The 57,791-nt window shown below is 34.2% G+C and overlaps 1 protein-coding gene across 2 annotated transcripts; it reads right to left on the bottom strand.

Moving 5' to 3' along the window:
- Positions 1-5,748: 5,748 nt before the first annotated feature.
- On the bottom strand, positions 5,749-39,607 carry LOC123559885 (monocarboxylate transporter 3-like). 2 transcript variants are annotated; one of them, XM_045352008.2, is made up of 7 exons: positions 39,473-39,607; positions 26,882-27,602; positions 26,428-26,571; positions 12,605-13,048; positions 11,451-11,720; positions 7,693-7,818; positions 5,749-6,674 (listed from the first exon to the last, which is right to left on the bottom strand). In XM_045352008.2, exons 2-7 carry the CDS (start codon positions 27,519-27,521, stop codon positions 6,484-6,486), a joined length of 1,815 nt encoding a protein of 604 aa, XP_045207943.2. In that variant the 5' UTR covers positions 27,522-27,602; positions 39,473-39,607; the 3' UTR covers positions 5,749-6,483. The 2 variants fall into 2 exon arrangements, with proteins under 2 accessions (XP_045207943.2, XP_045207944.2); XM_045352009.2 differs by lacking the exon at positions 39,473-39,607 and adding an exon at positions 32,957-33,090.
- Positions 39,608-57,791: the final 18,184 nt, after the last annotated feature.

The raw sequence follows: 57,791 nt of genomic DNA, 5'->3' as shown, positions 1-57,791 counted from the left end.
AAAAGATACATAACGTCTGACAAACATATAACATACTCATTTAAAAAACTCGAGAGTGTCTTGTATTAATTAAATCCCGTTTAATGTTACAATTTCGAAAGCATGGGAAGCAACCACAAAGAGAGAAATGAACATCGATAGCCTTGAAACGCAGCCCAGTAGTTCCGCACAACAATCTCCGATAACCTTATATAAATTGATGTGATTGTACATATTTTCCCAACTTTAAAAATAACTGGGACATAAATGCAATAAAAAGTAAAACCAGATTGTTTGCCAAAAATGTAGTTGTACATTTGGCTACATTCACATCCAACAGAGGTTCGACATAATCTCTACCTTGGTAGACATCGGCAACACGAGAATGACCGGCCCCGAAACTATACAAAATGATCTCCATGCTCCAGAACAGTCTGAATAAAACGATCTATGACATTCAACCCTTGTAAGTGTGAGGTGTTGCCGACAACTCGACTTTTTATATTTTTCCCATACGCTCTACACAGCACCCCATGAAGTAGATTGGGGTGATAACATCTCGGGCAAATATTTTCATTGTGAAATATGATGATGACTTTTTACTGGCAAGCCTAGGAATAACGCCACCTCACTTATTGTCTTTTTCAAATGTAATAAAGCCACTCACCTCACTCCAACCAGAAATCTAAAATGCCTATTCGGACATTCGTCATTTGCTAAAACAACTTTGAATATTTCTTTCTGCATTTCAAATTAGCTGAACGATTCAGTGATTTACGCTGACTGGACTGTGGGGCACCTCCTCGGAACGGTCAGTGGCAAAATTACAGTTTAAATAAAACTTATCCCCGCAAGATGATTTCAAGTCGGCTATTCTACAAACTGCTTGCGTATGTTAATGAGCAAGGCAACAGTCCAGGGCTGCAGCAACCAATCATCAACTACTTGCGTAGGATGATAAGCAAGCAAACAGATCGAGACAATCGCCAAGACACTTGTGGATCGCTCTTGAATACTAGTATAACAAGAGGGCCAAGATGGCCCTAGGTCGCTCACCTAAGAAACACACCATAACAGTGTAAAACATGTTTGACCTTGTGATTTCATGGAAACAAATATTCTGACCAATTTTCATTAAGATTGAACCAAAAAATTGGTCTCTTGTGATGAAACAAGCATTTTCTTAGATATGACCTAGTTTTTGACCCTAGATAACCCATGTTCAAACTCGACCTAGATTTTATCAAGCGATCATTCTGACCAAAATTCATGAAGATCAATTGAAAAATACAGCCTCTATCACATAAACAAGTTTTTTCTTTGATTTGACCAAGTGACCTGTTTTTGACCTCAGATGACCCATATTCAAATTCGACCTAGATTTCATTAAGGCAATCATCCTGACCAAATTTCATAAAAATCAATTGAAAAAAAAAGTCTCTATCGCATACACAAGATTTTTCTTTAATTTGACCTAGTGACCTAGTTTTTGACCTCAGATAACCCATATTCAAACTCGACCTAGATTTCATCAAGGCAATCACTCTGACCAAATTTCATGAAGATCAATTGAAAAATACATCCTCTATTGCATACACAATGTTTTTCTTCGATTTGACCTAGTGACCTAGTTTTTGACCCCAGATGACCCATTTTCAAATCGGCCTAGATTTTATCAAGGTAATCATTCTGGCTAAATTTCATGAAGATCAGTTGAAAAATACAGCCTCTATCGCATATACAAGGTTTTTCCTTGATTTGACTTAGTGACCTAGTTTTTGACACCAGATGACCCATTTTCGAACTCGGCCTAGATTTCATCAAGGTAATCATTCTGACCAATATTCATGAAGATCAACTGAAAAGTACAGCCTCTATCGCATACACAAGGTTTTTCTTTGATTTGACCTAGTGACCTAGTTTTTGACCCGAGATGACCCATTTTCGAACTCGGCCTAGATTTCATCAAGGTTATCATTCTGACCAACACTCATGAAGAATAATTGAAAAATACAGCCTCTATCGCATACACAAGGTTTTTCTTTGATTTGACCTAGTGACCTAGTTTTTGACCCGAGATGACCCATTTTCGAACTCCGCCTAGATTTCATCAAGGCAATCATTCTGACCAATATTCATGAAGATCAATTGAAAAATACAGCCTCTATCGCATACACAAGGTTTTTCCTTGATTTGACCTAGTGACTTAGTTTTTGACCCGAGATGACCCATTTTCGAACTCCGCCTAGATTTCATCAAGGTTATCATTCTGACCAATACTCATGAAGATTAATTGAAAAATACAGCCTCTATCGCATACACAAGGTTTTTCTTTGATTTGACCTAGTGACCTAGTTTTTGACCCGAGATGACCCATTTTCGAACTCGGCCTAGATTTCATCAAGGTTATCATTCTGACCAATATTCATGAAGATTAATTGAAAAATACAGCCTCTATCGCATACACAAGCTAAATGTTGACAGACAGACGACAGACGACGGACGACGGACGCCGGACATCGAGCGATCAGAAAAACTCACCTGAGCATTGCTCAGGTGAGCTAAAAATGGAGTATCTATCAGTTTATATAATGTTATAAGATTTTAAATACTTCATATTTATTTTGTGATACTAACTTTATTTGTTATTGGAATATTCTTGGTCTATATATTATATATTTTGGAATATATTTGGACAATTTTACCATGAAAAGAAAGTCGCCATATAATTGAATTGTGTCGGTGTGGCGTTAAACCCAACAATCCATATCAGATGTCTGTGTTAATAAAGTCAGACAGAATGAGGAGGAAGGATAGTGTTTTAGTTCTAACTGTCTTCAGGAGCAGTTTGAATGAAACCAAAACTGTCACATACATGTCCGCCACTGTAAACTTTCTTTTAGTTCGCCTATGGTCGATTTATTTTCGAATATGGCCTAAAGGCAAATATTGCCGTTCTCAGGGAAGACTTACAAAGTCTGTTGAGATCAAATAGTCTGTAATAATATTAATTTCTTTATACTGACACTAAATTATTTTCTCAGAAAAACATTTTCTCTCTAGGCTCATCTCAAGACAGAGGCAAGAGATATTGTAATTTTTTTTTAGAAAGTGGTATCAGAGAGGATTGATTTTATGGCCAGGTGCTTTACATTCAATGACTCTAACGACTGATGCCAGTCTATTCTCAGGGAAGAATATTCCAAAAACAAATAATGTTAGTATCAGAAAATAAACATGAAGTATTTTGTAGGGAAGATAACCCAATTTAAACTACAAGTAGTGTCCGACCGACTACTTGCTCTTGGATCAAATTGTACATAGCACAGAAACTTCTTTGTCTGCGTATCTTTTTATCATCAACTTCTGCACTATTACGTCAGACAAGTAAACCATTACATAGAGATTTACCCTAAGCCTTCTTTACGCAAGGGAAACAATCTAATTATATGGTGAAATTGTTGAGTGAACACCGTTTCTTAATCCTAATCCTGTCCCTGTTATATCAGTGCAAAGGAAAAGTAACCTATCTATGATAAATGCCATGTATGATTACACAGTTATGCAGCTAACAGTCTTGAAATCAATTTCTTCGATTTTCTCATATTTCTAGAATTTTTCCCATACTTTGACGCATATGTATGGGTAGTTGAGATTGTTCTCTTTCCAGCAGTAGCCTTTTCAACATATTTCACCTTGTGAAATTCATTGGGTTTTGACTTTTTTAAAAAAAAAATCGTCTGTTTGTTGACAAATTTCACCACATAAAATGTCCTACTTTCCCCAGGGCAATCAATTATTTGATCTTTAAATAGTTTTGCATTCAGGTTGCTAATTCATGTGGCAAGCAGGCATGCTTTTTTCGTGATTAGAGGTAAAAAGTGGGTAGTTTGCATGAGGTACTAAGTCAATTGTCACCTAAGCCTATCATAAAGTCTTTGCAGAGTTGTCTCCATTTTTTCCAAATATTTCATCCGGGATCATTTTTTTCAGCTCAAATAACTCTTTTTCAGGAAATGATATTTTAATAATTTTTTCAGTCCTCGTATTCTGATGCAGTTAACTTTACATACATATAATATAGATAGCTCCTACATGAAGTTTGTATTTTCAGTTACAATGCCTACATGATTACAGAAATACACACTGATATATTTGCTGGTCTACAACACGATCGTTTAAATGCGGACAACTAGTGAGATTTAAATCATACTAGCAGAAGTAGTCATGTTTCATACTCGGAACTTTTAGTTCATCTGTTAATCTCCAGCTTATAGGGGCCTCCGTTGCCGAAAGGTTAAGGTCACTGTCTTCAAATCACTTGCCCCTCTACGATGTGGATTCGAGCCTCGCCTTTAGCGTAGAAGTCTATATGTGAAGAAGCTATGCAGCTGGCTTACGGAAAGTCGGTGGTTCTACCTAGGTACCCGCCCGATAATAAACGGATGGGCACCTGGGGACTTCCTCTACCACGAAAAGATAGAAAGTCGTCATATAATGAAATTGTGTCGGTTTGACGTTAAACCTTACAAGCACAAAAACACTTACATCCTTAAACCAAAGATTGAACAATTCCGTAAGTCATTAGCCTTCCTTATCACGTCAAGTCCTTTTACTTGAGGAGTAATAACACATTTATACAAGTACTTTTTGTTATAAACACACTCCAAATTAATAGGTTTGTCTTGTAGCGCTCGGACTTTGCATTTCGTTTTTGCGTTGTCAATTGTTTGTATACAATCTTGCTGTTCTTGTTGAGGGCGTGATGGAAAATTGACATATTTTTTCAAACGAGCTCTCTCGTAAAAAATGTCCTTATCATCATAATTATTATTATTATTATTATTAGTCGAACAGTGTTGAAAAAATATGTTTTAGTTTGGTAGGGTAGGTGATTTGGTAGGATACAAACGAAATGCTGCAGCAATACTCGAGTCGATGACGGCCACATGTGCTTTATACATTTCTCTTAATGAACTAGAAGAAAACATTTGCTCGTAAAAGAAATAAAATATTTCCACATATCCTCTATAATCGTACTGTATTCAGTAATACGGTTGACGGATACAGTAGTCAGTCGTGGGTATTCGACGATTATTTGTTGTCGTCTTTATCAGTACAGATGAAACCTCTGCAAGGGGAAGTATATTTTAGCTGTACTTATAACAATACCTCCTAATTTCCTGTTAACACACAGAATATTTGTGCAGATATCGCTTTCATAAAAAGTTTTAGTACTTAATACTCTTTGTTGACATGATTTCTTACATTATATGAGCCGCGCCATGAAAAAACCAACATAGTGCGATTGCGACCCAGACCAGCCTGCGCATTCGCGCAGTCTGGTCAGGATCCATACTGGTCGCTTTCAAAGCCTATTGCAATTAGAGAAACCGTTAGCGAACAGCAGCTGATCTGGACCCATGCTGGTCGCAAACGCACCATGTTGGTTTTCTCATGGCGCGGCTCATATTTTCTTATAACTATTAGTTTTGCAATCATGATATAGACGTAGAAGATATTTGTTTCAGTGTAAAGAAGTCACGACTGAAAATGAAAAATCGTGTGCTCTTGATTGTCAATAGCTTGGTTTGGATTGGTATTGAAATGAAACTTGGCCTATAGTTTGCTTATAGAAAAACAAAGGTTTGGGATTGCATATTGACCCGTTGCATTACTGAATTTTTACGCATATGGTACTTTACAAATTCATATGTGGCTTCGTGGTCTAAGATTTGTCAACGGTATGAAAGTACAAAATACGAAAGGTAGCGATGCAAGCCATAGAGGATGAACTTTCTTTTCTTCTCTTTTTTTGTAATAAGAAATGAGAACCATCTGTTCAAAGTCCAAGTCACCATTACTAGGTGTTTGTGTATACTTCCCCACCTGTTTGAAAATTCAGCCAAGGACGAGTGTTCTATGGCGTTAGTCAATTGAACCTTTCTAAATTGCAACGATTCAATCCCTGGTGGTGGAGTCTTTTTTCTTGGGTTTCTGTAATACGAAACTAACCTTTTGATCAAGGTCATGGTTAATGTTTCTATATAGCACAGAATGAAATAGTCAGCAGTTTGAAAAAAAAACCGGATCTTCGTGGAAATTCCACGTTACACTGTTCACTGTGAACGAAAATGTGAAACTGCATTTTAACGGCTAGTTTTTATTAAGTGTTTATGACGTTTTCTAGCAACATGTTTCACACAATGGATTCAACTCCCTAGTATTTTACATTAATAAAATATTGTCAAAATACTGATTAGATACATCAAACAAACAACCAAAAATTGTGGAGTATGACTTCGGATTTTTCTGATGTATAATGTATCAAACACCCGCGCTGCTTGGCACATTCCCCGAGCACCAAAAATATGAAAAATGTAATTCTGAAGTCATTTAGTTCCCATTGTAGTTTCTTTATGCTCCTGTAACTTCACTGCGAAGTGCAGTGATCAGCTACAAGCAAATAGTTCTTGTAGATTTGTACACGTTTTACTTCTTCGATCAAACGTCTACCGCTTTATCGGAATGTTGAAGTTCAAAGTGTGTGGTGGTTGTTTTTATCTTTGCTTGTCGTCTATTTTCCCACCGACACACTGCTCTCAGTGGAAAACATATTGCCCCTGATAGGGCTATTGCTGCCCCGGCTAAATAAAAGGCCCCTTCGTAGTCCCCGGCTTCATCTGATAGTGCACCTAAAAAGATAAAATGTAACGTTGTCAATAACAAAGTGGATTTTAAAAATCTGATTTTACATTAACGAATACCATTTCCTTTGTGTCGGTTGGTTGTTGATTTTAGGACAGACCGTCACAGAGCCTTTCGGTAATATTTTAGGGACGTAGTGTACCTAGGTAGAACTTTAAACGTGCCGCGCTTCCGCATGAACTAATTTTACATTAATTTGGTTAACTACTCGGCAAGAAGAGCAGGGGACAATAAATACGAATGTAACTAGCTGCGAAGCACTAATATTCAAGCTCGTTTCACTCGTAAGAATTTCTTTCATTAATACGAACCAATTCTAGCAATATCTGCTTAACAAGGCTTCAGTGTATTGACTCTGATTTTTATTAGAATACGACAAACGTTGAAGTTTCTCATGTAAGAACATTCACCAGTCTTGTTTGATTCTATATTCCATACAAATGAATCATTAATGTGTTTAATGTCTGACAAACGGAGACTTTAATGGCGCATATTTATGGCGTTAATTTGTGCACTTGTTATAAAACATACATTTCATACATTTTGTTGATAAGGCATGAAATGTGTTATGACAGTCTTCATCCTTGACAAGATTTATCATGCACAAATTTTATTTAAATATTGCATTTTGTAAAATATTTGTTTGTTTGTGACAAGTAAACCACGGGGCGTAGCCAGTTTTGACCCATATCCACATTATTTCACCTAGCTTGGTAGAGGATCAATACATAATGCTACATACCATGCTCAGAGCATTACAGTTCTTAGACAAAAGAAAGTTTTTAAACCTAAAGGGCTTGACATTCAATATTCTACAAAAATGAATGTCGTATGTTGAGCCGGATAGACATTTGAAACTACAAAAACGAATGTTGAATTTCATACGTCGATTGCTTAGCCAGTTACCCACAACCAAAAAGGCCTGCGTTTTAATGACTAACACACATGGATAAAAAGCCTTATATAAGTACGGAATTACCGAATTAAAACAAAACTGATGATTACCTGCGATAGGTGCGCCGATGAATGCCGAGAGTCCCTGACACATTGTGACGAGTCCAAATGATGACGTCAGCTTTTCTATACCCAACAACTCCGCCATGATAATAGAACGATATGATACAAACACGGCTGAAAAATATATAAGTTCATCTAAAATGTTACCGAAAACAATATCATATTTTACATCACTTTCGAAATTTTAGTTTTCATAGATGTTGCATACTAGTCTATGAATGCGGCGTTACCATGATAAAAGTGGTGGATAGAGATTATCAAACCGAATCCGCTATTTAAGGAGGTAGGTAACCTTCATATTTGTATGTGCGCATGTCGAACCGGAAGCTAACGTGACGATTTACGACGACGTTTACGACAAACTAAATGTGTTTGTATATTCATTCTTCTGAAAACAAATCATGAACTTGTCTTCGATCTGATGCTTTATGGTTTAATAATGCAGAAATAATAAATAAATTGCCGCAGAAACGCTTCAAAACAATGTTGCTTTAAAATGACGTCATTGACGTCATGACGTTACGTGTCAGTTACCGCGCAAAATTAATAGCTTTTATCTTGAAAGTACGTAATTCTGTACATTTTCTTTATTTAAACTATTTTCAAATAATCATTATTTGCTGAAATATTTTTTATGAGTCTTTTGCTCTGAATAATAATCAATATTTTGCTTCTTTTATGTAGTTATATTGAAATGTTATGCGGAATGTAAGAAAATGGATGATGGCAACCAATGTTATTTGGAATATAGTTGGGTGAGAGGTTACTTGTTACGCCCATTTTCAAATAAAAAGTCTAGCAGTTTGATTTGTAATACCTATTTTTCAGGTTCCATTGATAATTTGTTACTTACATACTAAAACTAAGATCTAAAATTGTTCAAATTTCAGTAGAAAATTGTGGTTTCTTGAATTGAATTGATGTTACCATGGAAACGAAGCCCGTAACCTATGTATCTAAATGTAAAATTCAATAGCGTTGACACTGGTCTATTTAAGAAACACAGCTTCGGGTTTTTATTTTCATTTCAACAATATCCATGAGAATAATAGCAGCACGCTGAACGATTTTTCCATGAAAAATGGCAGACGAGGGGTACTGCTGTACGTATTCTAAGCTGTGAAATTTGTTTGAAAAAATGCAAATAACACGAAAATGTAGCCTACGTTAGAAATAATATGTTTTAAAGCTACATCAACTAGAAAGATAATCTTATTCAATATTTTTTTTAAAGAAATTACGACAAACAGCAAGATATAAGCTATTTTAAACATCTCTGTTGCCATGGTTACTTTAAAATTTAAGAAAAATAGAGTACCATGTAAAGTGCTTGGTATTTTGCTAATAATATTACCCAAATATTTCATGTTGGGCATTAACAGAATGGCACTGAAGCCGTCGAAAACCCCTATTTTTATACATAGTTGTTTAAAAATGAGAGAAAATGCGTTACCATGGAAACACGAGCCCCGCGACATATACATTTTAAGCTTATATTAGAAAGATAACGTGCATACCAGTAAAATTATCAATTATGCAGAGTTCTACGGATATCAATGAAACTAAAATACACTGAAAAATGTTAAATATCCGTATTTTCCTTCTTCTTTCAATATGAAATACCTTTGTAGGGTCATGTTCTTCAAACCTGGATAAAAATTGAACTTGAAGGGACAGAGACAAACGAAATTGAGATTGTAGCAGTTAAAACTTCATATTACACGAAATACAAAAACATGCTGCGGTTCAACTAATTTGAATTTACCCTTGTAACAAGGTATCCTACCTCCTTAATGAGTTGTTTGACTGTAGAGTATCGTATGTCAAGCTATGTGCCAATAAAACCTGGCTGCGTTCTGTGCTTACAAAAGGATTTTCTTTCAGACTGCAATTAATTATTTATTACTACGACATTCAATCTATTATACAATAATAGTGAAAACATGACAGACCGTTTGTTCATATAATCTCCTATATATATTATTGTCTGTTTAACAACTATGCTACTCTAAATGGTGTTGTTATGTAAGGTGTTCCGTTTGGATCATCGAGATTTTTTTCCTGAACCCCATACCTCTAAAGTCGAAATCACGAGATTACGATGTTAAAAGTCGAAACCACGATGGTGAAAGTCGAAATCACGATGGCGAAAACACGAAATTACGATGGTGAAAGTCGAAATCACGAAACCACAATGAAAAAATGCGATATCATTTAGCATTTACACCCTCGTGGTTTCATCATCGTGGTTTCGACTTTCACCATCGAACTTCCAACTTTCATTATCTTAGTTTCGATTTGACTTCACCATCGTGGTTTCGACTTTCATCATCGTAGTTTCGAAATTTCACCATCGTGTTTTCGACTTTCATCATCGTAGTTTCGTGATTTCGACTTGGGAGATATGGGGTTCAGAAATAAAAATATCGATGGCCCAAACGGAACACCGTACTTATGATATATTGACAGATGAAACAAATATTTGTATGTGAATTACCCTGATGAAGGCGTTAGCCGAAACGTTGGTGCGATAGATTACTACAGACAAAGTTTATTTACGTGCTGTTGTTGAAATACCTATCGTATTGATGGATTCCATCGTGTATGCAAAACTATAACTTCATCTTTAATTAGTAATTATTCTTCATTATCACTGTATACAAAAAAGCTGGCAATATATCTGCTTCTTGGATTGCCTTTAAAAGATGTTATTGATCCATTTTCAACTTAAATTTGAAGTTGAAGGCCGGTCGGTTCCTGGTCAAGGCAGAGTCTTATTTCATATTGTTAAAATTTTGTAAACTGAGGTGATACGTTGTTAACGTACGCCACATTTAAGTGTGCAAGGCACTTTACTAAATTATACAAACACTTCTTATGCAGTTATCTATAAAGGAAGTAACATCTGTCACAACGTGATTGTTTACTTTGTAAAACATGCATGTATCTTATACAAGCGATGTACATGTATTTTACTGATAATCGAGAAAACTCATTATGCATTAAAGGGCAATAACTTCATGAGGACTGTTGTCCGCGAAGGAGATAATATACAACTTGTATAATAAAAACTGCATATGAGCCGTGCCATGGGAAAACCAACATAGTGGCTTTGCGGCCAGCATGGATCCAGACCAGCCTGCGCATCCGCGCAGTCTGGTCAGGATCCATGCTGTTCGCTAACAGTTTCTCCAATTCCAATAGGCTTTAAAAGCGAACAGCATGGAGCCTGACCAGACTGCGCGGATGCGCAGGCTGGTCTGGATCCATGCTGGTCGCACACCCACTATGTTGGTTTTCTCATGGCACGGCTCATATCAGTTATGTAACCCTGGACAGATCACTAGCTCGGTGTTGTCGGTGTTGATTTACCAATATTAATTTGTTCCTTACGAGTAACTGACAATTTCTTCACACGAATAAGGAATTATTAAGATGTAATGTCCTTTAGAACATATTCGCCTCGCCCGAGGAACGGCCTCACGACCTCTAGTTAAGAAGTTATATACCTACCGAGCAGTGTTTCACGCAATCAGCACAATAAGTCGATCGCTACAAACGTTTACAATAGACCGGACAATTTTACTTCACTTGGTTATTAAACTTGTTTTTCAAACTTTCAAACATATTTAAATTTCAGTCAAATAACTAAGTTTTGTGCAGCTAAATTTAGAACACGAAACCGACCGGACACATATAAAGGGTGATATTTACACTATGTGGCCTGATGCGTGCTTAGTACATACCGATGCTGATTCCGAACACAACACAGTAGGTCGACATCGCCCCGTAGTGAGAATAATAAGGAACAAACATGGTTGCAACCCCGCCTATCAACAGGGCCACACTATTAATCTTCAGGGGATCGGCCCACGGTCGGTCTGCCAACCAACCAACTAGAACACGTGCTACTGTGTTCAAAATTCCAATAATTGAGATCAACATGGCTCCCTGCTGTGACGTCATACCGAATTCGTCTGCGAGATCCGGAATGTAAGTAAATGGAATGAAAAATCCTGAAAGAGATCAACATCAGTGTGAAATAATGTTATAATAATAATCATGATGATAATAATAATAATAATAACATCTTTATTTATAGAAGGTAGCACATGAAGATGTTCAAGTGTCCATCGTCGTTTTGTCAGCTTAAATTTGTCATATACTTAATTAATTTTTCCTTTGATTAACTGCCGAATGATTAATATCTATTTTACACCTTGAACTAAAATATGATACGTTATTTGACAGTTATCTGAAATCAAGACCGTTGAACTTGAAACACGAAAGGTTAACAACGGGGCATTAAACCAATTTATCTTTTGATTATTATTCCTTTGACATATCTAGTTACAGCTTTGGTAAAATGATTTAAGTATTAAATACGTCAGATAATATCATTTTCGTACGCCAAGAAAAAAAAAGGCAAAATGAAATAAAATGGTTAAATGCACATCAAGGTCCTCGATCATTTCAAAATCACCGATGTTATAAAAAATGTCAGTAATTGCCCACCCATTCAAGCTAATGAGTACGAAAATAGGAATCGAATACATTTTGATAAAAACTGGCATATTTTAGGCGAATTCATTAATAAAACGACAATCATTAGTATGGATTATATGCATTTATTCCAAACTGTTCATGGAAAGCAGACGACAGTTACACTGAGATTTTATGCGTGCTCCCTGAATCTGAATATTGCCTATTTCTAAATGAACAATAGGACCAAACGTTTGACATACGATCTGTCCACTGTCTAGCATGATGTATAATTACGTAAACGGCCGTGTTTGTTTTACTCCAGAGTCACTCAATGTATATATATATATATATAATTTGAAAAAGCATAAAAATGGCAAACTGAAAATCATGTTTCATAAACACATAAACAGCTCACCTAACATACAGAGAAAGCATGAAAGTCCATATACGAGGAATGTCGGGCTCCTCAACAGCTCGAAATCAAACATAGAAGACACATCACAACACTGTGCACACTTAGATAGTTTACTTTCCTCACAGTCCTCTGTATCGTCGGCAAGAAGTTGTGTGTTAGCGCCACCTTTGGGCATACTTCTCCTCCGCTTGTCCTCCTCCTCGGACCCCTCTAGGGGCCTCAGTAGAATTGCTATAGGGATGCCATTAAGGACAATAGCAGATATAATCCACATAGCCCCTTTCCAAGTGTACTTCTCTATAAGGAACTCACTAAGTGGGGCAAACACAAAACCTCCGATACCACTCCCACACACAGCTATACCGGTGGCCAGGGCTCGTCGTTTTTTAAAATAATGTCCAACTGTTACAATAGATGGAAGATACAGAAGACCGAGCCCAGCACCTAAAAGTAAAACATAACATTTTTTCTATAAAAGCATATATTGGAAGATGAAAACTGAATGGACATTTCGAGACTGTTCTTTGTCCGCCCTCGTTTAGCGCCCATTAAGGACAAAGTATGTTGGCTTAAGATTTTCGTAAATTTTAAGGGTTGTTCATCAACTTAAGTAAATTCTGAATGAATTTGTTCATCTTTTTTGCCACTGATGAACCATTGATACTTGCAATATACGCTAGAATACCTCAAAGAAATGGTCAACCTAAAAATCGGCCTGCCGGACAAATGGTATATGTGAGTGTCTTTAAAAAAGTTTGTCTTATTCAAATATTTACAAGACTCGTTTTTTCTTACATGCGAGTTTGCCCATAAGGCCACTTGACCCTTAGATAAATTAATGTACTTGGTATCAGGAAACGAGGGCAAATTAAGTCGTGTCCAAAAAGAAGGCTGGCAAAATTTCAAAGATAGTTATGATTGCTTTTAATTCATCGCTCACCCAATATTACCTAATACTACATGTAATGCATAACCTGAATTAACTAATCTTATCTGGTTTAGGAAGGAAAGGAACAATTTCAAGTTAATCATACTGAAACTTGAAATAAAATCCAAATACATGTATGTTACTATTATGCATATTTCATGAGAATAAATTATAACATTAAAATAAAAATTTCATTTAAAATAAAAAAAAATATTACAAAATACATGCTTATCATTTCCAATTGAAAATAAGAGGGCAGATCGCACAAGCGCAGAAAGGCATCATGGCACGTCGAATTGTTCTAAACGACGGCCTTGTTATTTTTCATGAGAACTTTAAATAAAAAAGGAACATTTTACATAATTCATTTTTTGTGCTTTTTTCACTTTTCTTTCCGATATTATAAACAAGAGGGTCATGAAGGCCCTGCATCGCTCACCTGACCTATTGACCTAAAGATCATCAAGATTAACATTCTGACCAAGTTTCATAAAGATATGGTCATAAAGGTGATCTCTAAAGTGTAAACTAGCTTTTCCTTTGATTTGACTTGGTGCCCTAGTTTTTGACCCCACATGACCCAGATTCGAACTTGACCTAAAGATCATCAAAATTAACATTCTGACCAAGTTTCATAAAGATACAGTCATAAATGTGACCTCTCGAGTGTTAACAAGCTTTTCCTTTGATTTGACCTTGTGACCTAGTTTTTTACCCCACCTGACCCAGATTTAAACTTGACCTATAGATCATCAAGATCAACATTCTGACCATATTTCATTAAGATATGATCATAAATGTGGCCTCTACAGTGTTAACTACCTTTCCTTTGATTTGACCTGGTGACCTAGTTTATGATCGTACATGACCCAGATTCAACCTCGACCTTGAAACCATCAAGATTAACATTCTGACTAATATTCATGAAGATACATCATAAACGTGGCCTCTACATTGTTAAAAAGTTTTTTCCTTTGATTTGACCTGGTGACCTAGTTTTTGACCCCAGATGACCCTATATTCAACTCGTCCAAGAATTTATTGAGAGTAACATTCTGACCAAGTTTCATTAAGATTGGGCCAAAATTGTGACCTCTAGAGTGTTAACAAGCTTTTCCTTTGATGTGACCTGGTGACCTAGTTTTTGACTCCAGATGACCCAATTTCAAACTCGTCCAAGATTTTATTGAGGGTAACATTCTGACCAAGTTTCATTAAGATTGGGCCAAAATTGTGACCTCTAGAGTGTTAACAAGCTTTTTCTTTGATTTGACCTGGTGACCTAGTTTTGGACCCAAGATGACCCAGTATCAAACTCGTCCAAGATTTTATTGAGAGTAACATTCTGACCAAGTTTCATTAAGATTGGGCCAAAATTGTGACCGCTAGAGTGTTAAACAAGCTTTTCCTTTGATTTGACCTGGTGCCCTAGTTTTTAACCCCAGATGACCCAATATCAAACTCGTCCAAGATTTTATTGAGGGTAACATTCTGACCACGTTTCATTAAGATTGGACCAAAATTGTGACCTCTAGAGTGTTAACTAGCTTTCCCTTTGATTTGACCTGGTGACCTAGTTTTTGATCCAGATGACCCAATATCAAACTCGTCCAAGATTTTATTGAGAGTAACATTCTGACCAAGTTTCATTAAGATTGGGCCAAAATTGTGACCTCTAGAGTGTTAACAGTCAAATTGTTGACGACGGACGGACGGACGGACGGACGGACGACGGACACAAGGCGATCACAAAAGCTCCCCTTTGAGCAGGTGAGCTAAAAATAGGAAAAGTGAAGCACAACTGGGTCCTACGGTTTGGACAGAACGAGTACGTAGGATGTAAACGTAAGAAAATGACCCCCAGTTTTCAGAAATTTCGAAAGTTGATAACAGCATGTAAATTCTTTTTGTGTATATTAAACTGATGTCTAATCTAATAAAAGTTACAGAAAATATGAGGATATTTGTTATTTATGTAATCAATGAGTCCTTTGTGGCCTTGATTTCATATCACGGTTTAGATGCGTAGGGATTGAACCATGAGGGGTCAAATATCTGAGATATAGACAACTAATTGTGCGCAATGGGCTCTTTGATCCCCCCCCCCCCCTTAACGACAGACATACGGTGAATGTCAGTCATGCAATGCAGTCGAAAATTTGAGACAATATATGAGCCGCACCATGAGAAAACCAACATAGTGCATTTGCGACCAGCATTTAGCCAGACCTGCACGCGCATCCACGCAGTCTGGTCAGGATCCATGCTGTTCGCTAACGGTTTCTCTAATTGCAACTGGCTTTGATGCGGATGCGCAGGCTGGTCTGGATCCCGCACTATGTTGGTTTTCTCATGGCGCGGCTCATATAACACTGATGTTTGAACTCAATGTTGTACACTAGTTCAATTGATTTCATAGCGCGTTTTCAAGGTCGATTACATAAACATCACGGAAGAAATTTGATATTTATTGTGTAACTTGTGTCCTAGAAGTCGGACGTAGTTTTCGACTAAAATTCGGGGTTTTAGTTACATAGGATTTAAATAAGAGTTCGGGACATTTCAAAAAAAAATAACAGCGTGCAAAATAACTTGCTATTTTAGTCACAATGATATCCTATTTAAAGAAACATACTTATACATATGACATCGTTTTCAAGTTTCCATAGGTATAGAGTCATTTGCTGCAATTTTGTGTTCAAAAACACCAAAATCATCTTCAGTTGTATTAAAAGAGGCCTTCTGTCGTAAAATTACTTTACATTTTCAGTAATTATTAATTGATGGTGAAGTAGTTTGTGATTGAGAGCTCTTTTAGATGAAAGCCTGAGTATAGATCTGTATCGAATCTGTTTTTTTAAGTATTATATCGTAACGTATAGGAAACGAAAAGGCACTTCTGCATTATTTTATCTTTTTGTGCAACACTAATTAGATGGCATGTACCTATAATAATATGTAATAATATGAACTTATGGTCATATTCTACACATCTGACTGCATTTTTTGAGTACTGTGTTCTGTACAATGCTATTAATCATCAGACCTTGTACCATGTTTTTCCGGATGTTTACAGGATTTATACTGGAATGTTGATGCATATATATAGAGTAATAAGAAAGTGAAAGTGAGTTTTAATGTGAAGGTCATACAATGCTTAATAATGATCAATGAAAACATGATAAACAGATAACAGAGTGCTTTATCAACGAGCAATATAGTAAACAAGACAAAATTCACGTATAATAAAAGTAATATATCACTGCAGCTCAAATCAGTTCACTTTAGTGATTTGCAACTTTTTGTTCTTCAAGCAGCAAAATTATTACTTTACAAAACAAGTAAGTCCACGTGAAAGTGAACAGAATGCGTCAAAATGTGGTACCAAACATGATTTAATTTCATCTTTTAATTGGAGAACTTGGGAGAAAACTACAGTACATATTTTTTTGGCAACTTAGTTTTAACTTATATATACATTACTACTGTATGTTTTATGAGACTATAACTTAATATTTGTTACCCCTTAACATAATATGTTAACATTTTTTTTAACATTTTTATCATCCAATAGATCTGGGGTCAAACTAGGGACGAGCTCGATGCAATGCTCGAGAAAGTGCTCTTGCGAGCACAGTCCAAGGGTAAACGTTTCAACCCTGGTAAGTGCATTAAAGGGGCACAGGAAGTGCCATATTTTGGACACATTATTGGTCTCAAACATGATCCTTGTAAGGTTAAGGCTATTGCAAACCTCGAAGAACCTGATACACGGGCTAAGTTCGAGAAATTTCTTGGTTTATACTATCTTTCAAAGTTCTGTCCTAATATTACCAATGAAACAAGTGCCATTACCTTAGAAAGACGTCGAGATTGTATGGGATTTTCCCCAAAAGCAATTGTTCCTTAAGGTTAAGGAAATTATTACAAATGACCCTGTACTCGTGTATTCTGATCCCGACAACCCACTTGTCCTGGAGGTCGATATAGAGGTCAAACATATCAGTGGCCGAAATGTGCCAATTGGTGATTTCCTGTCCAGAAATGCTCTGTCAGATATATACTTATCCCTCAGTGAAGGACTGGATTTGCATGTTCATACAGTGATTCAACAACTGTGTGTAACAGACAGACGCATTGAATCTGTGAAAGACGCAATAAAGTCTGACCCTCAATCCCAGAATTTTATCCAGACTTTTGATCAAGATTAGCCAAAGACTCGCCAAGAATGTTATCCACAGATCCTTGAATTTTGGAATCATAGAGACGAGCTGTTCTATGCAGAAAGGTTAATCTTTAGATGTTTAAAACTACTTATACCTAGGTCACTGCGCAAGGGGTTATTAGGTTTGGTCCATTCCAATCACTTAGGAGTTACCAAAACAATCGCAAGAGACTGTATTTTGTTGGCCCGGAATGGTCAAGGAAATAACAAAGTGTACTCAACTGCCCAGTTTGTTTGACCCACAGAGATTCCAACCAAAATGAACCTCTCTTGCCCCAGGAATTCCAGTCAAGGCCATACCAAAAAAGTGGTTGTGATATTTTTACCTATGATAGTAAAAATGACCTCCTGACAACAGACTATTACAGTCGAGTTTTCGAAAGACATGCGTACTTCTACGATCATTTGAAAACTGAAGGTTCATATTTCAAAGAATGGTATTCCTCACATCCTTATCAGTGACAATTGTCCCAAGAGTTTGCAGATTTTGCAAAACAATGGGGATTTGAACACAAAACCTCGTCATCTTTTCATCCCGCCAGCAATGAATTACAAGAGAAATCAGTGTCTATTGTTAAGCACCTGATCAAGAAGTCAAAAGACAGCGGTCAAGACTTCTATATATGCCTCTTGGAATATCGGAACTGTCCACTTCAATGTGGGGCGTCCCCTGTCCAGCTCCTCTAAGGTCAGTCAGAGAACCAAGTCTGTATAACCATTGACCCAAGAAATGTTGAAACCCAAAACCATTGATCCAGCACTAATACAGTAGAAAATGAGTCAATCCAAACTAACGCAGAAAAGGCATTTCGATAAAAATTGATGGATTACAATACGAAAATGCGCAACTTAAAACAAGTGTAGAAGAATTAAGTACAAAACTGACTAAAGCACTTGGGGGTATGGAAGAGCAAATCAAAAATAATGAAACGTTGGCGCAAGTGGCAAATAAAAGAGCAAATTACAACGAGCAATACAGTCGTAAAAACAATGTGCCTGCCCAACAAAATGAAACAGAAGAAAGTCTGACAACCAGTGTTACTAACATTCTTCATGCACAGGGTGTGGAACTTGAAAAACAAGATGTGTTTGCAATACATCGCATTCCAGGGAAGCCTGGATTAACAAAACCTGTACTGTTGAAGCTAAAGAATAACAATGCTAAATCAGCCATCATGAAAAAAAGAAAGGAAATGAAAAATGCTGGATATAGACTGATTGATGACGTAACTAAGCTAAATCAGGGTCTCATAAACAGACTATCATTACATGAAGAGATTGAAAGTGCATGGTTTTTCAATGGAAGTGTTTATGGCCGCACATTAGCTGGAAAGAGACATAAATTTGACATATATGACGTCATCAGTTCAGTCATTGCTTAAACTTTTAAGCACGTGGTTTCAGCAGCAACTTTTTATTAATTTATAAACTGATTATAAACTGTTCACAAGTAGATATTACAAGTGCAGCTTAATTAAGTTTTCATGATGAAATAAGCCAGTATTCAAGGACACTGTCAGTATAATCATTGCTTATAAACTCTAAAACAGATGGTTGTGTAGTTTACTGTCTACCATTTTATGAACTGATTTTACAATTTGTTTACAATCACAATTTCTTTTGATTGTACAAGTGCAGCTAATTTAAGTTTTCATGATGAAATGAGTCAGTTTTCAAATGGGTTTTGCAGATGACTGTATGTTTTACTTTAGTTATTCTTTCCTATTTGGTATGTGCAGATGTTTGTTTTCCTTGGTGTTCTGCATGGCTTATTACCCAGATAGACTGGAAATGTTTTACAATTACATAATTAATAATGCTATATCCTTAAAATGATCCATATCAATAGTTTTGCCTTCTATACTGTTAGCTTGACACCCCATAATTCCAAGAAGTATGGTATATTGCACGCAAATTATATTGCTTGTGTATTGGGGGATGCTATGTTCAGCAAACGTGTAAAATTGTTTAAGTTGTTTCATACATATATTGTAAAGTGTACAGAATGTAAAGGCATGAAAATCCATTTATTGTTATTTAGTAGGAGTAGTCTGAAAATCAATCTATCCATCAATTCAGTTTATAGAATTCAGTAATCTAGTTTCTCTCAATATTTGAATTTCACATTAATAATTTGAGTACTATACCTGGACAGAAGTAAATTAGTCTAAGTAAGGTAGAAGATTCCGACTGCAAGATCAAAATGTGTTATTTCTCTTAGCAAAGAACTGATTAGCTTAGTAATTTATGCTATAAATTTGTATCTGAAGAGGTTTCATTTATACACATATTTCTGTAATGCACAGATTTGTAGTTCTTATATCACAAGTTTTTTTCTTTACTTACATATGTTATTTAAGAAGAAAGAGCAGCATGAAAATTATTAGATTCAAGTTAGGTTTGAAATATGACAAATGCTTCGGACAGTACTTAGATAATGGGTGAATTAAAAATTTTGTCTTTGAATTGCCGCGGCCTGAATGGAAATGACAAGAGAACTGATGTTTTTAAATACTTGAAAGACAAACAGAAATCATATATATTGTCTTCAAGACACACATTTCACAAAACATCAAGAAAAATTTATTTTCCCAGTGGAATAATAAAGGTTACTTCAGTTTTGCAACCTCAAATTCGAGAGGGGTAGCCATTTTATTTAATAAAGAATTTGAACATACAGTACATAATATACATAGAGATGATACTGGCAATTTCCTAGCTATGGATGTAAAGTTGATTCAAAAAGAATTTCACTTGTCAATTTATATGGCCCAAATCAAGATGAGCCATCTTTTTTTGAAAATATTTTCAGTTTAATTGATAAAATAGGTAACGAATCGTACATAATTTGCGGAGATTACAATATGGTTTTGAACCCGTCTGTGGATTATTATAACTATAAACATGTTAACAATAGCAAAGCTAGATTGAAATTATTAGAATTCATTGAATATCGGCAACTTTTTGACCCATTCAGAGAATTTTATCCAACTAGACAAAGATATACATGGCATCGTTCAAACCCATTACAACAAGCACGCTTAGATTTCTTCCTTGTTACGGAAGACTTGTTACTAAGTATTGGAAAATGTGATATTGAATCCAGCTACAAATCAGACCATTCTATTATAACTATGAGTATTAAGTTTACTACAACAGAACATGGAAAGGGTCTATGGAAACACAACAATTTACATTTACAAGATACAGAATACATTGATTGTATTAAAAGAAAAATAAATGAAGTTAAACAACAATATTGCTTGCCTGTCTACAATTTAGCAAATTTAGATGAGATTCCCCTTGATGAAATTCAATTTGTAATAAATGATCAGTTATTTTTAGAAACTTTGCTAACGGAACTCAGAGGAGTTGCAATCTCATATGGTGCCTACAAAAAACGAATGTCTGATAAGTTAGAAACTGAATTAAACTCAAAAATAAACAAACTGGAAGAAAATTTAAGTGAACATAATATAGAAGAACTTGAGAATTTGAAAACTGAGTTGAAAATTATCAGAGAGACTAAGTTAAAAGGACATATAGTGAGGTCAAAAGCCAAATGGGTAGATGAAGGTGAAAAACCATCCAGTTTTTTCTGCAATTTGGAAAAGCAAAATTATGTAAGCAAGATAATTTCAAAGATTGAAAAAGAAGATGGTACGATAATTAATTCTCAAAGTGAAATCTTGAGTGAAATAGAAAACTTTTATAAAACGTTATACTCTAATCGTGACGATAAACTTTTGAATGTCAGCCTTGAACAGATTTTTGAAAATGTGCCACTTAATAAGTTAACTCCAGATGATAATATTAATATAGAGGGTAAAATAACATACCAAGAGGCAAGTAAAATACTCTTAAATATGAAAAATGATAAATCCCCTGGAAGTGATGGTTTTTCTGCAAACTTCTTTAAAATGTTTTGGAAATATCTTGGTCATTTTGTAGTTCGCTCTTTGAACTATTCATTTGAAATAGGTCAGTTATCGGTTACTCAGAGACAAGGCATAATAACTTGTATTCCGAAAGCAGACAAATCAAGACATTTTCTAAAAATTGGCGACCTATCACCCTTTTAAACACTGTATACAAAATTGCTTCTGGCACTATAGCAGGCAGAATAAAAACAGTTTTAAATAAATTAGTCAGCAGTGAACAAACAGGATTTGTAAAAGATAGATATACAGGGGAAAACACAAGACTTATCTATGATATTATGCACTATGCTGAAGAAAATCACATCCCAGGCCTATTATTACTGATTGATTTTGAAAAAGCTTTTGACTGTTTCTTGGTCCTTCATAGAAAAAACTCTTCACTTTTTCCAATTTTCTGAAAGTCTTGTCGAATGGGTGAAATTATTTTATACAGATATACAATCTTGTATATGCCAGTGTGATTTTTTGACAGAATTCTTCAGTATTGGCCGCGGCTGCCGACAAGGAGATCCCTTGTCGCCTTATCTTTTTATTTTGTGTACTGAGATTCTCATACAGCTTATGAAAAATAATAAAAACATTAGAGGTCTAAGAGTCAATGGAGTGGAACATTTACTGTCACTTTTTGCGGATGATACATCACTTATATTAGATGGCTCTAATGAATCACTAAATGAAGCATTGTCAGTGTTAGACTTTTTTGCAAGTGTATCTGGTCTTCAGATCAATTATGAAAAAACTCAGGTGATCTGGATTGGTTCTAGAAAATTTAGCTCATCATCCATTAAAACCAAATTCAAGCTAGATTGGGGAAAAAGTAGTTTTCAACTGTTGGGAATAAAATTTCATGTGGAATTAGAAAAAATGATTGCACTTAATTATACTGATAAATTAAAGAACTTAAAAACTGCAGTTAATTTTTGGAAGAGAAGAAATCTAACTCCAGTTGGAAGAATTACATTTATAAAAAGTCTCTTATTGCCATCGTTCAACCATTTATTCCTTTTCCTTCCAGATCCAGGTGATAAAATACTGAAAGAACTAAATAATATTTTGTATGACTTCTTATGGAATGGACCAGCAAAAGTTAAAAAATCTGTTATAACTAAAGATTACGCTGAGGGAGGACTTAGGATGACAAATGTTGAGTGTTTCATTAAAAGTTTAAAGATAACTTGGATTAGAAGAGCAATAAGAACTGAAGGAAAATGGATATCTATGACCAATCATATGTTTGACTTACACAAACTTATAAATTGTGGTAAACATTATGCTGATAAAATGATTCAAAAAACCACCAACATGTTTTGGAAAAATGTTCTAAAATCATTTTCAGTTTTTATTGAAACTGTCCCTGTTGATGACATGCAGGCCTTTTTAATCATGGTATGAAAAGGGCATAAGGTATATCAATGACTTGTATAAAAATAATAAATTATTAACAAAGGAAGAATTTGAACGTAAAACAAATTTACAAATAAATAGTTTGAATTATCTTGGTATAACAAAAGCTGTACAAACTTTCCACAAAAAACTGAATCTTAATCCAAAGTCACTGAAAGATGAAGTGAATATTCATTATCCATTGATACCATTACCAGCAAAGACGCTACTTAAAACTGCAGCTGGGTGTAGGGATATATACACTTTGCTTAATATAAATAAAGATTATCCGACAAGTCAAACTAAATGGATGGTAGATTTTTCTTTTGAAGATGACAAATGGAAGAGTATTTATAGTAATCCTTTTAGAGTAACGAAAGATAGTAATATACAGTGGATGCAGTTTCGAATTTTACATCGTATTCTACCAGTTAATAAGTATTTAAAAAGCATAAACCTTAAAGATTCAGATCGTTGTACTTTCTGTAAAACAGACATTGAAACAATAGAACATCTTTTTTGGAGATGTAAAGAGGTTAGAAAGTTCTTTGATGTTTTATGTACCTCCCTTGAAAGTAAACATGTAGAAGTAATTTTTGATGAGACTAGTGTGTTATTTGGAGTTGATAATGTTCCCAAAAATATAATAATTCTTTATCTTAAGAAATTCATATTCACCTGTAAACTTTTAGACTGTAAACTGTCATTGGCTGGATATAAAAGGTTTTTACAACATCATTTTAATATACATAAAGCGATTGCAGTTAAAAATCAAACATTAGATTCTTTTGCCAATACTTGGCAAATAATACAATCTGTAATAAGCTAAGGAATCTCAGATAACTATGTATTAAAACTGAAAATTTTTCAAACTGGGCTTGATTATAGAAGTTAATATATAAGTCTGAAATATGCTCTTTCTGATAAACTAAACATTATATATAATATAGGTTCATGTGAACGAAGTTTTAAAGTTAAGTTGTCATTTGTACAGTGTCGTATTGGAATTATACTCTTTGAAATATTTGTTTGTATCCTGTATTAAAAGGTATGACATTATGTGAATATTTTGAACTTGGCATATTGTCAGTTCATCAAGACATAACCTTTGACAAATTTTTAACATGATGGCTTGTATATGTAATATATATGCAATATACATGTTATATGTATATGATATGTAATATAAATGTAATATATAACGGTATGATATTATGCCGTATGAAATATTGTAAGGTATGGAGGGGGATGGTTCCCCGACCCTCACATATCAGTTTGACGGGGAGAATAAAGTTCATGTGAACCTTGAAAAAAAAAAAAAAAAAAAAAAAAAAAATGATAGGCCGTCGCCAACCCTTAAAATAAATGACGCAGTCGGACTACCAGATTGAGCCGCACCATGAGAAAACCAACATAGCGCGTTTGCGACCAGCATGGATCCAGACCAGACTGCGCGGATCCATGTTGTTCGCTAACGGTTTCTCTAATTGCAACATGCTTTGAAAGCGAACAGCATGGATCCTAACCAGACTGCGCGGATGCGCAGGCTGGTCTGGATCCATGCTGGTCGCAAACGCACTATGTTGGTTTTCTCATGGTGCGTCTCAAATGAAGCCTTCAAAAGTCATAGAAATATCAGACAATCCAAGGTCATATCTAGTGCAGACAGAATGGCTACATTGGTCTTAAGTAGACATCAATCCCTGGGAAATTAAAATGTTAGCGGAAAATGAAAATATCATTCCAATAACATCTGATCTCACTCCCATAAATGGAACAAAATAACAGGATTGTTCATTTAGACCCTATATATGACACGGTTTGGTAGAGAGATTCGAAGGTATTTCAATGTTGAATATGAAAACTGACATTTAATTTCATGCAAATCAAATGATTTTGAAAATTAACGGCATAGTTTGAAATCTTGTCATTTACACTGACTGAGTGCAAACTATCTAATGAAGTTTAAGATTTTGTTTTGTGAACTTTATAATTTTACTGTTCTATATTATATTTCTTTAAATAACTATTACAATTATTTCTTTCCAGTAAAAGGACCGGAAAGTAGTATTAGGTTCTGTTTCAACAACAGAATGGTTTTACATACATATTCATGAGTTAATTATATGGTCTGTTTACCCGCAGCTGGCATTTGTGTATTATGCTTCAGACTTTGAAATATACTTGTAGATAGCATACGTGTTGTTTAGTTTATATTACTACATTTGTAGAGACTCACAAAAGGTATCACAACCAACGTACTAAAATAATACAACAAATTACTCACTGTAACTGACGTGTATTTTATTTGTACACTACAGTATCTGTTTCGCCTTCCGCGGCCTTTCATAAATAGAAACCGACTTCAGTATTTCTGATAGACTTACATTCAATGACTCTAACGACTGATGCCAGTCTATATTTCTGAGAATACCACGGTGTATAGTAAGGAATGCGAAAGGCCGCTCTACAGGTCGTCCGAGTGTTTATATTACAAGCGAAAATACTTCAGGAAAAAACACCTATATGCAACTTATTTATAGATCAAGGTGGAATGGTATGTAATCTAGACATTCTACATATATTTTTATCATGAATGTCGTATTATGTAAATTGATTAAGCTAATATAAACAATTGTACCATTAAACCACGAGAATACAGTAAAAGATCACCTAATGAATGGTACTGTCGTTCATTTATGTAAAAATTATCCCCTTAGTTAGTACCGTCACGTACTAATGTTCATTTCACTCGTATTCAGTAACGCTAGAATAGCGTTAGCGCATGTTCTTTTCGTGTTATAACATCTACAGAATCCCGAGGGATTGGTTCGTGACGTATATGTATAAGAATGCTAACATACCGTACTGATGTTAACGTTCATTTTAACATGAATGTGAAAGTTGTCTCCTAATACTATACGTAACTGCGTTTTCTTTACAAGAATATACATGATGTGTAAAAATGTAAAAGTCACCTACTAACAAACTGAATAGGATGTATATACTGAATGTGAAAGTTATCTCGTAGCAGAAAGTGCAGAATATATCTAAATGTGAATGTTCCCTTCTAACAGACTTTACAGAATTTACATAAACATAATGCATGAAACTGTACAAGTCACTTCCTGATAGACCGCACAGGATGTATATATATCAAATGTGACCGACCGTACAGAGCGTATATAAACGTGAAAGTTACCTTTTTATAAGTTACCTTCTAACAGACCTTACGGAATGTTTGTAAATGAGAAAGTTACCTCCTAACAGACCATACAGAATGTTTATAAATGTGAAAGTTACCTTCTAACAGATCTAACGGAATGTATATAAATGTGAAAGTTACCTCCTAACAGACCATACAGAATGATCATCACCTGGACATTTGGTGACCACGTGCAAGCAAAGAACGATACTGCTGATAGTAATGCACCAAACACTGCCACCTGTCGACATCCGAACACCGATACCATAATACTTGAAATAGGACCTACAATACAAAATAATCAAATATCTTCTTTCCAACTTGTTGGAAATTATGTGATAACATCTCAACATATTTCACAGAATAAAGAAATGTTATTTAATTTTGTTTAAAGCGGACTCGAAGTAAATTTATAAAGGAAAAATCATCATTTATCAAAATGCACAAAAACAAAAATACAAGCTAAGACATTTTTACATACAATTCCGACGCTTTAACATGATTTCGACGCTTTTACATATGATTTCGACGCTTGCACATATAATTCACTTCTGCAACACAAGTATAATTTTGTAACACAAATAAAAGTACTTACCAATTCCAAGGTAGGTTCCATTGAGTACTGATATAATCCATGAGGTCAAACTCTTACTTTCCTTGAAATACACCAGTAATTCTTTGAAAAATATTCCAAAAGAAAAAGAAATTCCATCAAGAATCACACCCACCATGAATGCTGCAAACGTCACCACCCACCCCCAACCCCCATCAGGAGCGTTGTCATAGCAACTTGTCCCACGTTCTAATGCTTTCCCATTTGGACCACCATTCTTATTTTCATTATAATAATTAAAATCATTTTGTGAATTTATATTGACATGACGGTTATCGCCATTAGAGTGTATTAAAGGTAATTCTTCAACAGAACTTTGCTTTCCCGCGTCTGAAACGAACTCACAACCCCTCGTCTCATTATCATTTTGTAATGTATCACCATTTCTAGCAGCCGCGTCTTTTTCAGATTGTCTACTGGTTAAGCTTGTTCTTCGCCCTTCTTGTAAATTTCCTGTCATTTCGCTTTCTGATTCTATTTGAGTTTTATTATCACGGCACTCATTTCTTAGCAAATGCGACGGGTCGTCTGCATCCTCCGCCTTTGTGACACGCGCCTCTGGCATATCATGCTTATTTTCCCTTCCAGGAGAGGTTCTGTCAACGGAAGCACTTTCTGGCATCTTTATGTTTCTCGTGCAAACCAGCAAGTCAAGTCTCTCTCTTCCTGTTCATCGTGGTGTCACAGCGTGATGTCACTGTAGCTGTAAATGAAATAATTTTCCCCAGGTCAGTAACTAAGATCCTGTATATGATAACGCTATCTGCCAGCTGCACATGTACAAGTTTACGTAAATAAATTATATGACCGTACATATTAATAAGAATATATATGGTAAATCATTTGCGTATGTTCTTATTCATGTTATAAAAAACGTTTCAATTCCAGTCTATTCAATTTATTCAAACACGCAACTTTTACTTATTAAATTTTTGTTGTCGTGTTAGACAATAAAAGTGCAATCTACTTTCACATTTGGGTGCATTTTTGTACAGCATTCCATATTTTTGTAAAACATGATGTGAACTTTACAATAAGCTGTGCAGAAAAAAAATCCAGGTTTTCTGATTTACACCTGATCTAAGTGGTGGAATGCTACCCTTTCTGGCAAACCGCGCAGTAATATGTCGTTTTATCTTGTCTGTACGTCATATTTACATTGTACATCTGCAGCATATCCGTACTTTGTCTGACTATGGAGGCTGATTTATGCCTTTTTGCCACGCGACCCCGCCAAGCGAAAACACGGGCTTTAAGAACATTAAATAACGGGGACGCGGAGCGAAAAGTCGCTAAACAGCGGGGACGTGGGACAGTAAAATATACACGGACAATAATATGTTACGAGAAAGAACACATAATAAGGAGCTGACTATATATGCCTACACTCGTGGAAAACACATTTATATAGTTACCCTCATAACACGAGTACTCTGAAACCAACATTCAAAATCTTGATCTGGATTATCTGATGAATATTAACATTTTCATACAACTATACATCATTCTAAATAAAGTAATACTTAAGGTATTCGTGTGATTATTAAGTTAAGATCTTAGAAAATAAGCAACAAAAAGCAGGGTATGAAAAAATACTTGACGACACTTCACTCATTTTTATCAAAGCATATGAACCTTTTTTTCCATTTTTTTTAAAAATGTTTTGTCATTTGAGCCGTGCCATGAGAAAACCAACATAGTGGGTTTGCGACCAGCATGGATCCAGACCAGCCTGCGCACCGCGCAGTCTGGTACTGATCCGTGCTGTTCGCTTTCAAAGCCTATTGTAATTAGAGAAACTGTTAGCGAACAGCATGGATCCTGACCAGACTGCGCGGATGCGCAGGCTGGTCTGGATCCATGCTGGTCGCAAACCCACTATGTTGGTTTTCTCATGGCGTGGCTCATTTCGATGTTTTGTCCGCCTGTGTTTCAATTCAGGAGCCGGCGGAACAGATTTTTGCTATTCGCTAAAAGCTAATACACTATAAATTGCCAACTCAATCGTAGGCAGCTGAGGCTGTTATCTGAGGCTGTTATTTTTACAAATGAATCTAGTTAAGGTAGCGGATCCGTAACGACAATCGGTCATTTCCTTGCGATTAGCGGAAATTGCCGATTGTCACTTCGGGGACGCTGCCATGAGTGTACATTTTTATGAAGTCTTACATATTACTCGAATAACATCGTTCGAAGAGAATGGGCTGCTTTATACAAATATTGTGTAGATTTATTTTGAAAGGTATGAGAAAGAATAAAAGCCTATGGGATGTTTGCAGATGCCACTTTAAGTGACAGGTACTTAAAGTAATCGTATCTTATGTCTACATTTTACTACATATTTTATTAATTAATACAAATCGCCTTCAGCTTTATGACACTTATTGATTTCAATAATAGCATATATATTACAAAGTAGACATTGTAATAGCAATATATGTTGGATATTTTAAAATGTTAGTTTCAGAAAAGAAATACCTTCGTCTTAAAATTAGATTTCATATATTTTAATATATATGAAAAACAGCAATAATGGTTTACATTTTATAAGTGAAGAGTTTTTTTTAATGACGTCAACAGAAAAAAACAATCGCCTTAAAAAATAAATGTCACATATCTTTAATTATATGAAAATAAAAACATGTGTGCATTTTCAATATACATGTAATACATTTTTGGTTTTGATACATTTACATACATTTACACACAAAAACAGTCGGCGATATATGACCATTTTGTGTCGATTCGCCGTAAAACCCAACTCACTCACTCACAAAAACAAAACAATTACGAATAGGAAAACATAAAACAGAAAATGACTATTCCGATCTAAAATGTGATTAAGAGTAAAATTGGCATGTTCAGTAACTGACAATAATGTAATGCTAAGATCCTTAATTCTTTTATCGTGTCAGCGATCCTTGGAAGTAGCCCCTCATTCTGATACAGACGGACATCTTTTCATTTTCAAAACGTTTATTTCATAATTGCTCTTCCATTTGTGCATCAATGCAATGCTTCGTGTTGTTGGTTATTCATGCGAAAGTGTCAGATAATGTGGAAATGTCAAGTAAATACCGTAGGCATAATTGTAGTATAGTATACGCGTCAATTCAATTCAATTCAATTCAATTCAAATTGTTTATTTTCGTCTAATCATAATAAAATCTTATGAAAATACAAATGCAATTCTTAACAGATTTATAAAATCTGAATTTAAATGAATAAATATAGCTCTTATTAAAATTATTTACTTTTATATGGGTCGTTGTTTTTTAAACAAACAAAAAGATGTTGTGAATCGATCCTTATATAAAGAACTAGAAAAGGGGTATTTACACGCTGAGATCCTAAAGGCATACCTTAGCTTTGCTTGGATTTGTTTAACAAGAGTACCGCCTGCGGATGCCTTCGCTCATCTGTAAGTGCTTGACATATGGCAATATGCAAGAAAATTCTAAGGTACTCGGCAATAAAATTCAACAGAAAAAAAATCCAATTTTCTAGGTACAAAAGTGGTCATCATTACGTCAAAATGCAAGCAAGAGTTATGGTTCTTGGCCAATTTACTCGTCTAATATTGATAAAAATGTGTGCAAAATTTAATGCTTTTGCCCGTGTCATATTCAAGAAAAAATGACCTTAACAACAACTTATAACCAAGAAATTCAAATTTTGGTACGATCAAACAGGGCCATAATTCTGACAAAATGCGAGAGTTATGGTTCTTGGTCTACTTATTCATCTAGTGATGTAAACAAGCGCAAAGTTTCAAAGCTATATTTCTTACAGTTTTGAGAGAAAAAAATGGACCTAAACAAATTCAAAACCAATGGCAATGACCAAATGACAACCCTATCTCGTAGGTACTTTAAATTAAAAAAAAAACATCTAAAATGTTGTAAAACATATTCACTGTGACATCAAATCAAATTTGATATAAGATGTCAGATTAACAATATCCTTTTAGTTTTAATACATATAAACACCAGCCGCTCTATCCGTAGGTCTGCAGGTTTGATTTCCTGTGAGGATTCGACACACTTGGCAAACTTTTCAGGTACTCGCCTCCTAAGATGTTTTTGCATTAAAGATACTCTTCGTTCCAATCGCTTGCATCCGGTATATATCGGAGTCTGGTATATATCACAGGTGCACCAGACCTACTTTCAGTCACAGCCAAAAGTTAGATATTGGTAAAAATTCAGGAAGAATGTACATTTCCTGCATCATTTCAAACCTTTTTGAAACGTTGCAACGGTTTACTACCTTCTGCACAGTATTTTTGGTTATTAATAAGAATATCTTGCAAAAATCTTATGTCAATAAGTTTGTACTACTATAGTCACCTTTCAGAGTACTCACTTTTTACGGATTTTTGAGAGAAATTATTTTTTCGTTTAAAATGTGTGGGTTAGTCCCTTTAAAGGACAAATAGAATATTAAGATAAATTCATTTTAACGGTAGTAAGCACTTGAGTAGATATTTATATGACCTTGAATTTTGTGATAAGTCTTACATAATAATGATCAATTTCACAAACTCCTAAAACGCTATATGCTATTGTTGGAATGTAAATTACGGACTTATTTACAGCAAAATATTTGATTAACCTTGACGTTTGTAAAGTTATCTTGCAAACAAATTTGCACGTGGTAACCTTGGGTACACTATCTGCAAAAAAAAACCAAAGTAAACCCAATCCATCCACTGTACAAATAAGCATACAATAGTCACTTTAAAAATAAACAGGATAGTGAATTTCAACTGTTCTTTCATTATGGTTGCATTTGTGGTCCTTTTGGAGTATGGATATATTTAATGTATATTTCATTACCACTCAACAACCGAGTCTGCTTTTATATGCTTGGTTGAGTTATATGCTTCCAAAGATAAACTTTATGAATGATCGACCGCTTGCTCACATTCATTTATTCATTCATTCTTTCGTTTGTTCGTTCGCGCTTTCTTTTAAGATTAATTTGACTTGGTATTCATATTTTTCGCATTTAGATTTCGTTTATCTAATGTTTGACCGATCCTGTAGATACGAGCTGACCGCTTGCGGAAGATTTATAGTTTCGTGTTCATTACTTTAATAACTGTATTCCCATTTAGTCATTGACTTAATGTTGTGACAAAGCAGATGTTCACTTGTGTCAACATACATATATTATTATATTGATTCGTACATTGAAAGCGATTACATATAAGATAATATAAAACTAATCAAAAAACGAGGCCAAACAGAACAATAGTTAGTTGACCGGCAAAACACATTTCTCTTGGCTGACAAGTGTGAAATAGTTATATAAAGCTGAAACGTACATGTACATAATTATGATTATCACAAATGGCTGTTAACGTGAAAAAGTCTGGTTTAGCAGAGAAAATAGCCAAGAAACACAGTAAACGTGTATGATGAGCAGGCTACAGGCTGAATATAATTAGCACGTGTGTTTTTATCCGGCGATCTGTAGCATACTTCTTTCATTAAAAGATCAAGAAAAACCAAGCACTTGCATTTTATCTTCATGGAAAAATGTATAGAACACGTTATATTAAAGAAATACGATGTCGTTTCAAGGTCAAACACCGTACTCTTAAATTTATGATACTTAATATTACGATTAAAGCGGATATGTACTATAATGTAGAAATTTATTTTCTTTATATCCGCCACTGCATATGGATATTTCACTACATATAACAACGCATTTAAAGCATATCCGGGGGTCAAAAGAAACAATCTTGACTGAATAATTGAATAAAATTAACATGTAAGTCACGACAAAGAGTTAAAATGTCCTGTTTCACTGTATTGTATAAAGTGAGACATATTTCTTTGCTAAAACAATGCAGACTACGTTTAACAAAGAACACATTCTTTCGGTTCTTTGTCGATACTAGCATTGGTTTTGGACTTGCAGAAAAATATGATATCCGCTCGTAGAAGAATGCGTGACATTTTGTGGAAAAAATCAATCGAGTTCTACATAAATAATTTGAAGTTGTTATCATTTTCTGATAGAAAAACAGTTTAAAACATAGCAAACCTAATTAATGCAATTTATCCATTTGTAAGCCAATGCACTTCAAACACACTCAACGCATACAATCGTACAATCAGCTGTTCTACAGCTGTTAAAACCACCGAGGTCGATTACAATGATTTTTGTCTGCACTGTATTGAAACTGCTACATGCGAAACCGTTATTTGACGGCTAATGCAATATGTGCTTTTCGGATAATTTTGTTTTGGGTTTAACGCCTTTTTTTCAACAGTATTTCAGTTATGTAACGGCGGGCAGTTAACCTGACCAGTGCTCTCGGATTCTGTACCAGTACAAACCTGTTCTCCGCAAGTAACTGCCAACTTACCCACATGTATCAGAGGTGTAGAACGAATGATTTCAGACACAATTGTCTTCTATCAAACCGTCACGGAGAACATACGCCCCGCCCGGGGATCGAACTCACAACCCAATGATCCGTAGATCAGCGGCTCTCCATTTTGAGCTAAGCGGGCGGGTACTTTCGTAATAACATTAGGGACGGCCAGCACATTTTATACAATCTCGCCAGGCATACATATGTTCTTGACAACACAGAAAATGACGTCAGATAAACATCAGCTTTTCCAGGATGTAAAGAAAATGGAAGTACACAGCACGACATGGCAGCTTTTCATCTATGAAAAAATAGTTGCACTCAGAACAAACACAAATCCCACAGGGGTTCGTATCGGAGCAAGGGTATATGGATATTTTTTGAACTTCGTCAAATCGTTCAAAAGGTCCTTTTTAATGTTGTCTAAAAGTGTCGGTATATGCCTCGGATGTTTCCGTATTTGAGAGCTGCAGACCTAGACATTTCAGAAATATTTTCAAAATGAATTTCGTGTATTAATAAATGTTGATTCTACGGAAGCGTGAAAGGGCCATCAGACGCTAATACGTTTTATTACGTTACAGGCGCGGAAAGGATATATGCCTTGTTTACATGATCTTTTTTTTCCCTCTTAACTTTTAAACTCGAACATAAACGGTGTATGGGAACACAATATATAAAATGTTTACTTAAACTTTATATAATCCACGTCATGTTATCTGAGTATATGTGTATATTGTTTCGGTTTCCATTAGGACTTCAAACACAAAGAAGCATACAGAACTTGGTATACAAAGTAGATAAAACATAATTTGTTACAATGAAAAGAACCTATAGAACATGCGTTTAAAGTGTGTTGTACTTGAAAATAGACTTGGCTATTATCCCAAAATTTATGCAAATTGCAGGGGAAAAACGCAGTCATTGTTGTTACAATACCAGTAAACAAAAAGCGCATAACTAAACGCAAACGAAGACAGATAGACAACAACAACAACAACAACAACAACAACAAATACTTTTATTTTTTCCAGTCAGGTTACAGCATTTGTAACAACATGACAATAGGTAAAAAATGTGGATTTTTCTGTATCAAAGAATTAGTTTTCAAGGGAAAGTAAAAATACTTAAATAAGCATGTCGGTCATTAACCCTTAGCCTGCTGCAGGCGAATTAAACAGCCTTTGCAAACAGCTTGGAACCAGATCAGACGCCGATTAAATCGGCGTCTGATCAGGTTCCAAGCTGTTTGCTACTCTGACAATATTTCTTCCAATTTTGGAGCAAATTGAATGAACTTTACAATTTTAGCAGACGACATTTCCAGCAGAGCACAATTTATCTAGCATGCTAAAGGTTAAACTCCCATTATAGCGAGTAAGTAAGGTATTTATGATGTACTTATGTTGCAATTTATTCAAATAGATTTAAACAAGAAAAAACTTTTACAATTATTCGGTATCAGACTGTATGCACAAAGAACACTTGATTTTATTAATAATTAGTACCATTTTGATGAATAAATAGAGTTTTGAAGAATGACTGAATTATAAATTGCATAACGAAATAATTATGTCGTGGAAATGTGCATATATTATACCGTGTTCACACTAGCAGAACGGTTTTAATTTTTATTAGGCACTAATTGGCTATAATTGGTATTTGACATTCAAAACCCATCAAAATATAATCTAGTTTGCGTCCACACTAGGCAAAGAAATGTGGTTTAAATATATACATGCAATGTTGGAAGTTAACAAATATCTTGCAATAAGCAAAAAAGGTTACAAAGAATTGAGGCTAACAGAAACAAGAAGGGGTCATCAATATTTAAACTTCTGTGTTCATCTAAGAAATTCTGTTCATTCCATCTATTGTCCATTTTGAGTGTCAGCATGACTCCATATCGCAAATTAATGTTTTTGTTTCAACAACAGTCCAATTACTTTTGCCAGCCACAGCATCAATTGTTTGATACAAAAGAGAAACACATGGTATTCTTCCTCCAAAAAGTAAGATCTGTGGATTTGGGATTGTAAAACCAGTTATAACCCACATTTGCGTTCACATTTGTAAAATAATGTAGCATTACTTTTTAATGTAGTATTAAAACCACCTCCCGAGGTAGTTTTAATGCTACATTACAGAAACCACTTGACCTTTACAAAATTCACGTTTTACACCACATATAGTGTGGACGCAAACGAGTTTAAAAAATAAACCCAAGTTAATGTAGGATTAAAAACGTAGTCTGAACACGGTATTAGAGTGCAGTCGGTAATCAGTGCGAGACTACGCAGATACCTTTGTTTATGAATAAAATACACCTAATATTGCATGTGTTTTCTTCTAAATATTAGGTAATATATAGAATACTTGATAACCCTGAAACCTCCACAACGCTTAAAATAAATCTAACCAACCTATGTTTTGCTTTAACTTATGACTCATTATTATAATTTGTCTAGACAGCAAATTTAAATTATTAAACCGCTGCTTAAGTCATGTTTGCATGTTTTTGTTTTACTGACATCAATTTTAGTTTATAAAAGGAAGGATCGAGCAATCTACATGTTTTGCCGTTGCAAGGATTTGCACTCGGACAGAAAACGTCTAGTACGGTCTATAGCGCCTTCAACAAAAATCCCAACCACCACTCAATACAAAATATCTGTATGGTCAAAATCGCTCACCTGAATAATTTGTAAGAGGTAACTGATAATTCGTCTTGTTCCAAGTAAGCGGCTATTTTTTTATTGCTCATCCATTATTTTCTGAAAAAAAAGAAGATGGTTATTACACAAATTTTGAGAGGTTGTCTTCTACGAATCGGCTAGTGATTTCACTGCGTTAAAGTTTTTATAGTTTGGCTTCTAGCTTATTTTCTCCATAAACTAGTCAAATATATGTATTGAAACTTGGGTAATTTGTTCGCCAATCAGAAACTTACCACTTATATGCAAGTAAATAACTTCTTCTTTTGCAAAATTATGCCACCTTCTGTACTTACGAAATATCATGATTGCTTAGTTCAAGTCACATTTTAGAATCAACTTTTAGTTTCTTTTTCCTGTCAGTCTAATGTGCTTTGAACACCTGTGGATATTATTAACATCGCATAACAGACTGGTGTGTAAAACAATGTAGAGTATTCCATCATGCTGAGTTTTGCAGAATTTATTCCGTTTTTCTACGTTTAGAAAATGATTGCTTTAAAATTTTATATTAAAGTTTAAAACATAACGTCTGTATGATCTTTCAGATATGCAAATTTAGATTAAACATTTGCAAAACTTGTATCAATTATAAGTCGTTGATTTTATACAAGTCATATATACACATTGCACAGTAAGCCGCATTAAGCTTATGCATCGTTTTGGAATAGAAAATCAAATTCTCATGGGTAATTTTAAAGTTAGCAACTTTTTTGATGCATTAATAGCATGTAATTCAATAGCTAAAGTGTGAACACATTGCCATTGTTACACTTACATAAGCTTCACTGTAAAGGAGACAACACATTATATCCGATCTACTTTTTGAAAGTAATTATATGTTTTTGTGTACTTATGAAACAGTCTTTCTTCTATGTTGGTGTTGTTTGATGTTTATCAACTTATCTAAGCCTTAAATAAAGTCACTTCCATTGTAAGACTCTGCACAGGCTTGTTTCCTATTATCAATAATGGAAATGGTAATGAATGAGAAACATAAATCTAGCTACTCCTGCATTTATAAGATAGATTATGTTTTGAGACTTACGTAAATCATCAATTGGGTTAGACAAACTTAGTTCTATACAAAAAAAAAGCAATGTAGTTTCCAAGTCTATGGGTTCTGGGTCTGTACTTATAACTGTAATGCAATAATGTACCGTCCATTGTTTGAGTTCTGTCTATGAAAAATAAACGAGCGTCAAAGAATTTGAATGCTTGTAGCAATTTCATTTATCTAACCTGCAATTAGTTTGAAGTTGCAAAATGTCTTGCGCATTCATAAGTAAAATAGGCTCAAACGTAAATTTACTATTAACAGTGACCAAAGTATGTATGACAATGTTGAGGATATTTTTAGCTGTTAACGTTTGTGTCCATATGATATACCAGTGAAATTATGTAAATCATTTTGACTAATTTGTTGATTCGTCCGACCTCAGAAATCTTATTCATTTATAATATTTCAAAGTACCAAATAACTATTCGTGGAAAAATCTGGTACACATTAATATTACACCAAGACCTGACCTCAGCTTCAAGTTGAAGGTCACATTAAGAATATTGTAACCTTTTTCAGGTTTGTATTTATCATGTGCGCTAATGCTTTGAAACATCCTATGCATGATATTTGTAACACTTTAATTTCCGCATAGAACAAGTTCGAGTGTCTAAATAAACATTTGGTTTTGTATTTGTTCCGATAAACATGCTGAGAGTAGTTCTTTCTTTAATTTTACACTGTTTTAAAATCTACCATTTATAATATGAAAGATAGTTCAATGGGCCTTACAGTCTAATCACTAATTATGAGGTGCTAAAAGCATTAACGTGAGATTTTGATTGCAAATTTAAGTACAGGAATCATTTTGAATAACAAATTGTACAGGAAGGTCTAAACGCCTTCCAAGAAAAATCAAAATACCCATTGCAGGAATTATCACTGCATTAGGCTAGATTACGTTTTAAAACCAAAAATCAAAATAACCTAATAATAAAAATTAACTAAGGTTGTATCTAATGGTTCAGTTTTGATGGAACACAGTTTACAGCCATTGTTTATCTTGTATTCATTACAAATGGCATTCATTTTAAAAGGGAGACAACTTTTTCTCGACGGATTTATATCAGTATACTGACACTTGTTTCGTAAAGTAATATATATGTTTTACATTGCTGTTCAATTTCTTATGCTAAACAGCTCTTTTTTTCTATGATTTGGTGTTGTTTGATTGTTTCTCAAAACGTAATGCTAAGCCTTAAGATAATAAGTCACCTTCCATTGTAAGGGACTCTGTTTCGCAGGGCTTGTTTACTATTTTACTCAATAGTCAATGAAAGGAATGGAATGAGAGAAGAATAAAATCTAGCTACGTCTGTCGATTTATAAGATAGATTATGTGATGTTCTGAGTCACTGTGACTATCCTAAATCTCATACAGTCTTGCAAGTTTGCAGAACAAACTTAGTTACAAACAAAATAAAAAGCAAAATGTTATTTCAAGTCTATGGGTTCCTGGGTCTGTAACCTATATAACACTGTGAAGTCGCGAATATCATGAAATTTGCGCACTCTCAACGTCAAAGTAACAAATAGTTGTCATACAAACGTCACAATTTACTTATTAACAGTGACACTAAACGTAAACTGTATAACAAATGTTGAAGTGATATTTCAGCTTGTTAAGCGTTTGTTTCCATTTTTGATTTACCCATGTTGAAAATTTATGTAAACCATCATTTTATTACTATATTTGGCACGTGGTCTGAAAAGTATCCGTAACCGACCGTACCGTAAACCATCATAATCATTCAATTATCATATAATATTATCAAAGTACCGAAAGGTCGAAATAGTCGGGCAAAAAAATGGTAACACATAGATATTATCTGACATAATGACCTGACCCTCAGCGGAGGTGAACTACTAGTATGATTAAGGTAACGCATTAAGAATGGATGTTGTAACTTCATTGACGTACCAGAGGTTTAGAGAAAATAAATTGTAATCAAAGAATGCGCGAAATGCATAAATCTGACATACATTAACCTAGCCACCGTAATCAAAACTGATATTTGGTAACAGCAAACTTTAAACTTTAAACCCACAATAAGAAAAAGTTACAAAGAGTTTCTAAATGACAACACTTTCTGCGTTTTTGAAAATATTCTCGTAGTATTCCGTAAAAATGCTGCAGCAGACGCTTACGCTACTTGAATTTTGGGACACAGAATTATAAAATACGCATCTATGATCTAATATTGGTTAAGATTAGTTCGCAAAATGGGCCATGTCAGTCTGGAATCACTAAATGTATGACTTGCTGCTGAAACACAGGTTATACGGAATATTTTGTTATTCTGCCCAACATTTAAGTAGCCACCGACGATCATTTTGAATAGACGAACATACAAACGGACACGGAAAACGCGGAAACGCCTATACAAAGAAAAACAACAACAACTTACCTCATGCGGAATTGATCACTTGCAATTGACAGATTACCGTTATCAAACTGCAACTTAAAAGTGAGATTTAACGTCCTTATGTGTAAAAATTATCTTAACAGTGTTGTAAATGTCTTAATGGTATCAGTTCACACGCTGGCAAGATAATTGATAGCACATTTTCCTCTGTTAGGTTAAATATGCAAATAATGATAAACTGAAAGGCTTGACTTTGTGTCAAATGTGTCCATGACCTTTTTGTATGTGAGATAGTAATATATATCACCTTAAATTAGATTTGAGACAAGTAGCTCTTAACATAGATTATGAACTGTAATACGTTTGAAAAATGTACATAATTAATCTATCACTGATTTGTTATTTTGCGAATATTCAAAGATCCATTTTAGCATTTAGCGTGAGCTCAGACAAGTATGTGTTTGATCAGGCTTTCATCATATAAATTTATTCCTTTTACAACATCAACCCTTTTCATAAAGTCACAAAAATACACTAAAATGTATAGAATTTACAAAGGAAAAGAAAAGAAAATGGAAAAAAAAAGTCGTTTTTGTGTCCTGTCTTTTGATATTTTGATATTTAACCATTATATAGAAAAACAACAACAACAACATGGCGGCAAACAAATATAAACAAATACAGATGAAATGATGATAGCTGATGTTTAGAAAGATTTAACAGATTGAGAGACATATAATTGGTAACTATTTGATCCGTGTAACACCAAAATGAAATGAGGAAGAGAAACAAACGTGATAAAAAAGTTGAAAAATCGAAGAGCGGCAATACCCCACCCACTCATCTATTCAGGTGATAGAACAATCACACATATATAAGAACCCTGATGTAAAAATGATGAAAGGAAACATAGTAAATAATGCAGCTGCGGCTGGCAATGAACTAAACAGATATAGTGTTGATCAAAGCAGTGCAATAGAGCAGATGAGACAGGCTAGACAGGTCCTATACTCACCCCCACCCACAATGGAAACCCAAAATATGACAATTACACCTGTAAGTCAAAGTGTATTCCAAAATGTTGACCAAACAAATAATACTGTAGATAACATTTATGATATGAATAATACCAGCAGACATAGTGGACATAGTACCAACATAAGAAATTTGATTTATTCACAAACGCAGACACAAATACCTATTCAACAACAAGCACCCCCCTTCCCTTAATTCAACAAGATCCAAATGAAATGCCCCCTTGGGTTCACATTCTACAAGGATTAGAAACAAGGCTGTATGTTAGAGTAAATGGAATAGAAGCCCAGTTACAGAGACAGAGATTAGAAGATACAATTAGATCACAGAATGCAAGAATAAATGTTATAGAAAGTCAGGTACAAGATACAAATGCTATCAAAAATTCAGTGATAAGGGTTGATCAAAAAGTTAGTAAGCTTGATGAAAATATGAAAACTTATGGAAAACAAATTGGTGGTTACCAAGACAGCATAGAACTTGTAAGTGATTTGTATAAAAACACATCTTTTGAACAAACACAATTAAAAAATAAAATAGTGGCCTTACAGAAACAGATGAATAGACTTGAAACAAACATGCAGGAGCTCAAAGAATCTCAATATGAGCAAAATGAAACAATTTTAAATCTACAGTGTAGAAACATGCAAAAAAACCTGATATTCTATAATATAAAAGAAGCTGAACTACAAGAAGAACAACATGAAAATACTGAACAAACACTACATGAACTTATTAATGAGAAAATGAACATAAAGCAAACAATAAGATGACAAAGATAGATATCTCATTAAACATACAGCCCCAGAGACACTAAAAGAAACACAGTTTGGTGTAAGAGAACAATTTCCAAAAGAAATTGAAAATCGCAGAAAGTTGTTATACCCTAAACTGAGAGAGACAAAAAAAGACCAAAAGGTAAAACTGGTGAGAGACAAATTGTTTATAGAAAATGAAAGGTATATACCAGACAAAGATTCAGTCCTAAGAAATACTAATAGAAATGAGGGCACTCATTACAATAGAAGAAACCCTACACAACAACCTAAACAAAAAGAATATAGTCACAGAAAGGTGTACTATGGAAAATCTACAAATAGAAATAATAGACAGTACGAAACTCCTACACCTAGATACACAGCACAAGTCAGTGCAAACATAAGTACCCCAGTTGCAAACAGATATCAAACCCTAGCTCATTTGGAAGATGCAGATGATAAAAGTTACAATCATTCTGGCAAAAGACCAGCAAAGTCCCCAATAGACACTTACATAGAAACGAAAAAACATAGAGAATACCCCAAGCCAATACTCTGACAATGAAAGTGACGTTGAATATCAACAAACTACAAATGGCAAAGTTTTGTCAGAATCAGAAAACCACCAAAATGATAATATAGTAAAAAATCTAAATATATACCCCTGTTTTCATATATATGATCTCGCCTGTTTTCTTTAATTACAACACTTACTTATAATTTTGGTATTTTTTTACAAAATGGATGAGGAAGTAAAATAAATAGACGCATATCTTTACATAATGTGATAAAACTGACAATTTGATATGCGGTTAACAACACATTGTTTTAAAGGTATGCTGAATTAAAAAATACATATTTCTAATAATTTGTAAGACATTGGCAAAATAACAAATGTCAGGCTCAGTGGATGTTTTGCCCGCTATAACATGATAGACTTGCGGTACAAACTACTCACTCATCTAAAACACTTAACCAATATACTCACCTTGTGTGTATCTTCTTTATATGATATGATTTTGTAGTCAGTTTACAATCTGAAAGTCTAGTACTTTGTGAGTTATGCCTCTGACAGACGGATGAACGGACAGGCATAACGAACAGTCAAAGCACGAAAATCATTAAAACTTTATGTTACAAGATAAATTCTGTAAATCGATTTTACGGTTTAGTTTGGTGTTTCTTCTTCTCGAAGGAAATTTCAATAATTGCTATTTGAAAAGAAAACAACCGTTTACCATAAATATGGTGATCTATGCTAGAAACCTCCATCTAATATTTGAAATATAAAAGACACCTTTCAGAAACAAAGAGATAAGCATTTTTATGCAGCCATGAAACGACTTCAAATTATTGTTAAACAATAAGAACATGGGCATCTACTTCTAAAGTGTGTGCCAAAGTATGCTGTAAAATATATCGTTTCTTATGTACATGAATTCTTTATACATCAGTTGAAGTTGTCAGTGAACCCTGTTTGCATCGAACAAAATGGAGAATTCTTTCATTTTTCATTTATTCCACATTTGAAATTTCACTGTTATTTCTAAGATATATATCCTATGACTTCTGATGAGAGTGAGCAAAGCTGGTCATTCCATGATGTTGGAATGACCAGGAAGATCTTATACGACTTTTATGACTTTTACCATAATATTATCGAACATACAATAAAAATAACGACATATACAATAACAATGGTAAGACTTAGAATATGACACGACATTGAATAACAATATCAAAGATACAATAACAATAACGAAACATAGAATAACAATAATGACTTTTACCATAAGAATATCGAACATACCATAAGAATAACGACATATACTATAACAATAGCAAATTTTAGAATATGAATGACACGACATTGAAAAATAATAACAAACATACAATAATAATAACATACATGTATAATTTAGCAACGTCTGACATGCCATATACCTTAACAAAACTGAAGTGAACAGCGGATCCGGATGGTGGAAATCTTATCTTTTGGTATGTCGTTACCTTTTTGACCACAAACTAATACCTTCATGACAAGATGATACTTTTTTTCGACCAAGGGTTACCTTTACGACCAGGCGTTACATTCATGCACGACGTTACCTTAATTAATGTCTGGGTGTTACGTTTTACCTTTATGATGTGGTGTTAACTTTATGACTAGATGTTACCTTCATGCACTATGTTACTTTTATGACTAGGTGTTACCTGTAGGATCAGGTGCTATCTTATTGACAAAGTATTTCCTTTATTCCTGGTGTTACCTTGAGGTTCAAGTGATATCTTACCTTTATGCCCGATGTCTACTTTTTAATATTTCAAGGGATGTTTGAAGGGAAATAAATCGAACAATCTTATATTTGTTGCTTTTATGAGTTATCGAACATACAATAAAAATAACGACATATACAATAACAATGGTAAGACTTAGAATGTGGCGGTCACCGTGGCCCAGTGGTTAAGGCGTCCGCCTCGGGATCGGCAGGTCGAAGGTTCGAGCCCCATAGGGAGCGTTCGTCCGGGGGATGTTTTTCATGGGACTCGTTCCGAAAAGGCCGGTTCGTGAGCCGCGAGCTAGTTAAATGAATGGTTACCGACTTTTATCCACCTGGCGCCTGGTATAGTGGCAGGAGTCGGGAGGTAATTGGTACGCACAATAAAGGTGTCTCATAAGCCAAACTGGCTGGCCCTTTCAAAAGGGGTGACGCTATAATAAACAAGACCTTTACCTTTACCTTTTTATAGAAACTATGAACACTGGAGACGCGTGGATTCGGCAGAATTTGGCATTTGCACGTAGAACTACCAATGCAAAATTTTGCATTTTAGCGATTACAGGTCATAATTGTTTTAAGGTCAGCTGAATGATTGTCGGCAGTTTTAACAATGTATATTCTAGAGCATCACAGCACAAAATCCGTACTGGACATGTTTTAAAGGAAAATAGCTTTAAGTCTTGTAACTTACCTTCATTTTAACGTTTTGACCCTGGCCAATTCGTATCTAAGGCTGGAAACTACCAAGTGCTACCTTAAAAATACATTCGAGGTACTTTGACAAAAATATAAGGTGACTGTAGACTCCATGGAAGCAATGAGCACACCAAACACTGTCAGAGCCATATATCTCAAATAAGTTAACCACAAAAAGACTAAATTAAGAAATTATAAAGTGAGCATTACATACTGTTGCCACCTTGCCATATGAAGTACATGTTTTATGAAATAATGTATGGCATTTATTGAAGTTCAAAGGTATATACTAAAGTTAAAGACCAAAAATGTATTAATGAACGTAGCATTTAATAAAGAGGGAGATATGCAAATGAGATACATTTTGTATATATTTGTTTGTATGTTATTGTGTGCTAGTATGGCAGTAAGTACTATGTATATACTTTAAATTTCTCGGTCATCCATTTGATATTTGAAAGTGGCCAAGAATAAACTTGACACGTGTACTTGCAAATAAATATCAATGTTTTACTGCTGGTGTGAGGCATCTCGGGAACTTTCAGTAATAGAACAAATGTTTGACGATCCTTTAAACAAAATAACGAAATTGTCAAAAATGTATTTAATTACAAGAGTAAAAAAATATGCTAAAGGCATATAGATCTATTTAGAAAGACTTGATAACAATTTTAAAATAACAAATTCACAACATAATTATTGAACCAAACATCAATGTATTGTTTTGTGCCCAAGTACATCAAAAAGCTTTTACTATTTATTACAAAAACATAGAATGAAAATATGTTCAAACATTAAACGTGTAAATATAACAAAAGTACTGTACAATTCATAAATTAATTATAAGAGAACAAAAATCGACTGATGAACGCCGTCTCCATCTTCGATTCAATCACCAAATAACATTTTCTATTTTCAATATCTACACATTTCAATTGTCAACGATATTAGACCCTTGTGCAGCATGTTTCGTAATTTTAGTATCTGGATATAAACTAAGACAACAACCAACTAAATGTGCTGTCGCCAGTAAAATCTACCATACGATAGTGAGGAACCGATGAAAAGTGGAGGAAAGACGTATCTATAGCTACATTAACGGCAAGGCCAAGCAACCACTTTTGAAGGTAACATTTCTAGAGCATTAGATCTATAATATTATTTCTTCTGCAAATATTATTATAGCTAACTTGTCCTATATAAGATTGTCTAGCTGTATATGTCTCTGTATGGCTTGAATGTTAGGATGATAATAGGATACCAGCAATTATAAAGGCAACAAAGGGAGTTAATTAAAGAATATATTTCAAGGGAGATAATTTTATCTGAAAAAAGGAAGTTCGGCACTGTGAGTGATATTATATAAATACCATATGGAAGCGTGTGTGACATTGATATTGTCAAGCCGAGGGCAGAATGTCACCCGAGGCGAAAGCCGAGTGGTGACATTCTGTTCCGACGGTTGACAATATCAATGTCACACACGCTGCCATATGGTATTTATTTTATTATACCGAACAAAACTAAACACATAAAAAAAGATTAAAAATGTTTTGATTCATTAATCAACAGTTTCATCTTTAGCGCGTAATCAGTTGGTACACATTGAATAGCGACTCATATTCATATGACATTGTGTACAAGGAGGCAATCATATGGCTAAAAAACTGAAGCAGTTATTTGCCCTTATATGACATTCAAATATCAGCGCGGTCACATGACCTGACAGTCACTTTCGCTTGATCACGTGTCAAAAAGGTTAAAATGTTTCTGATAGTCAAATATCTCCTTTTGGTAATGGATTTACATTGTAGACAAAGTGAGGTATAATAAAGAGAATATCTCACTGATATTTTCAGTATTTCACCAGTTAGCATAAAATAAATATTAAACAACTAACCTAATGAGTTCACACCATAGTGAATAATCATATAATTAAAACTTCAGCAGACTTTAAGATTGTAAATAATGTCCAATGTCAGTTAGGAACAAAGCAAGCTTCATTAAGTCAAATGCACATAATGTCTTCTTTAGAGGATGTAGCAGATTTAAGTGACTTCAGATAGCTAAGTCCTTGATAAAGAGATTAAATAATCAAGGTAAAGGAACAGAGCCTTGTGTCAAACCACAAGACCTATCGAACCATTCATTACATAATGCAGTGTTGCCCAAGGCAAATCGAATTATACAAGGATTTCATAGATTCAAATGATTCAGCAGATAAACCTTGGTTCTATTAAGTTCCCTCCAAAGTTGACATCTATTTATAAGGTCATATGCTTTTTGAAATCAACAGATGTGTACAAAATGTAGTTTTCTTGATTCAATAATATTAGTCAATTATAAAATTTGGACAATTGCGCTACATTTCTTTATTAAAAAATAATTAGTTCATCCACTAAATCATTCTTTTCTTCGATCCGTTTTGCTAATCTGTTGTTCAATACATAACAGTAAAATTTAAACAAGGATTTTGCCTATGAAATTCCTCAATGACATAAAGGTTCCATCACATACATACTTGACAACTTCTGGGCATTTTCTGTGAATGTTTTGTACAATACAAGTATTAAAAAATAAACACACTCAAAAACAATGGACGCATAATTAAAGCTGATCGATTTCGTAGAACCTCACTGGGGATTTTCTTTCTTAATGACCTTCTTAAGTTAAAAAATAGAATTACTACGGTTAAACACATGTTAAACACCGTAACAATTACTCTTATAAATATCATTACCATCTGCATCATCAAACCTGAGACAGTATGTCATCTAAAGGTATTATATTCTTTATACACTGTCTCACATCTAGTTTGCCAATAGATTTCCAGACTTCTGTATTATCATTGTTATATCCATTAAGTAAGTAATTTAGTTCTCTTATAAATTGTACTAACAGGTGCGCGTTCACAGCGCTTTACTTCGCTATCAAAACACTTATGAAGACTAACATAATTATGAACAACTTCTTTTTATGACGATTAATAATCTAAGTTGGCAGTTACTTGCGGAGAACAGGTTTGTACTGGTACAAAATCCAGGAACACTGGTTAGGTTAACTGCCCGCCGTTACATGACTGAAATACTGTTGAAAAACGGCATTAAACCCAAAACAAACAAACAAACAAATCCACAACGGCTTACCAGGTATTCCGCGTTTGTTATTCACAAACTAGAACACACATATGTATACGCAATGTAATTGAAGACATTTTGCTTTACAGCATTTTCAAAAACATATGAGCTGCACCATGAGAAAACCAACATAGTGGGTTTGCGCCCAGCATGGATCCAGACCAGCCTGCGCATCCGCGCAGTCTGGTCAGGCTCCATGCTGTTCGCTTTTAAAGCCTATTGGAATTGGAGAAACTGTTAGCGAACAGCATGGATACTGACCAGACTGCGCGGATGCGCAGGCTGGTCTGGATCCATGCTGGTCGCAAACCCACTATGTTGGTTTTCTCATGGCACGGCTCATATATTATTAACATCATGTGCTTATCCTCTGACCGGTCAATGTAGTTATCATGCTGTTCTAAGATTATATGTATTTCAATACCCTATGTGACCATTGAATTATATGGCATCATGTTCACAAGACATTTTCAGTCTCGGCGCAGCTTGATAATGAAACTAATAATTGATTTCTGAATTGTATTTTTTTTCAAATTAAATATTAAATTAATTACTATTTTCAAGTGATAATTCAGTTTTGATGGTCAATCTCAGTTTGAATTTCATCTTGAATTTCTATTAAAATTTGCTAGTATTCGAATTTCACTCTCAAATCCAGCTGATACCGTAAAATGCTTTTTGAACTTTCCGCCTCATATATACATTAGATGGTGTCATTGAACAAATATCATATTAGTAACAATGTTTTCAGTGAATGATATGTTTTATATTTAAATCTCAGAATAAATGATAACATATCTTCTTACAGAGTGAATAGTTTGTTAGTTTCACCATGTAAGTGATGTTTTCTATTACCGTTACATTATAATAAATCCTGCACGATAACACAAACGATAACATGTTTGATAATTATGGTTTTTTCTTCATTAAAACATTTCAATACAGAAAATATTTTTGTATGACATTACAGTATGTACTTAACTTCTATCGTTGACAACCTTTTTTGAGTTCAATGATGCATGACAACCATAGCAATCAAGCAATAATAAGTCATGCTGTCGTAAGTAGTACATAAATTCACTAACAAAAACATTTGATGGACAGTAACAAAACAAAAATATCAAAAAGTGAAATTAACAATATAACACTGTATATGTATATAGAAAAATATGAGCATCATATTAAATATATGTTGACGTCAGTTCATAGATATATGCTGCCATCATAGATTCGATGTTTCCTGGATCGGTACAACTTGCTCAACCTTATATTATCTAGATATGTATTTCTGTTCCTAGATATTTCCTACCATCACTAATTCGGTGTTTTCTGCATCGGTATCATATTATAGGAAATCTTATATTATCTAGATGTATATTTCTGTTCCTGGATATTTGCTACCATCTTCATTACGATGTGTTTTGCATCGGTACCATAAGGAAAACGGATGTGCAAGGGAAGATACCGCAAGACATATCAGGAATATATTCACCTATAAAACATAGAAAAATACAGAATTAGAAGATAAGTTTACTTATTGTAAATGTAAAGGCTAAGGTTCTCTTGTCGAAAAAAATGGAACCAACATATTTCCAGCCAAGCGCATGGTCCTATTAGCTTCCCAGCATCAACGCTAGGAACACCGCCAATCTAAGCAATAGCCAATACTGTACACTAGCCAAGACACCAGTCGCAGTCGGGAATGGAACCCGTTTCACTAGCACCGCGATCCTATCCTATAAGCATAGAGACACTGACTCAATTACTATTTATATGACGTTGAAAAGGCACAGCACCAAAACATTGCCATTGTATCGAAAATTCTAACATCGCTGGTGTCAATCATGATTATGAATACCGGGTATCTAGAAGGTACTTTTGAATTTTCTTTAGAAAAGCAAACAAGGGCAGCGACTGTTAGTCGGTATGTTTATTTTAGTTTCCAAGTGCAATCCTTATTTGACTGTTAGTGTTCCGTAATTCACCAATGTTTGTGTTATAGCTTTGAACAGCCAACAATTTCACTTATTTAAAGTCAAAAGCTACCGCTTTTTTGGTAAAAGGCTTAAAAATAAACTTTATAACTCACATTTTAGAGTATCTCAATTATAAATCACCTTCAAGGCGAATTAAATAATAGTTAATGAAAAAAGGAACTGACAACAGAATAGATGGCCGTACAAGCTTTCTGTCCTATAACCCGGAAAATAACCTAGACTGTCTGAAATAAGAGCTCCGAAAAAGTCAGCAATTAAATAAGATTACAAAAAATGTACAACAATTAACCCACATGATTAGGTGCCGTTGTGTATGACTTGTACCATTCAAAGATAGGATACTGCAGTAGCCCTGATATCCCTGCTGAGGACTGTAGGATGCCAAACAACACGGCGAATGACGTCAATGGGTAGCTGAAACGAAATAAAGATTTCTTTGAAAACGCAAGGATTTAGTAAGGCTTGACTGGCGACAGGGAACTGTATTTCTTTCGGTCAGTTCCTTTCGTACATGTGTTATATTTCTTAGTTTGTCAAATGTTGATTGAATGAATATGTTTATTTGCATCGATAAAAGGTAAATTTTCTGATGTAGAAAAGTATTATAATAAATATCCTTTTTTTTTCAGTCCCCTGAAATTTTTCAGTAAGATTTTTATCTTTTTATATTTTTTCCAAGTTTTGGCTTGTTAGAAAGGTCAAAGCGCTTAGAAAAAACATTTAAACCCCAAATGAAAATTATAAATCGTATCACCCTAAACTGACACGGACTCTTGGTGATTACGATTGCCCTTTGAAAATTTGTTTTAAGGTTTGGCCCCATGAAAAGGTACCTTTTTGAGGTATTCTTTTTCTCCCAAGACCTACTTTGATGCTTTTTAAGCGGGGTGGGTTCAAAGCCCGCGGGCCAAATTTTTTTTTTCCTTTTTCCTTTTTTTTTGAAAGTTTTAATTTTTCTAACTTTTTTTAATTTATTGACAAAGTAAAAAAAAAAAAAAAATTCCCTTTGATAGCGATTTCTTGCGGGCCCCCAAAGTGAATTTCCTTTTGGAAAACGGGGGGTGGGTTTAGACCTTTAAAAGAGAGTTACAGCGGAAAAATTTTCTCTTTTTTCCCTTCATTCTTTAGTACATTGGGAAAACGAATAGGTTTTTACTTCTGCCCGGTTATTTTTAATAAAGTGAGAAAAATTAAAAAACAGACCCGCGGATTCACCTTTAAAATTTTTTCAATTTTTCACCTGAATAATCTACTGCAGTTTTTTTTTTTAAATTTTTAAAAATTTTTTTACCAATATTTTGGGTTTTTTTTTTTCCATAAAAAAAATTTTAAAAAAGAATTTCTAAAAATTTTTTTGGAAAAAGGGCCACCACTTTGAATTTGTCTGTTTTTGAGCTTAGGAAAATACCATAAATTACACAAAATTTAAAAAAAAACGGCACGGTAGCTACAAGTTTTCAAACTTTGCAATAAGTCGAAGCAGGGGTCCAGGGGAGAATAACCCAAAAAATTGCCTTTTTTAAAAATTCTATGGGGCCTATTCCCTTAATATTAGTCCCTAAAGTTTTATTTTTTTTTCTTCAAACTGATATTTTCCTTACCCTAGAACAGACCAGTCAACCGAATTGCTTCTTTGCTTCCAAAGGGGACCTCATATAGCTTTCTTTAAAAGGCCATGCTAGGAGATGTGGGGGGTTTTGTACTTTTTTTACCCTCATGAACGACTCTGTCATACCGGTCTGCATTTTTGTTTGGCGCATTCTATGTTTTAAAAATGCCCTTTCCCCATTTTTTTTAAAGCTCCCCCCTATCGAAAATGGGTTGACAAAATATTACAACCTGTTCCCATGGTTACGCTTTGATTTAATAATCAAAAGATAGCTTGCTTTCTGAACCCGTGGGGTTTTGGGTTTTTGTTTTTTTTTTGGGCATTCAGAGCGACACGTTATGATTAGGTATAGGAGACACCCCAGTTTTTGATGGGGGAGGAAGATCCCAAGGTGCCCCTCCAAGATTATTTACAAAAAGCAGGGCATTGGGCCCACAACAAACGAAGCCCCGGATGGTTTTCCCAAACCGGAGAATGAAAACCAAAACTGTATAATTGAAACAACTCATATCAAAATGAACAAGAAAGGACAAAGTGACTTATAGATCTATATAGCCTTCCTTCTGCCAAGAAAATTTAGTGAGGTATTTTTTAGATTTTAAAAACGAAATTTATGGAAATTACACACGTTTAAAAATGTGATCTCAAAGGAGAACAGATAAGACCTGTAGATTGTAAACAAAACGAAGACTATATTTAGAAACGCTTCTATCTCCACGTATGTTAATGACGTAATAACGATCGACATCAATGACGTCACTGTCAGTGGCACTATAATCGGCAATCTTCGCCTCTTGTAGCCATCAGTCACTGAAAATAATGTAACGATTACTGAATGCATAAAGGGAAGTAATTCCATTAATATGCAAATTTGTAAACCTGCAATGTATTGGGTACAATGCGTAATTGCGCATTTTTCCCTTTGGTGAGACTAGTTTTTCACTGAGGGATTTTGTGTGGCAAAAAACTTTTTTTAAATGGGTGGCGGGGTGGGATGAAGTAAACTCCGGACTGGGGTGCCTTACCCAGATTTCCTGGGCCAATTTGGCCGAGATTTTCGGGGGGGAAAAATGAAAAACATTATGGGGCATAAAAAAAGGGTAATGCTTTAAAAAAAATTTTGTAAAACCGTCAATTTGTCTTTGGGGGGGTAAAATGACAGTAATATTGCACATTAATCCCTTTTGGGGGGAAGCTGCTTTTCACTGACGGTTTGTGTGCACAAAACCCGTTACAATAAACATTTAAAAATTTTTTAAGAGGCAAAATGGACCAAATGTTTAACGAAGGGCTTCATGTGATTTAAGATCATTTTCGTTTTTTAGTTTTGCACATAAATCATTTCATCGTGTTTAATATTACTGGAAGAAATTACAATTTTCCAAAATTCAGAAAAACTTTGTGGGGCTAACGTAAAATTTATAAATTCTCTTATACTTTCGGCGTGACAAATCGTGCAGATCCCGGCTAATAGCTTAATATGTTGCCGGGGTAACGTGAAAAAACCCCGAGGTATAATTCTCTGAAAAAAAATAAAAAAATACTTTTGACTTTACGATTCTTCGGACGGGCTTAGGATTGTCTATATGATAAATTCTTTAATCCGGAAAAAAGTGTGGGGGGGCCGCTGTATTTAAACTTCTTGAAAACAAAACCTTTTGCTTTGTTTTTGTTAAACTCCCCCTGTTTCCTCTAGCTCTTTGTTTTTTTGCAGGATTTTGTGTACTTATTTGAACCGGGGTCGTAGGGTTTTTAGAAAAATTTTGGGTACAAAGCCGAAAATTGGTTTGAACAAAAAAAAAAAATTGCATGAATCGTCCTTAATCCGTCGGAAATTAAAAAAAAATGTCAAAGCCCAAAAAAGAATAAAAAGTTCCCAAAAAACGAGTATTTGTAAGATTTTGTAAAAAAATATTTAGACGGAATTTAAAAAAAATAGATAAAAACAAAACAAAAAAATTACAAAAAACACATTGGGGGCACCGCCTTAAACGATCAGGGGCAAAAACTCGTGGGAGTTAAACAAAAAAAGGGGGGTCCGCCCCAGCCCCCTCATGAAAACCCCCGTTGTTTCAAAAGTGACAGGACAGTGTACTTTTAAAGGTGAACCCAAAACACGACTTTGGAAACAAAATGCATGGGGGGTTAAAACACAAAAAATAAATCGGGGGTTTTATTTCAAGACCTTAGTAGTTTTGTGCTCAAAAGATTGTTAGCAGATAATTTTGATGTTAAATAGCCCAAAAAAACCATCGTTTATTGACTTTTTTTTGCGGGTCGGCGAGGCTTGTTGAAAATTGTGCCCCTGGATGCACTTAACTGTTGGCACCCGGGAATTTTAGTTTACTTTTTTATTGGGGTTTAATTATGGTCTTTTAACCTCATTTTTTCCCTTTAGGGTATTTTCATTAATTTTTTTCCCCGCCCCGTTTTGAAAATCCTAGAAAGGACCAAATTGAGACCTTGTACACACATCCAATACACGTGCAAAATATTCGCCGAAAATATTACCTCGGTCGAGGTGAATCTGAATAGATAAAAAAAAAACAAAAATATAGGAAACTATTTAAATGGTTTGTCATCGTAAAAGTTGAACTTAATGATCATTTTGTTGTTTAATGAAAAACCTGGAGTAAGCAATATTAAAACTGGTTAAAAGAGTAAGCTTACAGTATAAAAAAATGGGAAAAATGTATTTTTAAATATAAAAACCCCCCTTTGAAATTTAAAAAACTATAAAAAAAAGGGAAAAACCTTTTAAAAACATTTTTTTTTTTAAAAAAGAATTCCCTAATCTTGGTTTTGCAAAATTTTTTTTCCTTTTTCTTTTTTTTATCTTCAGTATCTTTGGGTTTTCCAATGCAGGGGTTGGTTTTTGGGTTTTGATCCGATACAGGGCGGGAAAACGGAACGTACTCGTGCCAATCGGGCCCCAAGTGGACCGAAAGGCCCAATGTAGGTATTTTTCTGGGTTTCCACCATCAAATGAAACCTTTTTTCAAAACGAAAGACTTTTTAAGCTCCCTTTAGAGAATGGCAACTTACAAAATAATACTTAAAACAGCCACATTAAAAAGGGGTTGATTTCCAAACTTTGTAAAAAAAGAACAAAATAACTCAGCCCTATCCAACACGAAACATCACGGTTTTATGAAAAATATTGTATATGCAGTTTTGATAAATAATAATTTTTGCCTGTATAAATTGTAATAATTAAAAAAAAAACAATTCTTAGCTGAACATTTGGATGTTCATGTTGAAAATAGATAAAAAATTTTTTTTTTCTACCCTTTTGGGAAAATGATACTGAAAAAGGTACCCTCAACGATTTTAATTAATTGCGCCCCCCAAAAAATTTTTTTTTTACCTACGTGCCCCCGTTCTCAATATTGCACGTACTTTTTTTTTCCCAAAATACAAAGTTTTAATCCCCAAACCCAAATACGATAATTTTTGTTGAAAAAAGCAGATTTGTGATTATTTCTTTTAAAATTACGATACTTCTCTTTTTAAAAGGTACTGACTGAAAGGTTGTCAACCTTTAATGTCCCTAGCTCTAAAATTTGCCTTTTTTTACCTTATAAGCGGGGTGTCAGCTTAAGGTCAAAACCTCGTGAGTTAGTTTTGTTTAGTTTAAAAACCCAAAAGGTTTGAATAAAAAAAAAAAAAAAAAAACAAACCAAAAACCAAAAATTAAAAAAAAAAAATAGATGTTGACAATATGAAAAATTTACTTAATAGAGAATGAGACACAAAAACATTTTTGTTTTTTTTTAAAATGGGGGACAAAACCCTTTACGAATATGTTGTTTCAAAAAGGTAATTTATCATCATTTTCGTTAATGACAAATCAACAGATTAGGGTTGTATAAATAATACTGCTCAAATTTTCATTCTATCTGTATAAAATGAATCTTTGGGAAAAATTAATTTAAATTCTTTCCCCAATACTTTACAAGCAAAGAGTGCGTTTTTTTTGAACATTTCGGTTCCCCCTTAAAAATCAAAAATTCGGGGCATCATTTGCTCGAAATAAATATTTTTTTTTTTATATAAATAAAATGCCATTAATTGTGTGAACAAAAAGGTAAATGTTTTTTGTAAATTTTCTGATATAGTTTAAAATTTTTATAGCTCTGTCAATATTAAAAGCCCTTTACATTTTAAGTCACATATATGATAGTTACACTAAGAATGTAACACGTTACCCTTTGAAATAGACATGACTGAAAACTAACACTTAACAAAAATAAATTTCAAAAAAAAAAAATTTTTTTTTTTCAATCGAAAGTAGGAACGATATTGACATAATGAAAAACCGTCGTTCAAAGACTAAAAAAAATTTTTGAAAAGGACGTTAAACCGAACCCACCCCCCCCCCAGTAATAAAATAACAGTTTTTGTAAAAAAAACATCAGACGCACCCCCCCTTAAAAGTATTTTACCCATGCAAATATCAGTGCTTAAAACCCACTTTGGTACGCCCAACGAGCTGCTAAGGGGTTTTCAAATCCCCTTTTTAATGGTGCCCAATCATATACTTTTAAAAGAATACCCTCCCCATAGAGTTTACCAAAAAGGCGTTAATTAAAAAAACCCTTTTAGATAAAAAAACCTAATGGTTTTTTATTGAAATCAACATCAGTAACGATTTGTTACCCCCCAAACTCCTGATCCGAAAGAGTACTTTCATTTTTTGCTGTCTTCGAAAGTTAGAAAATAATACGTAATATGATTGTAAACAAAAATGGATTAAATTTGGTTCCATGTACACATTTGAGATTCAAAAATAAATTTTTCAAATTTTTCAAAATAAGGGGAAAATTTCCGTAAAACTTTTATGACAAACAAAAAATCTAGTTTGGTATTTATATTCTTGGGAATATTGTGCTAATTTTTGAAAAAATGAAAAAATGTAGACTTCTCGTTAAATTTTGCTTAATTATCATTACTTTTGGTTTGAATAAAGGGAGATCAATGCGGAATTAAGCTGCTTATCTAAAATCAGATACATTCATTTATCATGCATAATTAAATATGTTTCCTCCCAATATTCACAAAAATAGTTGGGCTTCTTTGGTATTCTTGAAAAAATGCATATTATATATTTTTATCAAATGGTTTGAGGAGTAATACTGATTTATTTCTAAAGCTATCATGCCTCACGAAAGCAACAACAGGATATTTAAACAACTTGCAAGTTTTAAATTGTATAAAGATTATAATGTAGGCTATAACACGGGTATTTCTTTAGGGAGGTCAAGAAAACCCCTTGTGGGATTCTTCAGCTTTAGATTTTGAGGCCCGTAAAAAAAGGTTTGCGATAATGATTAGATTTGAGCGATCGATGGTGCCCCAATGTTTACTGTTTATGAATTTCCCCTGTTTATAGCATTTAATCATTCAAAAAACGCGGGATTAATCAGCAACATTTTACAATCTGTCAGTTTAAAATGCGAGAGTTTGCTGAACATGCGTATTATTTAGAAAACTTTCTCCCTTTTTAATGAATCGTCGTAACAGTTTGGGAAAAAATTTTTAACCCTTAAAAACCTTAAATACTTTTACCTTACGCCTGAAATTAAAAATTTTTAAAACCATTTACAGATTTTTTAAATAACGGTTTTGTGCTTCTAAGTATACTTATGTTAACAAAAGTTCAATATGAAAGAGATAAAAAATTTTTTGTTATTTGTTTTTTTGTCTATTGCGGGTTTTTACATTATTTAGTTGCCTGCAAACGATACTTTAAATTTCAAAATTTCTTGTATAAACCCAAGTGTGCGGGGTTTGTTATAAAAAAGGGGAGTAAAAATCTATCAGTTATCAATCATTGATCAGTTACCATATAGAGTTTCCCCCAAGCCTTCTTTACGCAAGGGAAAAAATCAAATTTTATATGATGAAATTTTTGAGTAAAACACCGTTTCTTAATCCAAATCCTGCCCATGTTATAATGAAAAGGAAAGTAATATCTATGATAAATGCCTTTATGTTTACACATTTGCATCTAACAGTCTTGGGGAAACCCAATTTCTTCGTTTTTCTCATTTTTTCTAGTTTTTTTTTTTCCCAAATTTTTGCGCATATGTAGGGTAGTTGAGTTTTGTTCTCTTTCCGAGTACCCCTTTTAAAACATATTACATTGGGGAAATTCTGTGGGTTTTGTTTTTTTTAAAAAAAATCGTCTTTTGTTGAAAAATTTCACCACTAAAAGTCCATTTTCCCCGGGGGCAATAATTTTTTGATTTTTCATAGTTTTGCTTTCATTTAAATTCATGGGGCAATATCCATGTTTTTTTTCTGATTAGATTTTAAAAAAGTGGGTTTATTTTTGATGAGGTATGGGTCAATTTGTCCCTAACCCTATCATAAAATTTTTTTGCAGAGTTGTCCCTTTTTTTCCAAAATATTTACCGGGAACATTTTTTTTCAGCTCAAAAAAACCTTTTTTCAGGAAAGGATTTTAATAATTTTTTTTAGTCCTCGATTCTGATGCAGGGGAAATTTACAAACAATTAATATAGATACTCCTACATGAAGTTTGTATTTTCAGTTACAATCCTATACATATCGTATGGTATTTGACCCCTTTTCTATTGTGTCCTATTTTAGAGTTCGGTTTATTTTACTAAAAAAAAGCATAAACCTAGGTATTTAAGACATTTACCTTTATAAGATAAGTCAAACGATTGTGGGGCAAAACCTAGGGTTTCTTTAAGACATTTACCCCTTATAAGAAAGCACAAGATTGTGGCAGCAAAAACCTAGGGTTACTTAAGACATTTACCTTCGTAAGACAAGTCACAACGATTGTGGCAGCATAAACCTAGGATTACTTTAAGAC

Source organism: Mercenaria mercenaria, chromosome 10, assembly GCF_021730395.1.
Source record: "Mercenaria mercenaria strain notata chromosome 10, MADL_Memer_1, whole genome shotgun sequence".
Classification (NCBI taxonomy): Eukaryota; Metazoa; Mollusca; class Bivalvia; order Venerida; family Veneridae; genus Mercenaria; species Mercenaria mercenaria.
This window is presented reverse-complemented; position numbering and strand designations above follow the sequence as displayed.

Bases quoted from the DNA above. Each gene is read 5' to 3' on its own strand.
- LOC123559885 (XM_045352008.2), bottom strand. From the start codon at position 27,521: ATGCCAGAAAGTGCTTCCGTTGACAGAACCTCTCCTGGAAGGGAAAAT. The intron at 11,721-12,604 runs GTGAGCTGTTTA...GATCTCTTTCAG, and splicing joins ATGCTTTCTCTGTATGTTAG to GATTTTTCATTCCATTTACT. The intron at 6,675-7,692 runs GTAATCATCAGT...TTATCTTTTTAG, and splicing joins CATCGGCGCACCTATCGCAG to GTGCACTATCAGATGAAGCC.